This window comes from Pygocentrus nattereri, chromosome 28 (assembly GCF_015220715.1).
Source record: "Pygocentrus nattereri isolate fPygNat1 chromosome 28, fPygNat1.pri, whole genome shotgun sequence".
Classification (NCBI taxonomy): Eukaryota; Metazoa; Chordata; class Actinopteri; order Characiformes; family Serrasalmidae; genus Pygocentrus; species Pygocentrus nattereri.
Window position 1 is genome coordinate 8141052 of NC_051238.1, and position 70427 is coordinate 8211478.

Genomic DNA, 70427 nt, shown 5'->3' on the forward strand with positions numbered 1-70427 from the left:
CTATGCTGATATAGTAAGATGCTGAATGTAACATTTTAAGTTACATTTTAGTTTTTTAAGCTGCAAAAGTACTAAAAGTACTGGAGGGGGTTTTTAGACCTTATTATCAATTTTTACTCCTTCAAGTCTTGAGATATAATGCTGATATATGATGTTTCTTTGAGGCTGTTTTGCCTTACAGTGCCCTCTATGTGCTTCTACATCATAAATGTTTTTAAAAATATGTCTAAAAACTATTGTCTCAGGCTTCAGGCAGCATATTCACAACCATTACATGTAATAACTTCCTGTGAGGCAGCTTTTAGGAGCATTTTAACCTTTTCAGACGTCTGCTTCCCCTCTGGTTCCCATCACCCCCTACTGTGAATAACTCTGACTCAGCAAGTTTCTGTAGAACGCTTTAACATCAAACCGCTGTGAATGACTTTGCTTACATCTTAACCGTTGAGTTGTGCAGAAATTTGGGAAAATCAGTGCAACTCTCCTTTAATTGAGGTTGGACTAATTTTATTACTTGAGCTTGGGTTCAGGTTAGTATACACATCTCAGCGTATTAGCACAGAACAGAAGATCTACATCCTCTCAGTAAGAGAGCAAGGCCTGACTGCTGTTGGAGGTGTGTCCTTTCCTACTTTCCTACTGTCACTCCTTGTGACATCCACACTTCTGCTCCTGCCCTGCCCACCCCCACCCACCACCCCACCTGCCATCAAGCACCCAAACCACCACAGTACATTCCCTTTCACTCACAAAGCCTCCAGCGCTTCACAGCAGCTTCACATATCCACTCAGCTGGAGTTTCTGGACATCTCTGCGACCAGATAAACGCTGAGCAGATCAGTTCCAGCCAGGTAAGCAAAACTGCAGGTTACAGCTCAGCAGATAGCAGGTGTATCACAGGTGTGATATGTAGCTAGTCTGTGTACTTTATGTGTGGGCGTCCCTATATGCACTGTTCTGTTTCATAAAAGTCTCCTGAAGTGTCCTCCTTAAGTTCTGCTGTTTAAACTTAAAAGCTTTTGTTGTTGGGTTTGACGCAATCAGGGGGGACTTTATCATTTTTGCCAAGAAATAAATCATGAAGATGTAAACAGTCATTCAGAGTGGTTTAGTTCGAAATGCTCTGCTCTAGAGAAACTTACTGAGTCAGAATAGCTCACAGTGGTGGTGATAGGAACCAGATGTCTGATGCATTTAATGCATCACAAAAAGCTAATATGAAATGGTTATAAATGCTTTGCACGATACTTCAGGCATTTTTTATGATACATTTATAATTTTGGGATAGATTACACACACACACACACACACACACACACACACACACACACACACACACACACACACACACATTTTCTGAGACGCTTATCCTTATGGGTCACAGGGGCAACTGAAAACATCCTTTTTTAATAACAGATTTTTTATGTGTTTGTAATATAAAAATCTTAATTAAATACATACTATTTCTGTAGAATTATAATCTTCACAGTACTGTCTTAATTAGCATTGAATTGTTCATTATTATTACCACTGTTGACTCAAATTTTCAACAAATAGGTTCCGTTAAGCTTATAAGAATTAATGTGCGAAAAAAGGGCTCTTTGGTGTGACTCCATGGGAAAACCACTTTTGGTTCTCTAAATAATCTTTCAATGGAGGGTTCTTTAAAGAACATTTTTATAAATGAGATTTGTTCTGAAGAATATTTTTAAAGTTTTAAAGAACCTCCACGTAATATAAAGTTTCTATACAAATGAAAGTGGTTTATTTTCTACTTAGGACAGTAAAGCCAAGCCAAGAAACCATTCAAAGTATATTTTATTATTATTATTATTATTATTATTATTATTATTATTATTATTATTATTATTATTGTTAAGTTATACAGTCAGTTAAATGTAGATAGTAATACATATTGTATATCACACAAATATACTTTTGTAAATATCACTATATATTATACATTTATTTATTTCAATTGATTAGAAAACATACACACAAGTTATCCATCACAATATTAAACTATGTTCAGCTGGAGTCAATAGCAGGATCTGTATTAAATAAAATATTTGCATGACAGTGAAAAGGAACATATCGCTGCTGTGGGAACAAAACATTGTATCTCTATTTTATCTTCGATTTTCAGTTTTTGACATCATTTGAAAATGTCTGTTGGCCTTTACATTGTAAATATAACGATGAATGGACCAAAAGAAGAGGCCAAAAAAGAGTTGGAAAAATGTCTGGTTCCATTGACTTACATTAAAAGTCGAGTACGTTTTTTAATTCTCCTGTAAAGTTATCATTTTGGAGATACGAGGTTTTGTTCCGACAGCTGCAGCGATGTGTACAATATAGAGCAAAAGTCTTAGGCAGTCAAACAGTATTTATCTCAGTGGAGAGAGCCAATGTTTTTTTTAAACCTTTTATAACATAAGTATAAATACAAATAGATATAAATGCAGTGAAATGTTACAAAAATACTTTTAAGCAGTAAATGATTGACAGTGTTGGTTAATAGAACACAGGTTTGGTTCCTGACTTGTTGCTACACTGGAGCCATCGCATGGATTTATTCAGTTCCATCAACGGCACCTGATTTAATTTAATGAAGCAATGACTAGATAAGAATTGACTAGCTTTAGAAGTGGTTAAGCTTACACACTCACTCACTCACTCACTCACTCACTCACTCACTCACTCACTCACTCACTCACTCACTCACTCTACTGTAATTGTAATGTTTTTATTGTTGCTGTCAGAACAAAACCTTGCATCTCCAGTTCGTCATTTTTCATTTTTTGGCATAATTTGAAGGTGGTGCTATATATTTTATGTAAATTTCATGATGAATGGACCAACAGAAATTACCCAATATTACTTTTGAAATATCTGGTTCCATTGACTTACATTAAAAGTTAGGTATGTTTTTTCCTTCTCCTGTAAAGTTGGCATTTTGGAGATATGAGGTTTTGATTTGACAACAGTGATATATATATATATATATATGTGTGTGTGTGTGTGTCTGTGTGTGTGCGCGTGTGGGTGAGTGTGTGTGTGTGTGTGTGTGTGTGTGCGCGTGTGGGTGAGTGTGTGTGTGTGTGTGTGTGTGTGTGCATGCAAAATCTCTTTTACTTGTTAACTTTTTCAAAATTCTTATACATCGTATGTATGTATATATACCATATCAATATATACATATGTTTTTGTGTTGATGTTTAATGCACAGCACTGGTAAATATTCCTTCCACTAATTTAAACAGCCTATTGACCGTTACAGTTCAAAGGATTTTGTCCATGGAGGCCACCATAGAGCAGTCACGCTGGGTGTCCCAGCCACTGATGCCCTCTGAGCTGGCGGTCAGTTACCCATCTGATGTTGCCTATTTGTCCCACACTGAGGAGGATTCAACCTTCGCCAGCATGGAGACGGAGTACAGTCTGCCCTCCCTCTTCTCAAACCCCATCCACAGCCGCAGCACCGCAGCATACAGACATAGCCCAGGTCAGCAATCCAAAAGAAGCATTTTGTTTATGGTTTTCTCTGAAACACAGGAATATCTGACTCTGACCAGTATTAACCCATTTACCCCTTCACATTCCTGCTTATTATATACTAAGGCTTATTATTCAGTAGCTTCATGGACCTCAGTGAAAACTGGCTGAGGTATTCTTAGGGCCTGTCAGAGAAGGCCCTGGCCATTTAAGGGGTTAATCTGTATGGGTCCATATGTGGGCAGTTCTTCAGTCTCATAGCTACATCACATATAAATCAGTTTCATTATACTTACTGAATAATAAACCAGTAGTTAAAGGGCTTAAGACGTCTCCAGAGGCCTTGTTTACCGGCTTCAGGTGTCTGATAGAACGATTAAAGTTATCTTTGAGTTGGGATTTGTCTGATTGAGCTGTGTAGTGATACTCACTGTGCTTTAACACATGACTGATATTCTAAAGTCCGATTCGTCACGCTGCAGGTCCGCACCCGAAGTCCTGGAGGGTCTCAGTACTCCACAGTTTAGTTTTCTTTCTCTAACTCATCACATTCGTTGCTTTCTTCTTCTGTGTTTGGTCAATCATTTGCTGCCACTCTGATTCCAATTACATTCAACAGTACAAGTGCTACAAATTACATATTTATTTATTGTAATAACAGGTTACTCATCTATAATCCCTTACATGGCCAAGTTTATTTACACCTTTCTAGAGCCTAAGAATAGCTCAACCAATTTGCATTGACATTCCTGTAGTTACTAAATAATATGTATGTAATATGTAATAATATGTATAATAATCCTGGGATTTTAAGGGGATAACCTTTAATGATTTATGTATATTGTATATTGCACATATAGTTGTTAGTGTATATAATGTTTGTAGTGTTTTAAAACCTCAATCTAAAACAATTATATAATGTTACTGTAGACGTTTTCTTTTCATATTACTGTTCTTCTTGTCAGTATTATTATTATTATTATTAATAATTATTATTACTGTTTTTAATCAGAAATACTGTCAAATATTATTGATTTCTATTGGCTATTCATATGTAAGTCTCTCTCTCTCTCTCTCTCTCTCTCTCTCAGTCCGGCAAGTGTACTCCTCTTCTTTTCTGAGTGGTCTGCCATGGCTGGACAGTTCTGCTGGTCACTCTCTCTCTGCTGCCCCGTACCCCTCACCCCCAGGCTCCTGGCATAGCAGTGCCTTTACAAAGACACCTGTGCATCCCCACAGCTCCTCCACCTCCCCACCTTACCACACGGCCGTTAAAGTGCCCCGTCCTGAGCTGCACTCACCCAGCCTGGACTGCAAGGAGAACCTGCGACTGCAGGACGTGGTGAAGGGTGAGAGGGTCAGTCCTGTAGGAGGCGCCCTGGGGCTTGGGGGCACTTACACCCTGAACCACCCTACTACTGGGATGTACGCACACACTCACACTCCACCACAGTCACATGCACATTCCCTGGGTCACTACAGTTCCTATGGAAACCTGGGTCAGGATTTTAGTGGCACTACCCTTTACTCACCTTCATCCTTTTCACCGAAACTACGTGGCAAGATGAGGCTTTCTCCCACAGGTGATTTACATTAACGTTGTAGTGTTTCCTGTGTGGAGTCACTGGTACATTACAAATTACATTAATTATTTTTTTCATTTGAATTGAATTGTATTGAATTTATTGTCAAGGGAGAGGCAGTACTGATGCTGGCTATGAATTTTATGGACTCTTGCTTTTGTTTTTGGTTCACAGAAACGCGAGAATGTGTTAACTGCGGGGCCACTGCGACCCCACTGTGGAGAAGGGATGGTACTGGCCACTACCTGTGCAATGCCTGCGGACTGTACCACAAAATGAATGGACAGAATAGGCCCCTCATTCGGCCCAAGAAGAGACTGGTATGGCATATCAAAATCAGAGTCAGAGTCAAAGTCAGAGGCAGAGACAAAGACAGAATCAGAATCAATATCATAATCAAAATTAGAGCCAATGTCAGAATCTGAATTAGAATCAGAATCAGACTTAAAACAAGAGTCAGAGAAAGAGGCAGAATCAGAATCAGAGTCAGAAGCCCAGTCAGAATGTGAATTAAAATTACAGTCAAAGTATGTCTGAAAAAGACTTAAAAATGTACAAGGAATTAAATCATAACAGGGCATGTGTAGCTGAAGCAATGAGTCATAAAAGTATTACATAAAATCCAATTATGCATTTAGTTATTTTTTGCCCCTCTTCTGTTTCTCTTCCTCTCTTTCATTCTCTGTCTCTCTTGCTCTCTCCTTCACTCACCATCTGTCTCTCCGTCCTGCTGCAGGTGGTCAGTAAGCGGGCAGGCACTCAGTGTGCTAACTGCCAGACCAGTACCACCACACTTTGGAGACGCAATGCTAACGGGGAGCCTGTGTGTAACGCCTGTGGCCTTTACTTCAAGCTACACAACGTAAGAGCTGCTCTTTGACACAGTTGTAGAACCTCAGAGATCGGGTCTGCTTTACAACACCCATCCCCAAAGTTATTTACCAAGCTAAAAAGTCTTCAGAGGGAATACTGTCTGAAGGAATACTGAAGAGTTCCCTCGGGGGGTTTGTCCCAAGGACACTGTCAACATGTATAATGGTGTTACTCAATCCAATCTTCTTGGCCTGCCAGACACCACAATTTTAGTAGGGAACCATTTCGGTTCCCAATAACAATGTTCTATATAGTGCTCCGGTGTAGAGGATCAGGATTAGAGAAAATTTGTTCCTAGTAATAACGTTCCACATAGTGCTGCAGCTGCCTTTTCTGTTCCCTATGATAGTGCTCTATATAGCACTCTAATGTAGGGAATAGTGATTTCTGTGCTCTATCATAGTATTCTATGTACTGATCTTCTAATATAGGGAATAGAGATTAGTGGACAATTTCTGTCCTTATAATAGTGATCTAAGTAGTGATTTTCCAGTGTAGGGAATTTTGTTTAACGGATCATTTCACTTACCTATGGTAGTGGTCTGTAGAGTAATTTTTCAATGTATAGTAAATAAGGGGCAATTTTTGTTCCTATAATAGTGCTCTATATAGTGCTTCAACATAGGGAATAATGACTATGGACCTTTTCTGTTCCATATAGTAGTGCTACATACAACGCTTCAAAGTAGGGAATAGTGATCAGGGACCATTTCTGTTCCTATAATAGTGTTTTATATAATGCTTTGAAATAGTGAACAGTGATCAGGGACCATTTCTGTTCATATAATAGTGTTTTATATAGTGCTTTGAAATAGTGAATAGTGATCAGGGACCATTTCTGTTCATATAATAATGTTTTATATAGTGCTTTGAAATAGTGAATAGTGATCAGGGACCATTTCTGTTCCTATAATACTGTTTTATGTAGTGCTTTGAAATAGGGAATAGTGATCAGGGACCATTTCTGTTCCTTGTATTAGTGTCCCCCTTTGTACAGAGCTGCTAATTTCATGTAAAGAATAGTGATTAGGGACAATTTCTGCCTATGGAAACAAGCAAAGACTTTGAGCTGGATTTTGTGGACTTAAACAGGCTCTCACATATAAGTAGGGGTTACATTTGCACAAGCACTATTTGAACTGATATACAATGAAATGTTTGAACAACTACCTGTAGCTGAAATTCACTCGGTAGACACATTTGCACTTAAACTATATATAAGGTAGATAAAAATACAGATATAGGCATAGCTAGACATACCAAAACCCAGTTTTAATAAGGTTTCCATGATATCAGTGCTGAGAACTACATACTAACATATAAACTGAGTGATATTGTTTCTGCATTGTTGGTAGTCATGAAAGAAGGAGGGCGCCTATATCCCGATTTAACCCGTGCCTGTAACCCCTCTCTCCTCACCAGGTGAACCGACCTCTCACTATGAAGAAAGAAGGGATTCAGACACGGAACCGTAAGGTGTCCAGCAAGAGCAGAAAGGGCAGGAAGGGAGCCGGAGCGGAGCTTGACCTGTTCTCTGAGTCTGCTAAAGTCCCCGGGTCTGAGCAGCCCATAGACTCCTTCATGCTGGGGGCTGGGGCCCTGGGGCCTTACAGCCACACCCCTCACACCATGGGCCCCTCCCAGGCCCTCCATACCCCTGCACACCTGTCCTACCCATACCACCCGGCTGCTACCATCCTCTCCAGCATGGGCTGATGACTTCATGACTTTGGATGGAAAAATGGACTTGTTAGGGAAATAAGCCCACCAGGCAGTGATTTACAGTCAAGACACTGTGGAGGACAATTCAGTCCTTTAACTGTGAAAGAATTCAGGTTTTTCTGTCCAGTTTTTTTTTAGTATAATTTCTATAAGTATCAGTGTGGGTAAATGTGAAGGATGTTTTTTTTTACATTTATTAATATCTATTCTTGTTAGAAACACTTTTGTTTTATAGACTTCATAACACATTCACTGTTCGGGTTTATTTTAGTTGCCTTTGTATTGACAAACACTTAAAATGTGAAAAATGTATGTGTCCAGTGTTGGGATGCTATGTTTTTTCAGTCTTCCTCTCTCTCTGTAACGTCAGTAACAAAGATGCTGTGACATTTTAAAATTCAAAACAGTTTAACCAGCCATGCATTTAGCACAAGACAGTCATTTCAATAAAATGGCATTTCTGAGCATGACCACATTTCCAACGCCTTTCTGCCACTGTGGTTTAGGCCTCTGTGTGGCTCCTTTGTGATGGCGAGAGCTTTAATTACCTGCACTGTAGATCAGCAGCAGTGAGTATGCAAATCTCTCACTTTCCATAGAGCGGGGGAGTGCGCCAGCGGCCTGGAGAGAGTGATACGCCCCACGGGATTCAAATCTGTGGCTTAATGGAAACAGTAAAAGGCGCAAACGAACCACTTCAGTGCTCATCTTCTGCCAAATTTTCAGTCCACAAATACTGAGCGTTACATCCGTAACGTGATAGTATAATTCACACCTTATGATCATGGTAAAATACAGCTTGGAATAGAAAGTAAATACTGATTACTGTGAAATTTGAGTGAAATAAACTGCCTTTTTTTTCAAAATGCTGACATAATTAAATGGTTAAAATGTAAAGAAAGTTATTTGGGGGTTTGTCAAAATTGTTCAGAGTACATGGCAAAAATGATTTCTTGAGAAGTGAAATCATTTAAAATATTTTGCCATGGTTGTAAGAATATTATAGACCATACATTTTACCAGTAGTTTTTTTATACTTGTTTAAAGTAATTTTACCAAGTAAAGTTATCTCACTATATTGGCAGATAATGTTATTTGTTTCAAGCAAAACTATCTGCCAATATAATGTGATCATTTTACTGAAAATGACTCAAAACAAGTGAAAAATGTCTAGAAATAAGCTTACAACAATCTTAAAATGAGGAATTTTAGATATATGAGGAATTTTATATATAGACTACATTTAAGCCAATCTTACTTGCCAATAAACATGTTTGTAGTGTAGTGATAATAGGAAACAGACATTACTACAAAGAATGGTCATGAATACTTGCCAGTTGGCTGAGACACTGTTTTCCACTAGTTTAAACATCCATCCATCCATCCATTTTCTAAGCCGCTTCTCCGTCAGGGTCGCGGAGGGGTGCTGGAGCCTATCCCAGCAGTCTTTGGGCGGAAGGCAGGATACACCCTGGACAGGTTGCCAGTTTAAACATGTTGGTATAAAACATATGTTTATAATGATTCATGGGAAAGAGGCACATGCAGGGTGCTTTAAGGCTCGTTGGCCATTATGGAAAGCAAATAAATTGGCTATTTTTGTGTTGTTCCTATCACCACCATTGTGAAGGAATCTGTGATGGAAGTAAATTTCTCTAGAATGGAGCGTTACATACCAAATTACTCTGAATGACTTTTCTTATATTTCAACTATAGTATTAGGAATTTTGTAATATTGGTGGAATTCTCCTTTTACACAGTGAAAGAAGTATTAATATTGTAGTACTATATTGACATACTGCCCTGCGATGGACTGGCGACCTCTCCGGGGTGTATCCTGCCTTCCACCCGATGACCGTTGGGATAGGCTCCAGCACCCCCACCCCCCCGACCCTGAGGGAGAAGCGGCTTATAAAATGTGTGTGTGTGTGTGTGTGTGTGTGTGTGTGTCTATATTGACATAAAGGCAACCTAATTGCAGACAATTCTTTGCCCTCCATGTGTTTATTGACTTTCTTTGTCTCATCCTCTAACAGAGATAACTTCCAACTCCATCCTAATAACACCTCAACTATGTACGTAAGACTTTTGGGATCATACAAACCCCTTATAGGTGAATTCCACAGATTTTTCTAAATATGTTGAGATGTTAACAAAGCCATTCAGAGTGTTTTGGTGTGAAATACTTCATTGTAGAGAAATGTATGAAATCAGATTTCTTTACAGTGGTGGTGATAGGAACCAGGGGCCTCCATCCGAAACCACCAGTGAACCTACACGTGTCTTCTGTTTTCTTTTATGCGCAATATTGATAAGTGCATTTGTACTCATTTCATGCAATAACTCTCTGTGAGGGAACGTTTAGAGGGTTTTTTGTTCCCTATCCCTACCACTGTGAACAATCCTGACTCTGCATGTTTCTCTAGAACAGAGCAATTCAAATCAAACCACTCTGAACGACTTTGTTTAAATGGATGGAATTATGCTTTAATGTGCAGGCTTACTATTAAGGGTTATTATTTAGTAAGTACTATAAAACTAATATATAGTATAGATGCAGATTGAGGTGTTGAAGTGTGTTGAACAGACATGAGTGGGATTCTTTAAAAAACATGAGTGACATAATCATGGATGTAGAATCAAGCCCATTAAGTAACACTGCAAGACGATACAGGTAGAAATGTTAAGCACTCTATTAAAAGAGAGTACATGCTTTTTTCACATTCTCATAAGCCAATTAAGTGGTGTGTTGTGCTTAATAAAGGCCCAGTACTATAAAAGCACTAGGACAGGCCCACATCTAGAAAGTTTGCCCAAAATTTCAGAGAGGCCATAGAATTTCTATCTCAAAGTCTGTACTGCTGAAAATGATAAGAAAATGAGACACAAGCGACTTATTAAAATCCATTTCTCATTTCTCTCAGTATTTCAGCTTTCTCTAACTCACTCTGTTCACCCTACAGGCAGGTTTACTCTACAGTCAGCTCTGCAGGGATGCCTGATTCTTGGCTCCAAGGCCAAAAAGCTGCAACCACCTGGTCAGGGAAGTCACAGCCTCACCAACCCCAACAGTCTTTCTTTCCTCATTTCTCATCCCTTTCTGTCCCCCTCCATCTGTTATACCCTTTCAGCGTTGACCACACTGCTCAACTCTTTGGGCCTCTGCTGGAACCTCATTGTGCAACGCAGGCAGCTTTTTGGTTTTCCGGAGTATCTGAAAAAAAAATGTAGAAGGGAAGGAGAGATGCTTCAGCGATGGCATGGGCCCCTGATGGCTTGTTTTTTCAAGGTGCCACGCGAGTCACATCTCTCTCTGGTTTCTGTTGCTGGCTTCCTCCGTTCGGGGTGAACCGGGTTTATCTGGGTGGCCAAACGAGCGGGAAATGGAGCAGAATGACACGTGGAGATTAGCAACCACAGGCCAGGTCCAGCCGACAGAAGGGCACGACCGTTAGAGCTCCTTCGCTCGCTTTGTCACCTACCCCTGTCATAAACACACACACACACTTACACACAAATACATGAACTTTGTCACACTGTCACTATAAGAGGCTCATGGACACACAGCCATATAACCCCAAACAGTGAAAACAAGTGGCTAGTTGTAACCCACCATTCCTCTTGACCTCCTAACCTTTAGCACATTTTGACCTGCAATAGCCTCAGAAAGGGTACATTGGTTCACATGTACACTGGACAAGCTTACTTGATATTATTCATCAAATCACAGAAATAGTTACATCAGATTGCAGCAGGGGCATGGTGGGTAGCGCTGTCGCCTCACAGTAAGGAGGGCCTGGGTTCGATTCCCCGGCCAGGCGACCGGGGTCCTCTCTGTGTGGAGTTTGCATGTTCTCCCCGTGTCTGCGTGGGTTTCCTCCGGGTTCTCCAGTTTCCTCCCACAGTCCAAAGACATGCAGTCAGGCCAATTGGACATGCTAAATTGCCCCTGTGTGTTAGTGACTATCTGTGTCTGTCTGTCTGCCCTGCGATGGACTGGTGACCTGTCCAGGGTGTATCCTGCCTTCCTCCCGAAGACTGCTAGGATAGGCTCCAGCACCCCCCCTTGACCCTGATGGAGAAGCGGCTTAGAATATGGATGGATGGATGGATGGTTACATCAGCCTCTGAACTGAAAAGTCTGACTTTTTCATGCTATTAATAAACGCATAACTCAATGTTTTCCAGCTCTTCCAGTACTGTAGTGCAGTGTTTCTCAACCCTGGACCTGGAGACCCACTGCCCTGCACAGTTTAGAGCTTGTCCTGCTTTAACTCACCCATTTTAGCTTAACAATGGGCTGTTAATGAGCTGCTTAGTTGAATTAGGTGTATTGGGAACAGGGAAAACAGGGCAAGTGCAGGGCAGTGGGCCTCCTGGGTTGAGGAAACCTGCTGCAGTACACTGGATAGTTCTGTGCTCTCCTGCTTGGAAACACCCACATGAACTCAGAAGGGCTTCATCATTTACTAACACAAACAATGCAGTAGGTTCTACATTCTTCTACATTCTTCTTCTTATCCACAGCAACTTATTTTTTAGTCGTTATAGAAATGGGCAAATGTAGCATTAGAGGTCCTGCCCAAAGGCTCTCATTGTGCCTGCCCAAGTGGGGATTCGAATCCCAGTCTGATGTGTAGAGGTCAGTGGTACCGCTGCCCACAGTGCTACACCAACTGCTCAAAACTGGCTAAGGAAAACACTGTTAAAATGGATCTCTGCTTGCTTATTGTGTCCGACTGAAAGGTCAGGAGGTCAAGGTGCAAAGAAAAGTGTCACACTGCTTGCATAAGAGAGCTATATATACATAAATCTAATAAATTGAGGAAATATATTTGCCGTTCTTTGCATACAAAATGACATACAGTGATTATTTATTGTGTTACACCTCCTAATCATTCACACACATCTTCGAAGCTGCTTCTCCTTCTGAGTTGAGGGGGGTGTTGGTGCCTATCCTAGCGGTCATCAGGAGGAAGGCAGGATACACCCTGGACAGGTCGCCAGTCCATCGCAGGGCAGACAGTCAGACACATTCACTCACACCTAGGGGCAATTTAGCATGTCCAATTGGCCTGACTGCACGTCTTTGGACTGTGGGGGGAAACCCTCACAGACATGGGGAGAACATGCAAACCCCACACAGAAAGAACCCTCGTCACCCAGCCGGGGAATCAAACCCAGGCCCTACTTGCTGTTTATTTGTTTATTTATGTTATCCTATGTTATGTTATGTTATTATGTCCTATCCAGGGTGTAACCTGCCTTTCACTCAATGACTGCTGGGATGGGCTCCAGCTCCTCCTGTGACCCAGAAGGATAAGTGGCTTAGAAGATATGTGTATTGTTATTATTATTATTATTATTATTATTATTATTATTATTATTATTATTATTATGTGTCAAGTTGTGTCTGACTCCTGCTGACCACATGGATAGTGTATCTCCAGAATGCCCTGTCTTCTGCTTGGGCTTTCAGGCTTCTGAATGGCTGGTCCATTTGTCTAATTGGATCTATCCATGCTGTTGCTGGTCATACTCTTCTAAGCATAATGATATTTTCCAATGAATCAGTTCTTCTCAGAATATGTCGAAAATAAGAGCTTATTATATTTTTCCTGTCTCACACATTTACTGTCCAGCTTTCATATCTATAAAGAACCACAGAGCAGACCACATCCTGGACAGTTCTGATTTTTGTAGAAGAACATTTGAAGATCTTTTCAAGCTTCATCCTGGCTCTGCCAATCTGTGTCATATTTCTTGAGTCCTGGGTCCTCTGTTGTTCATAATTGACTTAAAAAGGCAAAAGTTGTCCACGGTTTCCACATCCTCTCCATCGGTAGTAGGGTTAGTAGTTTTTCCTGTTCCCATAACCTCAGTCTTTTTCGTACCAACCTGAAGTCCCATCTTGTTATTCTGTTTTAATTTTCCTTCTAAGGGCGTTCAGGTCTTCCAGATCGTTGTTTCATCTGCTAACATTAATTTCTATTTGTCTGTCAATCAGGTTGTCAAAATATGAAAAAGGGGGAAATATCTGCCTTTATATGAATACAAGATCACATAATTATTAATTGTATTGTAAATATTAAGCAAAGATTCTAGTAAAAAGATGGTTTGTTGTTGTTTGTTTTTATTGGGTAACAGCGACACCGTGTGGTTGAGTCAGGCCGTTGCAGTCAGACGTCATCCGCTCGCGCCCACTGGCGCTGCACCGGGATGGGTGAGAGTGTTTCAGCGCGGTTGTTGTTGATCATCGATGGGCGGCTGCAGGGATTTGAGCCGTTTCTGCGCTTTATTTCATTAACATTTTGCCCGGCTCCGTTTCGTATCACCTTTCTATGCACCTTTTAGCGGTCGAGGCCTTCATATGCTCCTCATTTGTATGAGTTTTTTGTTCTGAAAATGGGTGTGAAAACGTAGCTAACTCGGTTAGCATTAGCTGTGTTAACGGTCGCGGCTCGGTAGCGCCAGTCAGGTTTGAAAAACATCCGATGAAGGAGAGCAGCGCCGCAGCAAGAGGGGCTTTTTGACGAGAAAGACAGTTGAAGAGAAAAGAAATAGTAAGTCGCCACCGTGACATTTGTCGTTATTTCGCATCATGGCACTTAAACGAGGCTTAAGTTAGCTTGTTATTCGAATTTCCCGGTCCACCTTAACTGCTGCACCATTTAAGGTGCAACGGAAAATTCGAATAGGAAACCTCGTAAGCAGTAAGACTGTAAGACTGTGGTCTGTGAGATCTTTATATATATATATATATATATATATATATATATATATATATAAAACCTGTTGATACCACCTGTACTTAATTACTGACTTAAACTAGTTCTCATAGTGCAGCCCCTTGTCCCCTCAGTCATAGCCACGGATCTGTTTGGGTTTCTTTCACTGGGGGGACATGGTTTTGGTTCATCCACAGAGAGAGGAGGACACTCTTAAGGTCCTAAGCTCCTAAGGTGACATCATGATCATTTTTAATAAGGCGTGGCCACGAATTACTATATTGAGGCTACAGATTAATATACTGAGGCCATGCATTGCTACATTGAGGCCATAAATGATCATATATCGGTCACAAGTTATGACAAACCTAATTTGTGGCCACACCTTATAAAAAATAATCACCATATCACCTTAGGGGCCCTGTAGGACACACCTACATGCTGGGAGTGATGCATTATTTAATTTTTTTTAAGCTAAATGTCTCACGATAATAGTAATAACAATAATAGTAATAATAGTGGTGTACCTGCTATGACTCGGTGATTAGGACTAGACTAAATATCAGTACATCAGCGTTACTGAAGCATGGAAATACACATCAATCAATGAATGTGAATAAACAGCAACGACCTGCGTTTGTGACTAAACCTCTCTGTAGTTAGCTAGACAAACACACAGTATGATGTTATGGTGTCTTATAAAATGACCCATCATTATGCAAGACAGTGTCTGTCATAGCCAAAGTCACATAATTCATGTCCCCACAGAAATTAACTTCACTGCCCAAAACACTAAAATACTTTCCACATTCCACAATACTTTCACCTGTAGTTCCTGTAGTGATTTGTATCCTGTTTAAATTACACTTCTTTCTGTTTTTTTGAGAATCTGTAATTCCTCAAATGAGAAAGTGAGTCCTTCATGTCTGTTGATTCTTTCCTCTGTTCAGTGTAAAGCTGAACGCTTGTAAGAATGTTTTTGGGGTTGATGGTTTTTCGCTTTCTGTTTTTAAGCAGGACTTACTGAGGGATTGTGGAATTTCTGTCATCATGGATTCTGCATCAAATCCTGCTCCACCAAGAGCTCCAAAAAGCTCCTCTCGTTCTCCACAAAAACCCCAACAGAACTCTGCCAAAGTAAGACACATTCATCTTAAAGACCTCTAATGCTGAACGGCAGTGTGTGGTGCTGGTGTTTCATAATGCCAGCTTGTGGAAATCTCAGATGCAGATTGTTAGCTGTCTTAATGTAGGTGATAAAGCTTTAGCTACCACATGAATTTAACATGATACAGTAGCTCAAAGGATAATATGTTATATATACATGAACACAATTTCTGTGTTTCACTTTGGTTCTTTTGCCAAGAATTTGCGTATGTAAGACGTTTTACTCCTGTTCAACCACTTGACACATTGGAAGCATTAAATTCAAAGCACTAATGTTTTTCCTGTTTTAACCATCCCTTTGCTTCAGGGGTAGGGAATCTCCCTCCCCTGCTTAACATGGGTTGAGGCTTCTATTGAAAGCATGTATTTGGTTTCAGTAGTTTTGCCTGTATAAATAGAAATTATATGAACAAGAACAACAAAAATTACATCACCATAAACTGAGGAAGAAGTAAATGATCATCCAAGACCATGCCCCATGGAGTTTGCCCACTTAGGTTGCACAACGTATGTACCGGACATTAACGCAAATGAACTGGCACAGGAACTAAAAGCATTGGCACAGAACAGCAGAACACAGCCTACAATATGAAATTCCAAGATAATAGTGGGAGGGGAAGGGTTTGTGATTAAACTGTGCATCTGTCTCCCAGAGAGAAAACAGCAAACCCAGCCACAAGCAGGCTCTCAAGGAAGCCAGGAGGAAGGGCAGAATGGACCGAGGCAAAGCAGAAGAGGAGATGACCAACAAGCTCAAAAACCTGGTAAGTATGTCAGCCCCTGATTGGAGGCTTTTCATTGCAGATGAAATTTTGATTTATTTCGTTTATGGAAGAGAAATTAGTGTTTTAATTATTCTGTAATAATCTAGTATTTTGGTGTTTGCATTGCAAGAGATTTCCGTTTTATGACATGAATTGCATTTTAGATATGGTACAGGTAGTCAGTAGACTATACGTGACATTATATTTGAAGTTCAGGGAAGTTGCTTGGCTTTAAGTGAATTGTTTTAAATGTGTGTGCATGGATTTGCATTTTTATCTAGGATTTTCGTTGCAAGCCCAAGGCAACTGGAACAGGCCTTGTTTACTCAGATGCATTCACTCGCTATCGCTGCCTCTGGGATGTCAGGTGACTGCAGTAATGTCTTCATACAGTATGAAAACAATAAGTAATTAATGTATGTAGAAATAAGTTTCAGCAGAGCACATGAATGTCATAAGAAACTTGTTGTTCCCAAAGATAGGGTTCCATTTCTAATGGATTACTTGCTGGTGCTTAATATGAGTTATTCTATAACAGTGGAAGTAGGTTAAAGGGCTAAAGGGTTGTCATGTCACTGTTTTTCCTACCAGCCACCCAGAGTCACCAGAGAGAGTGACCACTATAGTAGAGTTGATGGAAAAGGAGGGGCTTCTGTCCCGCTGTGTGCAGGTGGAGGTAAGGAAACATGGCTATTGTGAGAGTAACGTGACTAGTAGTGAATGTTAATGTCAGTGTTCATGCAGCTGTGTCTTTTTTTTTTTTTTTAATTTCAGACCAGAACTGCATCAGAGGAGGAGCTTTCTCTTGTTCACATGTAAATCACCAAGACTTGTTATATGAATATGAATGTGATTATGGTAATAAAATTGATGGAGTAGTTGCGTTTCTTTTTTGTTATTGATGTTTGACAGGAAAGAGTATATTGATCGAATGAAGTCCACTCAGAAGATGACAGAAGAGGAGCTGAAATCTGTCTCCGAAGGCTATGACTCAGTTTACTTACATCCTGTAAGAACTGCCAGATTACTACAGGTTTACTGCCGACAGTCTGTGCCAAACTGTAGGATGTCTCCTTGTGTTTTGTTGTTTGGGTTCATTTTTTAGTGCGCTTTGTCTGTGTTTTATGTTGTGTTTCATGCTGTGAGATGCTGTTGTGATGAGCTGTATCTGTGTTTTATGGTGGGCAGTATGCACTAAATGTTTTGGTTTTCTGAGGTTTGTGAATAAGTTGAAATGGACAGTGCACCAGCAAAACGCAATTTAGGCCGTGCAAAAACTCTTTTATTAGTTAGCTTTTTATTAAGCATTTTCAGAAATAAACCTTTTCAAATTGAACAGGAAAACTGAAACGATTGTTTAAAAAGAAAAATAAGATAATGACAATTTGCTGACATACAACAGCTGCTTGTTACTCTGTAGTTTATACAGTTTCATACATTGGTGGTGTTGTTAACAGCCTTTGTAGAACTGGTCTAGAACAGAGTTCTAGAAGGTACTTACAGTACCAATGAAAAAAATGCATTGTGTGGTGTACTTTGTGGCAATAATGATAAAATATTGTCATACTGCCCAGTGCGCACCAGTCTGCCAGAATGCTAAGGCTTGTTAATGTGTGCTGTAGTGTTATTATTTAAGTGTTATTATTTATGTGTGTTTGTCTGTGTGTTCATCTGTGGTGCAGGACTCTTTCACCTGTGCCTGTCTAGCTGTTGGCTCTGTCCTCCAGCTAGTTGACAAAGTGATGACATCAGAGCTTCGAAATGGCTTCTCTGTGTCCAGGTAACTATACCTGATAGAGTTTCATTCTTTGTATAGTTTTGGATTAGCCCTACACATCACAGTATAATGGTTTCCCTGTTCTAAAACACTTCAGCTTATGAATGAATTGGTAATTAGTTAGACTATAAACCGACATCACTCTAGCGCTGGTCTAGAGAACCATGGCCATGTGTAACATGATACGGTTTGTTGTGTTTAGTTTATTGTGGTGGTGTCTTTGCTGCAGGCCTCCGGGACACCACGCTCAGACTGACCAGATGAACGGTTACTGCATGTTTAATAATCTGGCTGTGGCAGCCCGCTATGCCCAGAAACAGCATGGTGTCCAGCGGTAAGAGTAGTTAGCCTTCTGTTTTTTAAATTTGTCATATATTACATACAGGCAAGAGGTTTTGTTGTGTCAAGAATTTTAATTATGTGTTGTGTTGCAGGGTTCTGATTGTGGACTGGGATGTGCACCATGGTCAGGGAATCCAGTACATATTCCAGGACGATCCCAGGTGTGGATGTTTTTTTCTGTTAACAAGAGGTTACTTTATTTTTTATTCAAATGCTTCCACTTTGGGGTGCCCCAGTGTAGGCCTCTGTTAACTGTGTCAAAAAAATACGGTGCTCGTTATTGTTTGTAGTACAACCCCAATTCCAATGAAGTTGGGATGTTGTGTAAAACATAAATAAAAACAGAATACGATGATTTGCAAATCCTTTTCCCGGATTGTTATTAGCGCAAAGTTCAAAAGCCAGCATCTCTGATGGTGTGGGGGTGTGTTAGTGCCCATGGCATGGGTAACTTGCATATCTGTGAAGGCCCCATTAACGCTGAAAGGTACATACAGGTGTTGGAGCAACATATGCTGCCATCCAAGCAGCGTCTTTTTCAGGGACGTCCTGCTTATTTCAGCAACACAATGCCAAGCCACATTCTGCACGTGTTACAACAGCGTGGCTTCGTAGTAAAAGAGTGCGGGTACTAGACTGGCCTGCCTGCAGTCCAGACCTGTCTCCCATTTAAAATGTGTGGCGAATTATGAAGCACAAAATACGACAACGGAGACCCCGGACTGTTGAGCAACTGAAGTTGTACATCAAGCAAGAATGGGAAAGAATTCCATCTACAAAGCTTCAACAATCAGTGTCCTCAGTTCCCAAATGCTTATTGAGTGTTGATAAAAGGAAAGGTGATGTAACACAGTGGTAAACATGCCCCTATCCCAACTTCTTTAGGACCGTGTTGCAGGCATGAAATTCACAATGAGTGAATATTTGCAAAAAACAATAAAGTTTATCCGTTTGAACATTAAATGTCTTGTCTTTGTAGTGTATTCAATTGAATATAGGTTGAAAAGGATTTGCAAATCATCGTATTCTGTTTTTATTTATGTTTTACACAACGTCCCAACTTCATTGGAATTGGGGTTGTATTTGTAACTAGTATCCCGTTGCATTTCCACTTGCTCTAAATTGATACTTTACAGGATGACTGTCTTGTCTTTGTCTGTTTCTACTTTTGTAGTGTTTTGTATTTCTCTGTGCATCGTTATGAAGACGGTTCTTACTGGCCCCACCTGCCGGAAACGGACAGCAGTGCTGTGGGTACAGGACGAGGGGAAGGCTATAATGTTAATGTTCCCTGGAACAAGGTTTGTTTGCTGAACAAGATTTCAGTTGTACAGAAATCATTGTCTCAGTCACTTCATTGAGTGTTTATCATGGATAGTAAGTGAGTCCATTTGCAGGTCATGTGAATAGGCTGTGCTGTATGTCATGCTGTTCAGACAGGGATGCAGGATGGAGACTATGTTGCAGTGTTCCAGAAACTTCTCCTGCCCATAGCCTATGAGGTACCAACTGCACTCCTCAAACCGGTTGTCTGCGACCATTGAGTTCTGTTATGATGTCTGATTGCTGTACCACGGTGAATAACTTGTGACCTTCACTGTGTCTCTATTCACGTCTCTTCAGTTTCGTCCTCAACTTGTTTTGGTGGCCGCAGGCTTTGATTCTGTGGTTGGTGATCTCAAGGTGTGTATTTTTTAATATACATGAAGGAAAACAATTGCTTATTTTTCTTTCTTTAAGCATAAATAGACTCTCAGATATGAAAATATACGTTGCTATTAATTTACCACTGTGTTTGTGTGTCCATATGTGTTTAGGGTGAGATGTGTGCGAGCCCCCAGTGTTTCTCTGTACTGACTCACATGCTGATGGGGTTGGCTCAGGGTAGAGTAGTGCTTGCACTGGAGGTAAGACACAAGAAGCTCCACTATGTAGATATTGTGAGTAGAAATGGGTCAGTACCAAATTCTGATGTTATATTTTATCTGCCTCACATGTTGAGCAGAAATATAGCCAGTAGTAGATAAAATGAGTATCACTGTGTAAAGCACAATGTGTGCAAGTGTTCAACTGTATTTATTTTTTCTAAATGTATAACTTTTTTGAGTAACCAAAATCACAGTAAAAGATTTATAAATGTTTTGCGCTTTTGTTGTGATGAGACTCAGACTCTTGTCTTTTCTTTCTTTTTGGTTGTTTGCTTTCAGGGTGGCTATAACTTGCAGTCCACTGCAGAGGGTGCTTGTGCCAGTTTGAGGTCACTGCTAGGTGAACCCTGCTCTCACTTGAGCTCTCCAGGAGCCCCAAGTGAGAGGTGAGATAATTGCACTGCCTGTTTGTCTTGTCACTGCAACACCTCTTTTCACCCCCTTGTTTTATTTTTACAGTTTTTCCTTTTGAACATTTCAGTGCTCTGAAGTCCATCTCTAAGACAGTAGCTGCCCTGTATCCGTTTTGGACCAGCCTGCAGATACTGGGTAAGAATCTGTATTCTGAAGTAATGTTAATTACCTCAGATGCAATAGCTGGATAGATAACGTGTATCATAGGTGTTCATGTTCTACAGAGGGAGGCCCTCTTTCTGAGGCAGAGCCTCTGCCCTCATCTGTTTGTTTCGAGATGAAACTGGAGACTTCCTCGTGCAGCACTGGTCTTGTGTATGACCAGCGCATGATGGAGCACCATAACATGTGGGACAGGTGAATAAACACCCACATACACATTTTTGTCATCTACTCTTTAAGGGGAATTCCCTTAATTTTTTTTTCTTTTTGAAATCTCTGTGTACTTAATTACATTTTAAGAAGTAAAGAAATCCAAGTCAATATTTTTTCCTACGATGAACCATTTGAGATTAAATCAGTCTAAACGATTGTGTAAATGTCAGCGATTGAATTATGTAAAAGTTTTTAAACATCGGTCGAATTTCTCTTTATGATTGTCGTGTTTTATCATTGTCATTTTGTCATTGGCAAGTTAATGAACATACCTTTTGTCTTACTGGACATAATTTATCAGTCTGTGTTATCACTGCATATATCCGCTCCTCCAGCCATCATCCAGAGCTCCCTCAGAGAATCTCACGAATCTTTTCTCGTCATGAGGAGTTGGGGCTTGTGGACCACTGCCAGCGGATTCCAGCCCGTTTAGCCACGGAGGAGGAGCTTGCTCTCTGTCATGGGTATGCTCAAATTTTTATATTAAAAAGGAATGCAAAATCTACAGAAGGTGTTTTCCTAATCCATTCACACTGGATGCAACTTTTTTTTTTTGCTCTCACTCTTTCTTCAGCTTGGCACACATAAACACAATAAAGAGCACAGAGCAGATGAAGCCCAGAGACCTGTACAGACTGGGAGATGATTATAATTCCATCTACATTAGCAATGAGAGCTACAGGAGTGCATTGCTGGCAGCTGGAGCCTGCTTCAACTCAGCCCAGGCAATCCTTACTGGCCAGGTCAGCTGCTGCTTAGCTGATAACTGTATATAACATCTGTCTTACCTTTACTACGCCTCTTTTACATTATTGTTAAAACATTTAGAATCACCATTCAAAGGTTAGTAATCAGTTTTCAAAATATAAAAATCAATTTGTTAGTAGATGTAACATGAAATTAAAACATTTTCTGAATTGCTGAGAAAGTTATATAGCATCAAGAATGAAGTTTTAATCAGAATATCAAATCAAATAATATCCAGCTTGTCATTTTTTTTACAGTGGTGATTAAATCTCAAGATAATTTGACAATTATTTAAGTAGACAAATGTGCTATATTATTCATCTAAGAACCTTGTGTTCTTAGAATGCTTATTAATAGAATAAGACATCTTTTGGTATGCAGTTTATAATATTAATAATTTGGTTATTTTATATGCAATCCTATCACAATGTCTATATAAATATGACCGGTAATGCCAGGCTTTTCAGTGATGTTATACACTGGCTGCCAAAAGTACACTTACCTTGTATCTACACTATTTAGGTCCATTTACCTTATACATGCATTTTGCAGTTCTGCAATAACAGGCTGTAACCCGCCTGTTTCTCTGCATACTTTATCCTTTTCCATCCTGTTTTTCAGTGGTCATGACCTTCACAGGACCACCACAGAGCAGGTGTTATTTGGGTGGTGGATCAGTCTCAGGACCGCAGTGACACTGACGTGGTGGTACAAGTGGATCAGCCACAGCAGTACTGCTGGAGTTTTTAAACACTGCTTCTAATCAATGCCCCCTCTATTAGACACACCTACCTTTTTGGTCCACGTTGTCAATGTAATTTCAGAGACATCAGCTCATGTGTTGTTGCACAGCTTGTCCCGTGACATCATCGCTGCCCACAAGATGCTGCTGGCTGAATATTTGGTGGACTATTCACAGTCCAGCGGTGACACTGAGATGTTTAAAAACACCAGCAGCATCGGTGTCACTGCAGTGCTGAAGACGACCCAACACCAAAATAACACCTGCTAGATGGTGGTTCTGACTGTTGAAGGGTAAAAGGGGTTAACAGAGTGTGCAAGGAAACAGATGAATTACAGTCTGTATTTGTACAACTGTATTGTAAAGGGAGCTGATAAAATGGACAAAGTAGTTACAAAGAGTAAAGTGTACTTAATCAATTGGACAGTGATGTATGAAGTTATTATGGAACACAGTGTGCAGCCTCTCAGGTTATAATTATGGCCTTTGACAGACACTTCTCCAGCTCCTGTCCATGTTCCTCAGTAATCTTTTGAACAGGGTAGTGGGAAAGTGCTGGAGAGTCTCACAGAAGGATAGCAGGAGTTTGAAATGGCAGAAGAAGATTGTTTCTTTCTCAGAACTCTCAACTTTGTTTGGGCTGTTTTTTTTCTGCGTAGGTGCGAAATTGTGTGGCTATTGTGCGTCCCCCTGGACACCATGCAGAGAGAGATACAGCATGTGGTTTCTGCTTCTTCAACACGGCTGCCCTGACTGCTCGTTATGCCCAGAGCATTACCCACAGTTCCCTGCGAGTCCTCATTCTAGACTGGGATGTGCACCATGGCAATGGAACTCAGCATATCTTTGAGGAAGATGACAGGTGTGCCAGGAGTTGAGTTGGAAATGACTAGGAACTTTGCTGAAACAGCCAGCCAGATTTCACTTTAATGTGGAAGCATACCTTAATAATGCTGTGTCCTTATGCAAGGATTTAAGCTCTGATTGCTTCAAGAGTGCTCCCAGTTTGACAAGCATAGAGTATGGGTGTAGAGTATTTTCTAAGTTGGAGTTTGCAGAGTTACATCTTGCGTAGCTGCAGCACTACAAAATGTAGTTTTTTCTGTTTCAGCATAACTTTTTAATTCTCTCCTGATCATTAACTTGATTATGAACTGGTAAGTAAGATCAGGAACATTGGAGCAGGGATTACACTGTACTGAAATGCATTGGGGTTTGAGAACTGACTTGTTAATCTGTTGTCTCCTGCAGTGTTCTGTACATCTCTCTTCATCGCTATGAGGATGGTACGTTCTTCCCTTCCTCAGAGGATGCTGATTATGATAAGGTGGGACGAGGAAGGGGTGCAGGGTATAATGTCAATATCCCCTGGAATGGAGCAAAGATGGGGGACCCAGAATACCTGGCGGCTTTCCACAATGTGGTGATGCCTATTGCACGTGAGGTAGATATAGTCACTGTAACCCAAATTACATTTTTTCTTCTATTTTGTCTTATATAAAAGAACATCTGATTTCTAAGTGTGTTCTTATTTTTTTGGTCTAGTTTGCCCCAGAGCTTGTGCTGGTGTCAGCTGGGTTTGATGCTGCACGGGGTGATCCATTGGGCGGGTACCAGGTGACTCCAGAAGGCTACGCCCATCTTACTCACCAGCTGCTGAGTGTAGCTGCAGGACGAGTTCTGGTCATCTTGGAGGTGTGTACCGCTGTCCACCATCCTCATTGGAAAGCTACTCAAATGCAGCCCAATGGAAGCCAATACAGTCTGTTTTTCCTAATGTCTGTTAATTAATTGGACAATGTTCAGAAGCACTTAGCTCTGTTCACTTAGAATGAAGTCCGGTTCTGTTGTTATTTTATTTCTGGTAGTTAGCTGAACAGTTTGATACAATCTGTAGGCAAGGTCACCTGGTGGACTGCCATTTTTGACCAACTGTTGCACACACTGTGACTAGGTAGAATCCTTAAATTCAGTTTCAGCAGTAGCTCTTATTTACTCCTCCTGTCTTATACAGGGGGGTTATAACCTCACCTCCATCTCTGAGTCCATGGCCATGTGCACCAGTATGCTCCTTGGAGACGCGCCTCCAATGCTCCCCCCACTGCCTCCTCCACACCCCAGTGCTGCTGTCACCATCAACAATGTCCTGCGAGTGCATGCGCCCTACTGGAAATCGCTCCGAATACAGAGTAAGGCTGTGTCCAGCTTGTCTCATGTTCATAGTATTTGTATTATTTTATTATATATTTATTATATATTTTTGGAATAGCTGAAGTTTTTTACCATTGAAGGCTTCTTACTTTATTGTCAGGATGATTCTCACATTCTGTGTTTGTGTGTTATTTCTACTTTACGTGTAGTAGTCTAAAAATTATTAATAGAATGTTTACTATGTTTGACTAGTACAACCTGTTGGATAAAGTTACAGTGCTTACTGGTATGTTAGTTCACACTCAAAATAAAACAGTTGAGAATGATGAGCAATGCAACACCCTTGCCTATATAGGTCAAGAGTTTAGCTATCCAGGTATTTTAGATGCCATGCAATTTCTAAAAATCATTAGGGATTTCTGATTTTTTAAATGTAATTATTTATTTTTTGCATGCTTGCTTACAGCAAAAAATAATACAAAATATTTTTTCTGTTCTTTATTTCTGCTTAAAATAAGTTCCAGAGTCTCTGCGCTTGTCCTTGCCCTCTCCTCAACCTAAGAGCAAGCGAATGTCAGCAGGGAAGAGCAAAAAATCTCCATGTCCGGTCACTCCTGCACAGAGTCCCAGCCAGCAGCAGCAAGTTTCCTCAGTGACAACTTCACCAGCATCTCCCCCTTCTGCCCAGGAAGACTCGGGCCTGGATGAGCTCACTCAGGGCTTGCACTCGCTGGATCTCAGTTCATCTACCTCAGCCAATTCCAGCCCAACTTCCATCCCTGTTGGAGGGGCACGACCCAAAGTGAAGCCCAGCCCACACAGGGATGTCATAGCGACACAGGAAGTGTCACCTGTGAAAGTGATAGAGAGAGGCAGACAAGAACCTGGTGTAAAAGTAGAGTCCACTCCCATCAAAGAGGAGAAACAGGTAAAGAGGCTGTTTTGTTTTATTTATTTATTTTTGAGCGTCATTTAGCTTAACCTCTACTCATTAGCCCTTCATGAGTTAAATCTGGTGTGGGACGGAAGAATATTGAAAATATGAAGCTAAAAAATTTTGAGAAAACAGGAACATACTCAGGCCAACATTTATTGTAATGCACATTTTTTTAATGCACTTCCAGTCACTTCCAGAGGCAGCGGACGCAGATGTTGTTGCCAGGGTTGACCAGAAGAGCTGTGATCTGGAGGGAGCTTGTGGCTATACAAAGAAATCTGTCTTTGAGCTTGTCTGTGGCGCTGTGGATATGGGAGGGGTACAGTATCTCAGTATCTATTTTCTGCCATTATGTGGTGAGATGTACATATTTTTATTTTTATTTCCTCTGGAGGTTCACATAACGTAAGGGTGAAAATATATGTGTGTACTGAAAGCTTAATTTATTTTACACAATAATTTTCTAAAACATTCGAACAAGAAGCGACTTCAGCCTCATAAAACAGCCGAGCGTTGAGAGACATTTTACAGTAAGCTGCTTTGGCATCTAAGGCATGGATGAGTGGGGTTAAACCGCTGTAAGCTGAATAGGCAGTTATATGTAAATTTGTTGGTTTTAGTGACCTCACAAAAACAAAAAGTGAATTAAAATGGGTTGCTCTTCCAAACCATCGCTGCCTAAAGAAAAGCATCAGTCTTCATCTTTTGCAGTTTTTACTTTTCTATCATTTGAGCACAGCATATGTTCTTTACATTGTGTGAAGATTTCATGATGAATGGGCAAAAAGAAATGCTCCAGAATTGCTTAGAATAACATCTCTTTCTATTGACTTATATTAGAAGTAAAGAACATTTTGCCCTCTCCTGTAATGTTTTAGAGGCAATGTTTTGAAGATGCATGTTTTTCTTTGGACAGTGATGGTATATATAGACTATAAGGCCTAGTTAGCAGACGGTACGTTTTGAAACAGTGTTTACATACTACATCAAACTCTTTTTATTCCTAAAAAGTGAGAGAGATTGAGTTTAGTATGATATGGGCATTTTAAAACTAGTGAAAGGAAGGAAATTAACAAAGGACATGTAAGCCTGAATGCATATTAGGGGGGAAAAAAAGCTAATGAAAAAAATGTTTGTTAATTAGTTTGTTTTTAGTTTTTGAACACTAATCTAGCTGACCAAGCAAGTGCTGAGCATGTATTTGTGTGGTGTGGTGTGCTGTTGGCTATTTTTAGCAAAGTCCTGAGCCTAAGAGTGGTAGTGTGGTTTTTAAAGGCCGAATGATTCCTGTTATGGTACAATAACGTAACATAAGGGGGAAAAAATGCACAATATTATTAGTGTAAAACTAAATATCTTTGTGAACAAATAATAAGACAAGAATACACGTTTATAAAAATTAAGTGTGTCTAAAATAATCATAAATAACTCTGTAAAATAAGATTACCTTGATAAACAACCAGTTTTCTGCTGACCATGCCTGCTGGTTGAATCACAGAGCTCAAAAACAGTTGTTAGTGGGTGCAGATGGGGGGAGGTTTAGTGGGTTTTTTTTTTTTGTTCCCCCCGCCCCCCCCAAACCCTCTCTATATGTTTTGTTCTATGAAGGCCAGAACAATAGCTGAGGGATGCTGTTTCCCTTTTTTGGACTTCAGGCTATATGTGCATCAGTTGTTAAGGGTGCTGTTCATACACAAATCAGGTTTGCTCGCTGGTTTTCTGCTGACATGAATGACCAGTGGGAACGCGTGCTCACTGGCCTTCACATTTGCTTTTGGAAATGGTATATATGGATAAGGACATCTCGCGGATAGCAGAGGACTTTAAGGAATAAGAGTTTACTGAGCATTTGGGAGAATCAGGATGGATGTAAGCTCATCAATTCATCTGTTGTGTACTCTGGCCTAACAGACAATGGATCATTTTCTTTGTAGGACATGCAATCATTGAACAGGGCTGGGGTCATCAATTCTCAAATTCAGTTGGTAAATCAAGGATGTTTGATAATATAAGTATCAGTTTAGAATTGTCTAAGGATGCACAGTGATATCATATTCATTTTGGTATGGGTAGGTAATTGCTTAAAAAATTGATCAGCGTGGGGCAAATGTTTAGTTTTTAATCTTATATATTTATTGAAGTTAATTAAGCCATTTTTACAGTAAAGACTGTAAAACCAATGTAAAACCTTGTAACCAAGGTTGTGATTTTTTTCTTTTTAGGACACAATGTACGTGGTGGACCCGCTGGCATGGTGCCCCCATCTGGACTCAGTGCAGCCAGTGCCAGCAGATGGCATCAGTGTGTTCCGGCCATGTGAGGACTGTGGAGCTGACACAGAGAACTGGATCTGCCTCTGTTGCTACAAGGTACCCACTGTGTTGGTATTATAGCTTGGGGAAGCTTCCAATCCAACTGCTCAAAGATCCTCAGCCTACCTAGTTTCAGTCCTCGAATCAAATTTTGATTCTGATCCAGCTCCCCACATATCTGACTCAGATATTTCCATTATAGTGGAAATATATATATTTTTTATATATATATATATATATATATATATATATATATATATATATATATATATATATATATATTACTGATTTCCTGCTTCACATACTATATTTTGAGTCTTAAAATAAAATGTGTGGACTGGTTGGAGGTGCTTAAGATAAACAGTTGCCAACAGAACATTTTCAAAGGTGAAGCTTTTCTGAAAAGTACCAAAAGATGTCAGTGTTGTCTTTTATTACATGCGCTCATCATTCTAGTAACACCTACTTTGAACAGAGCCTGAAGTTACTGTTAGTGGTTGGATAGCTCGTTATTTAAATTGGGGTCCAAAAGTCTGAGACCACATTGATAATCTGGGATTTTTTTATTAAGCCTGGAAATGAACAGCAGGAAATTTTAGAATTAAAAAAAAATGAAAGAAAATTTATGACAAGTAAAATTGGGAAGAAATGTGCAAGATTTTGCACCATTTCTTGTTCACTGTTCAAATTTAAGCAAATATGTGGTATTGACAGTACTTTTTTAAGGCCTTTGTACTAAAAGCTGCTTTTTGAATCTTATCTCTTCTATGGAAGGTCACATTGAGACGACTTGCGCTATTAATATAATTTGAAATTAAAAACTTTGTATACGATAAGAAAAGTATGCAGAATTAAATATTTGTCACCAGTGGTCTCAGACTTTTGGAGCCCACTCTGATAAAAATGATGTGTGATAAAAGACAGCACTTATATTTATGTAGACGCACTCACTAACACAAAGTTTTCAAAGTGGGGCTGACACAGAGAACTGGAGCTGTCTCTACCCTTTATGTTACTTATTTCACACATCTAAAAGGCAAAACGCTGTGGAAACAGCATTGTTAGGCTTATTTGTCATTTTTAGCATTTACAAATAAAAACAAGTTAGTGTTATATGTGTTTGTGGGCAACTGTAGTGGGATTATATCTGGTTATACATCTGCACCTGTTTTAGTGACACAAAGAAGAGAATTATCAGCAGTGCAGAAATTCATTTTTGTGTGCTGTTTGTCTGCCTTCTGTGCAGGTGTTGTGTGGGCGCTTTGTAAATGAGCACATGGTGACCCACGGCCAGGTGTCCGGTCACCCTCTGGTTCTTAGCTTTGCTGACCTGTCTGTCTGGTGCTACCCTTGTGAGTCCTACGTCCACAACAAGGTGGGTACAGTTGGTACTGCAAAGCAGGTTGTGATGGCTGCTCCGTGTCAATTAAGGACATATGAAATTCAGATAAATGCTGCATTTTTAGCTTTATGTATTTATCAGGTACTTGGCTTTTACTATCCTCCAAAAATCAGACTCTCATGGCTTTTATGTTTTAGATTCTGAGCTAGGCATTTTTTCAATTTTAGTGCACAGTTTCTATTAATTTGCTGAGTTTATCATATTGGAAAAATTTTTTCCCCAAATACAAATTCAACAAATTAACATGAATTTTAATGTGCAGATGTGTTTTCTCTGTAGAGGATGTGGTCACTGATTTTGCACTTAGAAAATCAACAAAACATGCAATTTGGGGTGTCCTGATATTTGCATATGTGCTATGTGTATAACATCCATCCATCCATCCATTTTCTAAGCCACTTCTCCCTCAGGGTCACAGGGGGGTGCTGGAGCCTATCCCAGCGGTCATCGGGCGGAAGGCTGGATACACCCTTAGAATTATTTTATTTCTCACCATCACCTTTTTAGTTTTGTTTTACTTTATTTTAGTTTCACTGTTTATTGGTTTCATCAAGTTCTTTTATTTGGGTAGTTTGCCTTTTTTGTCATTAAAAGCAGCTGAGACAGAGTTGAGCTCAGTTTTAGCCGAACTACAAAGAGTAGAGCAGTACTACAGGCTCATTTGAATGTAGTTCTACAGGTATCGCACTTGACTGCTGCAGGCTGTCCTCCTGGACCCAGTACCAAGCTCGGAGGATGCAGGCCTAAAGGGTCGCTGACTATAGTGGCTAAAATGAACTTTTTACCATGTGGAGTCATAAACAAAGGTTTGGGTCAAACTGCATATTTTGTTGATTCTCTAAGTGAGAATACGTTATCACATCAGGAAACACACTTTTACACTTTTTAATGTTTATTACTGTGTACTTGCTGGATTCAAGGTATTGGAAACAATAACACAGAATGTGGCCTGTGCAAAAGTTACGGCACCTTTTGTATTTTATATTACATTTTTTTCCAGTACGTTAAACACAGCAAATAAATAAAAATAGTGCATTTAAATTTAAAGAAAATGCCATTTTTAAGTTGGTTCTCTGTAGAGGATGTGTTCATTTAAAGTTCTAAAAATTTCAGCGTCAGAAATCTACAAAACAAGCATGTTATTTGACCAAGTCAAGTCAAAATTTATTTATCACAGGCTTTTTATGACAGGCGTTGTCACAAAGCAGCTTCACAGAAAATATCCAGTTCCGAGCCCCTAAGAGCGTTGCCAGTGGCAACAGTGGCAGTGGAAAAACTCCCTAAGAGCAAAAGGAAGAAATCTTGGGAGGAACCAAGACTCAAAAGGGGAACCCATCCTCCTTTGGTCAACACTGGATTGCAAACAATAAGAGTGTTCAAATATTTGCATACAACTCTTTTTCTTTTTTGTCTTCTCTAAATTAATTCTGACCTCTTTGATATGTAACAGGAAAACTTGCAAACTATTTTGCCTCTGATAAAAACATCTAAACAGATATTCATTCTCTCTCTCTCTCTCTCTCTCTCTCTCTCTCTCTCTCTCTCTCTCTCTCTCTCTCTCTCTCTCTCTCTCTCTCTCTCTCTCTCTCTCTCTCTCATTTATATGTAGGTGCTGTACGAAGCCAAGAATGCTGCCCATCTCGCCAAGTTTGGGGAGGAAATTCCCCCCATCAACTAAACCAGCAGAAAAGACAGGACGAGATTCACAATGAAGGCTCTGAAATGATAGCATTCGCAACGTCTGTGCATGCATGTACATGCGTTTTCACACGCATATGAGGAAATGACAAGCGGCATAATGTAACGCAGAACCGTGTGAGAGAGAAACCGTTTTCACACTCGTCTTCCTTCCCGAACTCATATTACCATCTTCTTCCTCCTCAGCAGGAGATCCAAACTCATTTGTACTGTTAATTCTGCCCTGCGCCTGTGCGTGAGATCACACTTCTCTTATTGACTCATGCACTGCTTGACATTCTTGGCCAAAATTGAGGTCATTTGCCAAAATGCTTCAAGTTGTGTTTCAAATGTTTGAGTTTCAGATCACAAATCCTTCTATATTTTATTTATTCCATCTGAACTGCACAAAAATACTTTTCTAACTTTTCTAGTAATCATTGAGAATGAAACTTGAGGTGAGCAGTAATTTGAATAAGATAAATAAGCTAGCATGGTGCTAAGAACAGAACAAACACCAGCCAAACATTCTCAGTGCATGCAGTTTTTCACACAAGATAAAAACACGGCTTTCATTGCTTTTTGAAGACTGAAGGTGTAGTTCAGGGTGGGCAATATGGTGAAAATATATTCATGACATTTGCAAAATATCACAAAATTGAGTTTTTCTGAGGTTTGATAAGTTGGAACAGACAAAAAAGAACCAGCAAAAAGTACTGTAATCTATAGTACAGTTATATTCATTTATAATTAGTATAAAATGCTATAAATATTATCAAAATGTATGAATACAATAACTTTTATTCAATGCTTCATATACTTTGTTGCACTAAATCCAGTTAAACAGGACTATTGTTTCCTTTGTAATGAAACATGCAGTTGGCCGATGTCCTTTAACTGATAGAATCCACAATATACTCTGAAAAGTGTATTGTGATTTAAATTTTCATGAATGATTTTGTCAGGTTGCCTGCCCCTTAGTGTCTTTATATGTTCATCAAAACCATATAAGAAATAGGGTTAACAATGGTCAACACTGACCACACAACTTGTCCAAATCAAAGCAATAAATTGTGCAATATTTCCTTAAACAATCGGTAGTTCAGATGGTTTAACTTTGTGTTCTTTTATCTTTTTTATAGTTTGCTTTTTTTCCCTCTTTGAACAACCTCTGTGACTGTGTTATGGGCTCTTATTTTTAAGCAAACAACAAAAAATAATAAATGTAACTTGTGGTTTTGTAAACTTTGGTACACAATGCACCAGGGCATTTTAAATATGAAGGCTGTTCCTTTCTTTTTTTCTAACCTGTATATTCAGTTCATAATTCTAAAGCTTTGAGTGAGTTTACATGCGTTCAATAACCATAATCAGATTTCTGCAGTTATCTGAATATTCAAATGGTCATGTAAACAGGACACTCCAGTTTCTTTGATCGGAGTAAGGTCTTGAAATCTGATAACGAGAGCTGGGTTTTAGGTCAGTAATCAGATTTTTCAGTGCATGTGAACTCTTACTCTGATTTCTTTCGGATTTCTCGGTCTACGCATGTGCGAAAACAGACCACGGTATCGGAAAGAAGTAAGCAGCGCTACTGCAAGATGGCAGTAAAACTCTTCTGAGGCGATGCTGAAACCAGTGCTTGACAAATTGAAGAATTTAAATATTCTTAATTTTCTAGATGGCGTATGTTCATATTTTCAGGTAAAGTGGGCAGTGTTTAAAAAAAAAAAAAGGGCAGAAGTTTGAGTTACATTACGTTTACAACACATCATCTGCGAGTTTATTGGCTGGTTGCAAAGCTGAAATCTGATTACTGTCTGACTTATGTAGACCTGGAGTTTCCCTGTTATCTGATTACTCAAGGGCATTTAAAAGCATCAGTTGGATTACTGACAAAATCAGATTTTGTGCTGTTTTCAGATTATAAAGTGCATGTAAACGCACTCATTGTGTTTTTGCTAACCTGTGTGTGTGTGTGATGACTTTTTGTTCAGATGAAAAATAATACAGATATTATTTGGTTACTGTGAGGCACTGCTGTGTTTGGTGTGGACCTTTCAGACTTTCTCCTTTATACTATTATTCTCTCTTTTATACTATTCTGACAGGTGTGAACACTCAACCGGCCCATGTGTCCATACTAAACAAATGAACTGTGATCTGCTCATATGTTTTACCAAAGATATATTTGAGGGATACGTCTGAATTTTATATATGCTTGATATGCTTGCACTAAAAGCAGCAACTAAAATGTTGGGGAAATTCTTTTATGTCTGGTCCTGTAGTCACTACCACCCTGACAGTGAGACAAGCTCCAGTTGTTTAAAAGAGAAGCATAGACATGTAGAAATGTTTAAATGTGGGCTTTTTTTATATTAAGGACTGGAGCAAATGTTCAGCTTACTAATGCAGTAAAACAGCATTGTTTAAAGTCCTCAGATCAGATTATTAAGATTATTAAGTTCAGGTTTTAGGTTAAGTAGGAGTTGTCATGTCCTGTCAATTATACGATAAAATCTTTTCTTCTTTTTTGTAATCTATCAAAATCACCTTGTGATTATTGATGACACCACCGTGCACCAGTTGGTGGGGAACAATAATATTAACCAATAATGTCATGTTTCACATCCCCACCTGTCATCAAAAGTAAACTCAGCTAGACAGAGCAAGAGAATGAAACAAGGGAGAAAACCGTTACAGTTCATACTGATTTTCAATAGAGTTGCTAACACTGATATACTGTTATGGACAATACACACAAAATTCAGACTTCAGTGCAGTCACTATGAAAGCTCTATATTTGCTACAGGAATAGAGAAGATGTTGGCTTTCTGTCCTGAACGGCATTGATTACATATTTGTTGTCCTTTGGGCCTCCAGCGTTTCTCCTCTGTATGTTGATATTTTTAGGTGTTTTCTCTGCTAAGTGATCAATAGCATTCTAAGTTAATAATTCAGGAGGAATTTTCATTGGTCAATATTGATCAGTTGTTTCATTGATCATTATTGATCTGTTGTTTTTGGTGTATGTTGTCGATTATTGTGAGCTGTGTTGTTGAGAGGGTGAACTGGGCTGTGGTTTGAGGGTGATGTTTAGCTTTGAGGAGCCTGAGGGGGAGTGTTTTTGGGTGGTGTGGTGGTATGACCCTCTTGGCCTCCCGCTTTTCCTGCCTCTCTGTTTCTCTCTCCTTACTCTAGCTCTTTCTCCTTCTTCTCTCTCTTTCTTTCCACCCTGTCCTTTCTAGTGTGTCTCTCATTGTTTTTCTCCATCCCTTTCTTACCCTGACATTCTCCTTTTTCTTTCATGTCTTTCTCTTTTCTTTCTTGCTCTGCCTTTCTGTGTTCTTTCTCACTCCTTCCATCTTTCTCATGTATTCTCTCTCTCTCGCTTTCCCTTTCCCTACCCCACTCTCACTTCCTTCTCCCTTTCAGACTCTTTTCGTTCACCATTTCACTCCTCCTTCCGTTTGTGTAGCATTAAGTGACGGGGTAATTATTCTGTATGATTCTGGATCAGATGAGACTCTCTGCACCACCACCACTGTGTGAGGATGAAACCCCTCCCTACTGCCATGCTCCCTCCCTCCTTCTCTGTCTCTCTCTCTCCCCCTCCCTGCTTCCTCCTCTCCCGCTCTCCTTCGTCATCCCTCCGTATGCGCAGGTCCGTTGCCATTGCTGTGGGCCTGCTGTTAATGTCGTTCATCACTGCCACCACTAACCCACAGAGAGGAGGAGGACAGCATCTCTCCCTTCTTTTCATTTTCCCTTTTTTTCCCTCTCACTTCCTCGATCACCCATAATGCAGCTCTGCGCAATTGAATTTTGACGTGGATTTTCTGATGTGATTTTTATTTACCCTTCGCTTCCTGAGAGACAGAAAGAGAGAGAGAGAGAGAGAGAGACTCACAGACGAGCGGCCAGCGGAAGAGAGAGAGGTGATTTTCATCATCCCATCTTCTCGCTCATGTGCTCATTCTCATGACTGGCTTGTTTGTGTCTTTTCTCCCCAGTGAGCATCGTCGTCCCTCTCATTCGGCTTTGAGTCTGGAACATCCTCACTCATCTCCCCTGAGTTCTCACTCACTGTTAGCATCTTCGTGTTTGGCTTCAGCCTCTTTGTGTCCTGCTTTTTCCACTGGTTTAATACTTTAACCCATGGTCACCAGCCAGACCTCGTGCTAATTAACAATGTGTTATCACGATTTTAAAGGGCCCATATTCTGAATTCTTGTATTTTATTCTTTTTCCATGTATCTTAGGACATTTAGGACATTTCTGTGTGTTCAAGTACAAAAAGAATCTTAATTCATTTTGTATGACTATTTTTCAACCTTCTCCCCTTAGAATTAAGGCTGTTGTCCGTTTGTTGCTGGGCTTTTAAGTCTGACCTCTGCTCTGATTGAGTTCTGTATGGTGCCCAGGGATGGACTACTGATCAGGGTCATGGGGTCAGTGCTTAGGGGACTTTAAGAACAAGGCCTGAGGGTTCTCAATGTTTGGGACAGTGTGCTGCAAATTTGTGATGTAAAAGTTAGATGAATGAACAGTCGCTGAATATGTACAAATGATTAAATGGATGAAATAAATGAAGAAATGTCCTCAGGTTACAAAATATTGCATCTCATTCTCCAACATCTTCCTTTTTTAAAAAAATTCAATATGTTCTTGAGAAAGCGCCTAAGAAAAAGTCTACATCAGATTCATGACGTTCTTAAATTGCAGAACTGTTCTCACCTTTGTGCTCATTAAATAACCATCAGAATTAAATAATTGACTGTTTAGAAATGTAACACGGGTGGGCCAGTTATCAAAGTACAAGGACTTCATGTTCCACAGTATATCACTGTTGTTCCATAAATAATATGTAGAGGGGATTATGTTTAAAAAGCGGTCTATGAGAGAAGCATGAGCCTTTCTTTTTGAAGTTTGACAATTTCAAAGGGATTTTGTCAATGTTATATTTGCCCATTGAAACCAAATTAAGACTTCCTTAGCAAAAAAATTTGATTCCTTAGCACTGGTCTAGCAACAGCTTAGCAACCACCTGGGATAACACAGCAGAGGCTTAGCAAATCTTTAGCAACCAAGTGGAAAATGTAGCATCTCCAAGCAACACCTTGGCAAACAACTGGAATAAGATTGCAACATCCTAGCAATATCTTAGCAACCACCTGGGATAACGTAACAATGGCTTAGCAACACTTTAGGAAATAACTGGAATAACACAGCAACTTCTTAGCAACTTAGCAAATTCCAGATAAGATTGCAACAGCCTAGCAACATCTTAGCAACCTCCTGGGGTAACACTGCAATAGCCAAGCAACACCTTAGCAATCACCTTGGATACCATACCAACACCCCAGCAACCACATAAAAAAGCATAGAAACAGCAACTACATGAAACACTGAAACACTACAGCAACCACTTAGTAACACCCTAGCAGTCACCTTGGAAACATATTCCCAATAAACATTTTTTACCTCCTTTTAACAAGCAATATAACCTCTTTATAACCCATAAACTAAAAACATGAAACCTATCAAGCAACATTAGCTGGCTTTGTCCAGCCATCTTAAAGTTTGTTCACAAACTTTCCCTTTCTATTTTTTTCTGATGTCTCTGAAGATTTTAGTCCAGACTTAGCAGTTTTTTTATGTACATTTAAGTATGGACAGAGTACAGGCCTGCCAATCAAAGCAGAGGCTATTTACATAAATCAGTCTTAAAGGCGCAGGAGCTAAAACAGTCTGTTAAAACAGTGTGTTTTAAATACATAAAGCCACACAAACAACCAGAAAACAGAATTAAAGTGTAAGAACCGTGGAACATTAGGAGTCAACACAGCTGTCCTTTTCTCTGTGCAGTGGTCATGCAGCCCCACGTGACAGAGGTGGCCCGCCTGTACCAGACAGAGTTCATTCGTAGTGCGCGGGCAGTGGGCGTCCTGTGGGCCGTGTGTACTCTCTGCTTCGCTGTCATCGAGGTGGTCATCCTCATCCAGCCTTCCTGGGTGGGCACACGGGAGCTGCGCTTTCGGGGGGGTGGGGGGACGCCCCCACAGGCTGGTACTCTGGGCCTGTTTGAGGTATGCGTGGAGTCAGACTGGCCCATGCCGGAGTGTAAGGGATCTTTGCACACCCTGACCCCCCTTCCAGCTTTCCAGTCACCAGCCGTGCTGGTCTGCATGTCTCTGACCATGGTGTGGGCCAGCGTGGGCTGCCTGTGCCTGTTCCGCTTCTGCAACGCTGCCACTGTATATAAAATCTGCGCCTGGCTGCAGCTGACCGCAGGTGAGAGGGACTTATCTGCTCCAGAACGTGAACATATCAGCTCTTAATCTGGAGTTATGAAATGAGTAACATGCCTGAACATCCTATAAACATCCATCTCTACCTTTTGTTTCCTGTGAACCTCCCCATCTCCTCCCTGTTCCTTGTCCCCTAAAACACAATTGGTTCTTCAAGGGTTCTTTAGTAAAGGCTATGGTTACATACAGTACTGTGCCAATGTCAGAGATCACCCTTCAGTTACTTCCTACACTGCAAAAAATGGTATCTTGTCAAGTGAAATGGTCTTAAATTTAGTCTATATGTCTAATATTTCCTAATTTGAGATGGCTCTGCAGTTATAGTAAGATTATCTTATTTCCAGAATTTTTGACTTGTTTTAGGTCATTTTGTTAAATAAAATGATCTCACTATACTGGCAGATGGTATCAAGCTCATTTCTTAAAACAAGCACAGTTATCTGCTATTATAAAACAAGTATGTAGAAATAAGTTAAATAATTCTAAATTAAGCTTACAACAATCTCAACAGGAGAAATATTAGATTTCCGATCTCTGATGACTTTTGTATATCACTGTGTTTAAGTAACACTTTCAGAAACATTTTTCTTCATTCTGTAACGTTTCTTTCTGTATTTCTGCTGCAGGTTTCTGTCTGGCACTCGCGTGTGTGTTGTTCCCGGACTCGTGGGAGTGTGCGGAAATGAGAGCACTCTGTGGGGAGAGTGTGGCCAGTTTCTCTCCGGGGAACTGCAACGTCCACTGGGCCTATGTGCTGGCCATGCTGGGGGTGCTGGACGCTGCCATTCTCTCCACACTTGCCTTTGTCCTTGGCAACCGGCAGGATGCTCTGCTTCCAGACGATGCCAAGGATGGTGAGGGTAAACAGATAGTTTATTCATTTTTAATTCAGTATGTCAGCAAATAGAAACTGTAGTGAGCAAAAACAGGAATGCAGCCCTTTTGTTTTTATAGTTATACCCCAAGCTTGGATTTACACTCTTTGTCTGTTTTATCAGCTCCACTTACTCTATAGGTGCACCTTGTAGTTCTACAGTTACAGACTGTAGTCCATCTGTTCCTCTGACACTTTGTTAGCCCCCTTTTACCCTGTTCTTCAGTGGTCAGGACCTCCAAAGAGCAGGTACTATTTGGTGGTTCATTCTGAGCACTGCAGTAACACTGACGTGGTGGTGGTGTGTTAGTGTGTGTTGTGCTGGTCTGAGCAGTGCTGCTGGAGTTTTTAAACACTGTGTCCACTCACTGTCCACTCTATTAGACACTCCTACCTTGTCAGTCCACCTTGTAGATGTGAAGTCAGAGAGGTAGCTCATCTGCTGCTACACAGTTTGTGTTGGTCATCCTCTAGACCTTCATCAGCGGTCACAGGACGCTGCCCACAGGATGATGTTGGCTGGATATTTTTGGTTGGTGGACTATTCTCAGTCCAGCAGTGACACTGAGGTGTTTAAAAACTCCAGCAGCACTGCTGTGTCTGATCCACTCAGACCAGCACAACACACACTAACACACCACCACCACATCAGTGTTACTGCAGTGCTGAGAATGATCTGCCAAAAACATAGTACCTGCTCTATGAGGGTCCATGGAGGTCCTGACCACTGAAGAACAGGGTAAAAGGGGGCTAACAAAGTATCAGAGAAACAGATGGACTACAGTCTGTAACTGTAGAACTACAAACTGCTCCTATAGAGTAAGTGGAGCTTAGACACATATATATTTTTCTCTGTATATATATTTTACCTACATTAACGACAGCTTCTTCTTCTCTTCCTACTCAGTGACTGGGCTGTTATTGGAGGCATAAGCCACTGATGGAGCAAATGCATCAGGTATGATGCCTTTCAGTCAGTCTGCATTTGATTTCAGTGTGGAGCAACAAAGTACATGTATTATATGTATTATAACCAAAGAGCTGTTGCTTTAACATCAGGAGGCAGCATCGTGTGATTTTCTTTTCTACTGTGAGATGATTAACTTTGATGTCTCTCTCCCACTCCTCCCACTCTTTCCTCTCATTATTTTCAATTTCCTAACCTTATTCCCTGTCCCATTATGCCTGTCACCCCCCCTCTGCTTTAATCTTCCTTCATTATGATCTTTTCATCCGTGTCTGATCTCATCTCTCTCTCTCTCTCTCTCTCTCTCTCTCTCTCTCTCTCTCTCTCTCGGATGGTTCCCTTCTCATCATGCCCTCTCTTCCCTAAGAGAAAGAAAGATGATGTGAGAAGAGCTTGATGTCTCCTCTCCCTCAGCATGACATCACCCTGACTGCTCGGCTTACATAATCACTCTGCATAGAAACAGTCACCTGGCAACGGTCACCTGGCAACCGTATCCTCCAGCCTCAGAATCCTCCAGCTCTAGAGGGAGAGACATTATTCCCTCTCTGCAGTGGCCTCTGTCAGTGGAGGCTGAGGGACTGAAGGTCATTAGAATGCCTGCCTCACTGGTTCCTCCTTATGTACCCATCCAATGTTAATGTGTTTTTCTTAGCAGTAAAATTAACAGATGTCACGGTATATTGATCCTCTGCACTATTGTATGTTAAGACTAGGGCTGTCACAATTATGTGATTGAACTGGATTACTTGATTTAAAAAAATTGCATTCACAATAAAACATCTATGATTAGTTGATTATTTATATGAAGATATGCAGGTTACAAATTCACTTGCTGGTCCCGTAATAAGAAACAGAGTCTGACTGGCACACTCATTTATATGCACTTTTAATTTTTCCAATAAGGTTTTCTGTAATCTTTGAAACAATGTGCATGGTGCATTTGAAGAGACTTGATAAATTATCAAAATAAATGGTAAATTACTTGAAAATGAATATAATCGATAGTGACAGCCCTGATCAAGACCATCAGAAGTATTTTATTTGTTAATCCGTTGGCTGTTTATTATGTGTATTTCTGCGTTGTCTTACAGTCAGTTCAGTCAGTGTGGTGCATGCTACGGTCTCCTAAATATAGTACTTACAGTGTTTTACTGATGAATGTAGAACATGAGCAATACTAACAATAGATCAACTTAGTAATATATTTCATAAAGGCTGTTTTTTGTAAATAGAGAGGGTCTGATTATTTTGTTCAATGTGGAACTGCCAGATAAAGGTACTTTTGAGATATTCTGAATCTCGATCAGATTTTTAGAAGCTGTATGTAGCACACAGTGTGATGACTGAACAAAAAATGAAAGAAATGCCAAATAACCCTGTTGTAACCTTTTTTCTTAGGAGTGTTTATATGCGTTTATAAAGTAACGGTTGGTTTATTGTGCAGGAATTAGACAAAATGATGCATTTTTTGCAGTGTAACATCAGCTAATGAGCAAATGCTAGCTTTAAAGTTGGTGCCATTGTATTACAAAACGAAACTAAAAGAACTGAGGCCAGAAAAAATGGTTGTCCACATACAATTTATTTAACTTAAACTGATTTTACAATAAAATCTGTGCATTTTTTTGATACAAGATTTCATGGCCGCACAGCAATGGAAACATAAAGCTATAATATAGTGTGAAAGGCAGTTTTTCTTGCACAAACTCTGCTGTAGAGTAAATCAGAGAGGGATTTGAAAGATGCCTTGTAAAACGCAGTCAGCGTTAATTGTTTGGTTGGCACATCGGGCACTAAAGCCAGTGGCAAAAGCAGGGGAGGGGAGAACAACAGCGACTTTTCCATACAGAGTTTAGTTTTTTAGAAAAAGTAACGGGAGCTCAGAGAAAGAGAGAGCAGAGACCTCACTTGGATTATTGTTTTCTTGTTCTGTGCTAAGATTAAGTTGGCGAGGTGTTAGCTATAGATGCTGCGACCGTCCGCACTGAGTCGAGCTCAAGTGTTATGAAGAATATTCTCCACTACATTAAACGAGGCAATTTAGTCTATATGTCAAATGAACTGATCTGTTTGAGTAGCTGATTTTAGTTCACCTGTTAGCACAACTGAGCCAGAAAATTGGGTTAGGCTTTCCTAACAATCAAGACCTGTGATCAGTGAAATGGATTATGCTATTTTATTCCAGCCTGTTTTCAGTCCAGTAGTTTTCAGCTGAAGACCCTTACATCAAAAGCCTTACATCAAAATATTAGCCAACTACCAATCTAGCTGAAGTGTTAGTAGGAGGTATATTAGGTAAAACAGTTAAATATAGAATTAGTTACTTCTTCAAACACATTAGCTGTTGTAAATTGTTCCTTCAGAATGTGTTAAAGTTGGATGTGGCTACACTCACAGCCAAGTTAGCTAACTAGCTAAAAAACACTGAAAACGTGATATTGAACTTTATGTAATTGTGTAACTACTGCATACGGCCTCTAGGACAGTTCATTTGTGCATACTTCTGGACCTTTTGCACCTAGCTGTGATGTAACTTACCTCCAGCACTTTAGCTACCTAGCTAACTGGCTAACTTCTGCCCAAGCTGAGGCCTTGCCCAGCCTGGGGATTGATCCGTAGGGTTGAAGTTCGCCCTCTGCGCTTGGTTTGGTTTGGGATTTTCTCGCCTGCTAGCGTAGATGATACGACTACTAGCTAATCCCAATGCAGGAGGTGGAGTTTGTCTGAACAGATGTGGGAAAAACCTCAAGAAGATTATTTTGTGAGAAACAGCAAATCTGTGACTCACTGGTGCTGCTTATGAATGACTTCAGATACATGACATTTTCCCATTGTTTAATGTAGTGGAAAATATTCTTCCTTAATTTTTTGCTCATCTCAGTGTGTGACTCTGCACCGTGTCATTATCTATAGCCTATAAAAGTGCACAAACGCCAAAAAAACGTATGGCTTAAAGCAGACAGAAATTTGCATGTGAACTCTGTGGTGTTTTGTGTTTGTCACTCAAATGTGATCATATGTATGTGCCAAAAATTTCACCCTGTGGCCAATAAAGAGGTTTTAGTGGAATATCGCATCTGCCTTACGTGTGGTTTTTGAGAATAGTTGATCTAAAAATGCTAACTGTGTCAATGAAAGCTAGCAGGCACTATGCTACATGTTAACTGGTGTCTGTCAGCTTTCCTTAAGCAGCCAAATTAGGATTTGTAATAAAGATGTAATTAATTGGAGTATTTTAAGCACAAATCTGTTTCGATATGTAATGGTTAGTCTGCTACTGCTGCTGGGGACCAGATAATTTATGCCAGAAGTGTAAATGGCCCACCAGGAAAGTTCATTATCTGTTTTCCTATTGAGCCACCCCACTAGAAAAATCAGCATAGGTCAGCATGGCTGGTGACCAGCTAAACCAGCCTCACGCCAGCATAAGTCAGCATAGACTGGCTTAGACCAGTATGGAATTCATGCTGGTTTGTGCTGTTTTTTCAGCAGGAAATCTTGGCTATTGGGTTAAGTCATCCAGCTAAACCTTTGTGAAATACCACTGTGAACCATTTTCTGCAGTGTAATGACAGAAGAACTCCACAGACTTGGAGAGAACAGAGTGTCGGCGCCAGCAACAGTAACATTTGGTGGATTAATGTGCTTGGTGGCTGGACCATTGTGTGCCAGAGAGAGCAATCGATAGGAGACTGTAAGCTCTGCACATCTGAGAATAAATAACATTTTAGTGCCTTATATGGGGAAATGTGGTGGGCAGAGGACACAAAAGCAATGCAACACAAACAAGCACACTCATGCACTTCCGCAGTATTTTTATGGACAAAACTTTCCTTATTCCTAAACCTACTTTGGTTTTTCACTTTGGCTCAAGCATTGGGTTATAGGGATTCAGGATGGGGCCTATTTTAATGGTTTTCTTCCTTATAATTCACGTCTAGCTACAAAGTACTGCATCATTTAGAACTGATAAAAGGCTTAATGTCCCATGGGAACTCTTCAAGGACAAGACAGTGGTGAATTTCTTAGTTGTAGCTAAAGTTTCAAGAGATAAATGATTACATCATGCACTTCTAGTGCATGTCTGAAAACTCTGCTTAAGAAATTTGGTTTTAAGGGTCAAGATATGGCATAAGGGAACAATGTTGTTAACCAAATCTTAGACTCACCTGAAACATCTACTGCAAACTCATAAAAATCCCATTCTGCTTACATGTAGCATGAAGCACTGATAAGTAAGTGTGTTTATGATTTATTATAGCATTGAAGCAGATACTTTGCTGGACATAGGCAGTTGACAGTGAGTTGTCGCATATATGTCATGTGAAATCCTGCAATCGTAATCATAATCGGCTGATTTTCTCTGCTTCTCTCTCTCTCTCTCTCTCTCTCTCTCTCTCTCTCTCTCTCTCTCTCTCTCTCTCTCTCTCTCTCTCTCCCTCTCTCTCTTTCTGGCTCTCTCTCTTTATGCTGGTAGGTACTGTAGGATGTGCTGAGCGATGACACTGGGGTCATAGGACACCGCCCGGCGTTTGCGGCTGTGTTTCAGAGGGAGCGGCATGTCTGTGTCGATGCGTTTCATCCTCTGCAGCCCAGCGTGGGGTGATCTGTTGCTCTGGGCAGCAAAACCTTCATCATCCTCTTCATCACCCAGCCTCTTCACCCGCAGCAGTGAGGCCTCAGCGCTGGGCGAGGGGACGGGGACGGAGTCCACAGAGCGTCTGGATCGTCTCAAGGAAGCTCCACCCCGTCCGACGCTGGCCACCGCACTCACGTCCCGTTTGGCTCGGCGGTTGGAGGGGCTCGGCTGGTTCCCTGGAGCCAGACTGGAGAGAATTTTCTCAACCAGGTACCTGAGTGAAGCATAAGAAACACAGATGAGGTCATCTGTTCTCCAACTAATGAGTCTACAACTCAGTTTCAAGGTCAGTGTCAATGTAAAATACAGTACTGTGAAAATCAGATACTTCTGAGTAGATGGATAATCCACCTGCCTAGTCAAAAGAAAAACAAAACAGGAGTTTCCAAACCTGGACTGCAAAAAATGTATTCTTTACCTGAGCTTAACTGAATTATGGAAAGTATCAACACACAAATTAATGTCTTTCTTATAGAATGAGGTCATTTTGTTGGTCCAAGATAATTTACTAAACCCCTTAAATGGCCACCAGCAGGTTCACAGTTTTACTATACACATCTATAACCTAAGGATAACTCCTGTTTTCATGGCAGTCCATGTAGTTACTGAATAATAAAGCTCAGTATGTAATAAGCCTGGAATTCTAAGGGGTTGAATTGTTTAAACTTCATCTGCTCCATTTATTAAAGGTCATTGAACTTGATTTACTGGTATTGCTTTAACACCTTAATGATTCAGGTTTATTATTCAGGAACTACAGAGACTTCAGTGCATACTAATAAAGCTATTCTTAGGGTATAGAAGTGTGTAATAAAATCCATGGCTTATTAAGGGGTTAACTTGTGCTGGATTAATTTATGTCACTAGAATTTGCTTAAAAGCGGTCAATGCAACACCCACTCAACAACAGAGAATGTGGGAACACCATCAAAAACAAAGCTTGGCAATTAACTTCAATGTAGAATGTAAATATGGATTTGAGGGAATTAAATATAGAATGAGGTAAGAAAGCAAAGTAAGGCAGACGACATGGGTTTGAAAGGATGTGTAGGAGTCTTACTGAGAACAGGACATAGACCAAAAAAGAACATAATTTGCAGATCACTCCAGAGTTCAGACCTCAACATCACTGAATGTTTGGGATCACTTGGATTGTGAGAAAACAACTTCTAAGACTGAACTAGTATCACCATTTTGAAAGCAAGTCTCCTGAAAAGAATGGATTTTATTTTGTATGATGTTGTTCTTGAAACTGACTTTTGCACAGCACTGTGCAGTACAGTACAGTCCATCATATTTTATTACATCATATTCATGGTCCAAAAGAACTACTAAACCTAAAAGAAATTTAAAGTGATGCTTTGGCCACAAACACAAACCCTAAAACCCCAAATACACTCAATCAGCCAAGGCATGTTTGGCGTGCTTATTTAGTGTTGCTCTGTGCTGCACATAATCACACACTTGCCGCAATCCTCCAGTAACTTCACATAGACTTGCTTATGTGGTGTCTGACACTAAATTTAAACATTTGATGGTGTTTCTCCTCACCGGAGCACCTCCTGGTCCCTCTCCTGCTCTCTGTCTGGGAGGCGGTTGGAGGTTGGGTTAAGCCCAGCCTGAAGCAGCCTCTCCTGTCTGTAGCGGTTGAGCAGAGCCTCGGCCAGCTGGGGGTCCAGCAGGGCCTGTGGCTTAGCCATGCTGACCGTCTGCTCCGTCTCATCATAGTCTGGCGGGTATGGCCCCTGGAAGTCTCCTTCCTCTTCCTCCTCCTCTTCCTCCTGTTTCCCTTGGCCATTATTCTCCGCCTCATTCAGGAGGCGCAGTAGACCTGCCAGATACGCTGCTTCCTGCTCCCGCCGCTGGTCGTTCTCCATCAGCCTTTGGAGGGCCTGACCCAGCCCCTGCGCCCTCACCGCCTCTGGCTGGTAGTACAGCTCATTACCCCGCCCCTTGAAGTCAGCAGTGGGATAGGACATCATCTGGGCTTCATAAGGCAGTGAGTCACGCAGGTCACGACGAAGGCGCACAGCTCCGCCCCCATGCATGGCAGAAAGAGGCTGAGAGAGAGAGAGAGAGAGAGAGAGAGAGAGAGAGAGAGAGAGAGAGAGAGAGAGAGATTTTAATTTGCAACTTTTTTGTGGTTTTGTGTCATAATTTATGTTTACATGACATGATCTCTTTATCCTTTAGAATTAAGATTTAAGATAAGTGCCTTTAACACTGATATGTGTAAATGACCTCTATTCTGATTGGCTGCCTTTGTATTGTCCCCTAGAAGTAGTCTAAGCTGGAATTTACAGAAAAAAATTGTTATGCTCAAGTAAACCTCTGATTTTCGTCATATTTGCAAGGCTGCAGTGATTCAAGTGCATCCTGACAGCCACGAGCAGCACAAGGTTTATCTGTTTTCACCACATCCTCATTTCCAGTAACTCTGCTACAGACTCTTGCAGTAGTAACACCCCATGTCACTTTAATGGGAATGGGCAGGGCTAAACTGCTGTAGGCTGAATGGAGGGATGGTCATTTGATCATGGTTGGGACAACACAAATGGGCTGTTTTACCATCTTAGCTTCTAAATATGGACTGTATGTCCTGAGAATGGTGAATGGTATGTAATGAAATATGTAATTTTTTGCATATATCAAACTTTAAAAAAAATCATAATATGAGTAATATTGGAGAGTGACCTGATCTGTGTAAAATCCTCCTCTTATTTCACTCCACTGCAAGACTAAGCATGTACCTGCACTCTTTCAGATTTTAATCCCTTAAATCCTGGGATTATTACATACTAAGGCTTATTTTTTAGTAACTGCAGGGACTTCAGTGCAAACTGGCTGAGCTATTCTTGTAGAAGTGTGTAATAAAACTTAGGGCCCACTTGTGGTCCTTGGTTATTTAAGAGGTTAAAGAGTGATGTAGTATTTTTTCATGTTGTTTTTACCCGTGGGAGCAAACTAGGTTGAAACACTGACCTAATGTATTTGCAGAGATGAATTATGAACAAAATGAGAAGTTTTTCTGTAAACAATCAAACACTTAAATACTCAAAAAGTCAAATATTCTACTGAATGTTGCCTCTCTGATACATTCTGGGCCCTTTTTTTACATTGTTAAGAGATAAAAGAGATGTTGTCGGCCTGCGGACGGGCTGAGCCACGTTTGTTGAGAAGCTAAAGGCGAACTCCAAGGAACACACATGAAGGCCAAACATGGGTGCAAAGCAGAGCTTTTGTTAAAAATGAGGAACAAAAAAAAAAACAAACTGAAAATACAGCTGGTTAAGGCTATAAGATCAAGGGGAGTGCTCTCCAGCCAAGAGTCTCTCCAAAGAGTCTCTTGCTAAAGTATCCATCCATCCATCCATCCATCCATCCATCCATCCATCCATCCATCCATCCATCCATCCATCCATCCATCCATCCATCCATCCATCCATCCATCCTCTCTTGCTCAAATCAGCTGTCTGTGATCAGACCTTGTTAATTTGATGTCCAGGACATTAAGGCCCAATCCCATTTCACCCCTTGCCCCTACCACATGGCCCTTAACCCATTGCATGTTCACATCTAGATTTAGGGTGTGCCAATTTTTGTTGAGATAGATATTATCAGAAAAAAAGAAAAAAACGGCAAGATGGCTGCGTGAGCGACCAAAGAAACACAACATGTGAGCATTTTCTTCATTTAAAAATTACAATAACTATTATATTATCTTAATTTAATGTTGTTTCAATGCAATGTGGTCGTTTTCTTCATAACAAGCATAAAAAATGACTGACAGTATAGCAAACTAGCCAACTTTCCTGTTCCACCTTAAATAGTCCAGCATTTCTGACCCCTGAAGCACCAGAATGGAACTGCTGCACCATTTAAGGGGGAATATGAAAATTCAAACGAGAAGCTGGTAAATATCTGACTTTAGCTTTGTATCACCAATTAATTAGTAGTGGCCAATATAAGTAATTGTCTTATAGCCCCTCTTTGAAGGCACATGATGCCCTTAATGTAACTAAAGCCTAGGCTTCTGAACTTTTCCCTTCTCTGCTGTCACTGAAGACGGGCTGGGTCGCCTACAGAGCATCGCTAGTATGAATGAAGCAATGTTTTTGTTTTTTTTTAATTCGAGGGTTGTCCCATTTTGTAGGGCAAGATTTCAGTAACCTTTTCTTTTACAGTCCACTGAGTTCTAGGTATTAACCCAGTCAGTGCGAGGTACAAACACCAAAGTATTAGGTAATTATTTTAGGTGAGAAGATGGTCAGTACCAGGACAGTCTGAATTAATTATACTGAAATATCTCACAGGTTCTAGGTATTACCCAGATAAGGGTAAGGTATAGATTCCAAAGTACTGGATAATTATTTAAAGTAATAAGAGGGTACGTAACACGATAGTCTGAATAAATTACTTTGAAATTATGTGAAAAGAACTAAACAGCAAGGTGTAGGAATTCAGACATTCTTGTACAATATTGTGTATTGTAATGTACAGGAATTATTGTGTCAAAGACAGAGCTGTCAAAAGGTTTTAATAAACAGGTGCCACTGGGACGAATCCTGCTTTCTCTTACACTTGCTTTACACTTGCATAACAAGCGTCAATTTTTCTGAACTTTGTGGTAAGAACCATAGAAAGAGTCCCTGCTTTCTTTTACAGTTCAGATTCAGTTTAGTATCTAGGTAATAGACAGATACATACTATTTAAGACTGACCTGAGCTCCTACTCACATCCTGTTTATTCTTTTGAAGTTCCAGGTAAATGCATTATAACACATGGATACATTCCCTCTAATATTGACAAACACAAGGCCCACAGGCCTGATCTAGAACCTGTGAGACGTTTATAATGATTCATTTAGACTATCCTGGTACTTAATATTTTCTCCCCTAAAATAATTACCTAGTACTTTGGAGTTCCTCACCCATATCTAGGTAATACCTAGAACCTGTGAGACATTTCAGTATAAATAATTTAGAGTATCCTGGTACTGACCATTTTGTCACCTAAAATAAATACCTAGCACTTTGGAGTTTGTCCCTCACACTTACCTGGTTAACACCTAGAACTTAGGGGACTGTAAAAGAAAGCATTTCCAAGATTTCAACCACTACCCCTTGTAACTCAGTTCAAAGTGGTTAGGGTGACACTTGAAAACAAGGGGTAGGGGTACAAAGAAGAAATGGGATTGGGCCTAAATGTCACAAAGGAAATGCAGCAGCCCTTCTGCTGATTTGCAGTGTGACGTTTTCATAAATCATGGCGCATTCAGAAGAAGATAATTATCTCTATCTGAACATAAATATCATGTTTCAAAGTGAAGATTCATTGAGTCGTACTGGCAGCCTGGCTCTAAATAGGTGAAGTGTTTTAACAGTCATGATTTTCACAGCTGTAGTCATGTAGCATGGATGCTGTTCCTGCCTTGTATGTCAGTGTAGCTCAAACTAGTATAGGATCAGTAGGATCTTTATATATACAGTGCTGTGTAAAAGTCAGAGACCTACATTGACTTAATTTTCAGTCAAGACAGCTGTAAATACAAGTTATTCATTTTTGGGAGATTAGATATTAAATAATCCACTTACTTAAGGAAGAGGAAAGGAAAATCAGTGAAAAAATTAAGATGTAGAGAAAATGAGACTCATAACAACCACCTGAAAGATCTGGTAGACCATCAACATGGTCACCGTCAGATAAACAGTTGATAGAATACAATCAAAGATGGGAAACACAGGTGGGAACAATGGGGGCGGAGTAACCAAACAAGAGGCCAGACTTGGATCAAAACAAAAAGCACGTGGACTAGACCAAAACACAACACGAACACATGGACAGGACGGGGAGCGGCGCTATGAGTCTGAAATGATGTGTAGCTGTCAAGAAGAACCTCACTGAGAAAAGGAGATCAACAAAAAAGAAAAATAAAACAAAAAGGCTGCTGGTGTTCTCAGAACAATGCAGTGACCACCCAGAGACCAGACCTCACTGAATGTGTTTGGCATTAACTGGATTGTGAGAAGCAGAAAATTCTACCAACTTTGTTTTGGAGTTTTGGAGGTGTGAAAAATATCCCTGTAGATCTGAAAACCTGAAAACAGTCTTCTGAAAAGAATGGAAGCTGTAATGAATGCAAAGAGTGGACAATATAAATGCAGAAGAATTTTATATTATATTTACATTCAAGGCTTCTGAAAAATGAATAACTCATACTTATTGGCTGTTTTGACTGGTATGAAATACATGAAGGGTGGTCTGACTTTGAGAAAGATGGGAAGTTACTAGCAATAACAGTACTACTAATAATAACGTCTCTTTAAAAAAGGCAAAAGTAGAGGAGGATGAAGAGGAAATGTCTGGAGTAAGGAAACAGCAGCAGTGAAAAACAGTGAAAAGTGAAATCTTTCCAGCACTTAACGTCAAGGTCAAAGTCTGCTGTAACACAACGCTGGACTGGAGGCAGCACGCTGGGTAATGGAACACTGACTGGGCACCAAGCCATGCACTACACCCGCTGCATAGTGTACAAGATCAAAAATGTCCTTTTAAAGTGAAAGGTTATCACTGCAGAGCAGAAAGCAAGTCATACTGTAATATGTTAAATAATATAAAGCAAGATTTCTAGGGTGTAGGCGAGTAAAATGAGAGTGTCTTTCCAGATGAGTGCTACACTGTGTGCTGAACTGCTGTGTATTGCACATACAGAGCACTAACTGCAGTAACTATGTATGAGAGGGAGAATTGAATTGATAGAGAGTGAGAGATATGGGATGAGGGAGAGATGAGAAGAGAAAGAGTGAAATAAAAAAATACAACAGATTTATAGACAAAGAGAATGATAGAAAGTGAGACAGAGAGAGAGAGAGAGAAAAAGAGAGTCAAAGAGAGTCAAAGAGAGAAAGATAGTGAGAGAAGAAAGCAACAGAGAGAAACAAACAAAGAAATATTGAAAGACAGAAAGAGTGAAAGACAAAACAAAAGAAACAAGAGAAACAGCAAAAGAGAGTGGAAGACTGAAGAGAGAGAGAGAGAAAGAGAATTAAAGGAGACATAGAAAGACAGTGGTACAGAGGCAGTGAAAGAAAGAGAGATGGGGAGAAGGAGAGAGAGAAAATGAATGAGATTCATAGACAAAGATAATGGAGTGAGAGAGTGAGAGTAAAAAGAATGACCAGGTCACAGAGAGAGAGGGAGAGAGAGAGAGAGAGAGAGAGAGAGAGAGAGAGAGAGAAACAGAATGAGAGACACTGAGAGACAGAAAGAGAAAGAGTGAAAGATAGAGTGTGAGAGAGACTGAGAGACAGCGAAAGAGAGGTGAAGACAGTGAAGAGAGAGAAAGAGGTAGACAGAGACAATGGGAGAGAGAGAGAGAGAGAGAGAAAGAGAGAGAGAGAAAGAGAGGGAGTCTCTTAAAGCTGAAATAATTGGAGTCTGCAGAGTAAGCAGATTGTGACAGCCCCCCGTTTACCCACCCTGCACCTCTGTGTATAAATCAAGCCTGCAGCCTTCGGCTCAATCCAATATTGCAGCTTAAGCCAAAAAATGATTACAGTTGCAGGTCCTGTGTCACACATCACATTCCAGAGTCAGCTCGCTTGATCCGCTGATTCATTCTGAGAACCGTCCCATTTGTTTTGTTTTTCACAGAGCGGCTGCAGGAGGAAGGGAATTGTTTGAGCCTCAGGAGATCATGTGACCCATACAATGCTGAGACAGCCATAATGGTCCTTTAGCCTTTAGCAAGCAGGCATCATGCCCTCTTTACTGCTGCGCACAAAACAATCACCATCTGTCAGCTAATGAGGCAGTTCATGCTCATTTCTTCACCTTGAAAGATCATTAAGGTCCCACTGCAGAGTGCAGCCAATACTACAGACAACAGTATTTCACTGTTTCTTACTACAATACAGCAGAGTATAGTGCAGCATCCCTTGCTAATAACTGCAATAATTTGTGTCGATAACAGCCGAAGGTTCACTGTTCATATAACCAATATTGCAATGATTCAGATTTAACTCACAGCACTGGTTCAGAAAAGTGTAGCTCTACTGTAAAGATGTTTTTCAAAGCAAAATCTCCATTAAACATAAATGAATCCAATTCTAAGGCTGACCTGTGTATTTTTCACTGACCCATGCATGGCTTGTGTAATGTTTTGATTTAACCTTTTCATGCTGAGGCACAAAAACATTGTTTTCTGGCTTTTATTGCACTTTAATATTGTGATTTTTAAATGGCTGTTGTTGCCTTTAGTTTGAATATAAAGGGTTTTCTGTATTTGTGTCAGAGATTTTTATATATATTTGGGCATATATTTTGTATTTGTATATTGTATATTCTAGCCATTTTTGGGGGCCCTAAATGACGTGCTCCTCACCCACCTCAGTCATATTATTTTGCATGCAAGAATAAAAATGATTAATGCTTACATAATATTTGAATAATTTTATCAGAATCAAAAAGATTAATAAATGTTAAAGGTTAACACAATGAAACAGTAAATAGCTATAGAAGAATTACAGTACTCATGCAATTTTATGTATTTTATAAATAAAGAAAGAAAAGGACTAAATTGCATGTGGTAGATGGATGGATGGATGGATGGATGGATGGATGGATGGATGGATGGATGGATGCTCACACTCGTCTACTGCTTATATCAAGTAACAGCCCTAGGAATATAGTTCGCACCTCAGCTGCCTTAAAATGTTACTCTGATAATGCCCTTTTAGCCATAAAATGTAACTTAAGACTCTTTTGAGTGTCCCTCAGTTCAGCTTTGAATTTTAATATTAAAAAATTAATTTTAATTACATTTTGAATTAATCTATTTTATTTGATAATTAGCAATAAAACAGCTCAAATCTATGTCCATTTGCCATTAGCAAAATGCCTAATAGAAGGCTTGCAGAAAGGACCAAAACAAATCAATAAGTGTTTCCGTAGTCGAGTCAAGTCAAAGTTTATTTATACAGCACTTTTTACAACAAGTGTTGTCGCACAGCAGCTTTACTGAACAATCCGGGTCTGAGCCCCCATGAGCATCGCCAATGGCAACAGTGGCAAGAAAAACTCCCTAAGACTCAACAGGGGAACCCCTCCTTCCCCATCCTCCTACAATCCAATAAAGACAGCACAGAGCTTCTTTCATATAGTGATAGCTCCAGTTACACACGCTGATCCATTTAACTGACCAACATTGACATTCACCATCTATTCTTCAAGGGCACATTTTACTGAGTGACAATACCCCTTTAAATCACTGTTTCTCAACCCCGGTCCTGATGGCCCACTGCCCTGCACTTTTTAGTGTTTTCCCTGCTCCCAACACACCTAACTAATTAGCTCATTATTGAGTTAAACTGACTGTTAAAAACTAAAATGTGCAGGACAGTGGGGCTCCGGGTCCAGGATTGAGAAACGTTGCTTTAAATGACCTGGGCCTGCCGGGCGGTCCAGACTCTCATTACACACTTTTATACCTTAAGAATAATTCAGCAAGTTTGCAGTTTGTAGTGCATGTAGTTCTGTATAAGGAGTTATAATCACTGTCTGTACTTGCATTGAATACTGCACTAACAGAGGCCTTTAAATAAGAACAGTCATTACTTTAAAAATGCACAGCCTTGACTCCGCTGTTGGTTACTAACATCAGCCTGGCCTGAAGGAGCTGCAGTGCTGCTCTGCAACTTCTGATAGGAACTATAATGAGTTTCTATGGGAACAGCACAGCCTCTCTTTACTGGTGTAAGTGTGATGAAAACATTGTGGTGGGTTTGAGGGCTTGTTAGAGCTGATGGAGTGATGAGGTGATGAATAATAGATAAATAATACTGCCAGTGATGTATGGAGGTGAAGAGAGGGAGACGGTGCGTGAGTCAGGAAGTGGTGACTCATACTGGCACATTATGACGTCTGTGCCTCATGAGACGTACGTATGTGTGCCTGTGAGAGGCTGCGTCTGTGTAGGTTGAGCTCAGTTGCTTCATCTGTTCATGCCATGGATCCAAGTGCTGACGTCCTGTCGTTCCTTCCTCTCCAACTGCTTCACACTTCCAGAGTGTTCCAGGCAAAGACGGAGAAAAATGATGCACTGAATTTACTGAATTTGAAATGCGTGCATCGTTTGCAGGCGAATAAATTAAATTATGTCAATATAGCTGTCGCCAAAAGTAAACACAGAAAAAGATAGAACTGTGTTGATGTTGGAGAAGGCCTAATGTTTCTTATCAAATGTCTGTAATTTTTATTTATTTTACATTTATGGCGTTTGGCTGACACTCTTATCCAGAGCGACTTACAATTTGATCATTTTACACAGGCAGGCGAAGGTGGTGTTAGGAATCTTGCCCAAGGACTCTTATTGGTATAGTGTAGGGTGTTTACCCAGGTGGGGGATTGAACCCCAGTCTACAGCGTTGAAGGCAGAAGTGTTACCCACTACACTACACCAACCATTCAACAGAAGCATCTGGCTTGTTGTATTAACGCTGATTGTGTTGTAGTAATACTAATTTAGCATTTTGGTTAGAAACAAAAAGGTTAAATTCTCGAAACACCCAAAGGATTTGTTCAATTTGTCCAATCAGGGTCCCCCCCACCCTCCATGGTATCTAGGTAGATACAGCCAAGCAAGTTCTCCCATTGGTTGGCCTAACATGTCAGATTAACTACTAATATAATTAGGAACTAACAGAGGAAAAAAAGGGCCGTATTTTGTTTTCCAATGAGACAAATTTTGTGAGAAAAAAAACATCACTCTAGGCCTTCTGGACGTTCTAGATACATCACTGACTGTGAATATAAGCCGCTGTCTAACATGGTTTCAGTCAGTTGTTATAAATGAAAAACAGCAGCAACAGATCTATACCAGGACTCTTTACTGAAGGATTCACTGTATTCGCCTGGATTCTGGATTCGCCACACCGAGCAAGGCCTAGAAATCTGATTAAGAAATCTAATAAAGAGAGCTGGATTTTAGTTCAGTAATCAGATTTCTCAGTGAATGTACTCTGATTTCTTTCGGATTTCTCAGTCTATGCATGTGCGAAAAAACAGACCGGAAATGAGTGAGCAGCACTGTTGCGAGATGCAGCAAAACACTTTTGGAGCGATGCTGAAGCAAACTACGGGCTTGACGAAATGCTGTATGTTTATATTTCCAGGTAAAGTGGTGTGACGTTTTGAAAAAAGCCATTTTATGAAGTTTGAGTTTTACGATATGTTTATGTCACGTCTTCTGTGAGACGACCTTTCGAGGAATTAAACACTTTCAACATTTGGTTCCTATCACCATCACTGTGAACAATTGTGACTTGATAAGTTTCTCTAAAGTAGAGCATTTCAGACCAAACTGTACATAACTTCATTCACATCTTATTCCATTATGCAAGAATTTTGAAATATTGGTGGAATTTCCTTTAATATTCCTGTTTTGAGGCATTGTTTTCTGTTAAAGAGCCCTTATTTCAAATTTTTCTTGCATTTTATTTTTTCCTTGTGGGCCATAACATATATATTCATAACAATTTAAATCCCTTTATGTTTTTACATGACCATTTCCCAACCTAGTTTATCCTTTACAATTAAACAGGCTGCTATTGTTACTGTGCCTTTAAGACTGTTATACATAAATGAGCTCTGTTCTGACTGGCTGACCTGTTCATCCTATAGCAGTTAAGCCCCGCCCATTCCCACTGAAGTTACAGGAGTATTTCAGCCTGGACTGCTTTTTGAATGAAACACTCAACACATAATGTCAGTGTGAATGGGCGGAGCTTAACTGCTATAGGACGAACAGGTGGATGTGTGTAATTATTCAACGGTCAGTTTGGGCCACGCCAGCTGATTGGTTGAGAGGCGGCCTAACTGCACTGTTATTCCGCCATAACATCAAAGGTTTTTCACAAACACTGAGACGCTCAAGCCATTTGAACGGTTTTACTTTTTATTGTGCCCCAAATAGAAAACGGACACTTTTAAGATCACTTCTGACCGACAGCCGATTTGGTCCGACTCTGAAGATGACACGACACTAAATTTCCAAACTGTCAGCCGGTCTGTGTGGAGCTGGAGAGCAGAGAGTGGGCGGAGCTCCTTACTCTGCCATAGCAACACACAACGTGTGCTATAATGACGTTATATCGCAATAACACACTCCCTCTCGTCTTCTATTGCTTAAACATGCATGTTTGTGACGTCACAGCAGCAGTGAATTCGAATCTGCGGACTGATTTCCATATATGGACTGCAGTGAGGAGTCATTAGCTTGTTTTGAAACCTTAGCAGTATTTACATACTGCATAAACTCCTTCATTAAAAAACGACATGGTACAGACCCTTTAAAGAGATGACGTGTTCAGTGATGATGATGAACGCAAATTAATGAGCGAGTAACAGTTCAATGTTGAAGACCTGTGTGAAATTGTATCTCACACTGTGTGTGTGCGCGCGTGTGTATGCGTGCGTGTGTGTGCGTGTGCGTACGTGCGTGTGTGTGTGCGTGTGCGTGCGTGCGTGTGTGTGTGCGTGTGTGTGTGTGTGTGCGTGTGCGGGTGTGTGTGTGTTTGTGCGCGTGTGTGTGTGTGCGCGTGTGTGTGTGCGTGTGTGTGTGTGTGTGTGCGCGTGCGCGTGCGTGTGCGTGTGCGTGCGTGTGCGTGTGTGTGTGTGTGTGTGTGTGCGTGTGTGTGTGTGTGTGTGTGTGTGCGTGTGTGTGCGTGTGTGCGTGCACACTGTTCTAAGAGGAAAATGAATGCGCTCGTGCCCGCTGAAAGCAGTTGCCATGGCAGCAGCCTCCTCCGCTCTTACTGTGTTCTCAGCTAATTAGATCGCGCGGCCGCTCCTATCGATCCCGCTCACTAGTGTTCTCGGCACATTCGCTGCAATCAGCTGCTCCACGTTCATTTCTCCTCATGAGCAGCAGGCCATGCTCAAAAACCCCCACAAAACAGCCGTTTCATGCCCAAACTCGCTCAGCTGGCCTTTCTGCTAAAAATACCCCGTGTTCTTTTCTCCACATAAAAAGCTCCTCCAAGTTTTTTTTTCCTCAGAGCTGATTGGTCCACCACTGTTTCATCTCTAAAAACATCTACCTCATGTTGCTTCATCTCCATGAACATCTGCCTGATGTTCGTTCATCTCCATAAACATCTGCCCAATGTTCGCTTATGTCCATAAACATCTGGGCATGTGTTTATGAAGAGAAAAGAAAATAGAGCGGATGTTTGTGGAGAGAAGCGAACATCGAGCACATTTCTATGGCGATAAACGAACATGGGGCAGCTTGAGGAGAGAAAAGAACATGAGGCAGATGTTTATGGAGAGAAAAGAACATGAAGCAGATGTTTATGGAGAGAAAAGAACATGAGGCAGATGTTCATGGAGAGAACAGCTACCTCATGTTTGTAATATTGATTTCTCTTCAGAAACAACCGACTCATGATTGCGTCTCGTCTTCACTGCCGCTCTGCTCTGAGCTTTTCTCCAGTGCGCTGTCCGTGGTGCTGAACCCATAATGCCTTCAGAGATGGAGCGATCTAATAGTGCTGTTCCAGTGATGCGTGACAGCAACAGGTTATACATCTCTCTCTCTCTCTCTCCCTGCCTTCATTTCCATTCAAGGTCAATAGACCATCACTAGACCATCAGTACTAGGAAGACCAGTGAATGCATGTGCAAATTTGAGCCATTAATGTAAATAAACGGTGTGATAAGCCACATCACTGATAGCACAGCTGATTATTTTGGGTTATCTGACATCAACAAATGACCACTCAGGACCATCACACTGATGTCCTTAACCTCACTGAACCCCAGACAGCAGAGGACAGACTGACCTCTGCATCAATAAATTCAACAGATATGGCAAACTGTCTGTGGTGAAATCCTAAATGAATTATTTCATCAGATATTTGCTGGATAAAAGGTTGACCACTTCTCTTAGTCTCAGTTGCAAGCCTCGCTAGCCTGTTTTTTTTAATACTAAATGGTATGTTGTGGTCAGTCAGTAGACGTACAACACAATAATCCTAAATCCTAAAATCAAAGGCAATCATTTTTAAATCCATGTTTTTGCTCAAAGCTTCTAAGAAGAACAGCATAATCATCACACAAATCCCCACAAAGTCACAGGTGCTGAGCTCGATGACACTGCATTTATCTTACCCTGCGCTAAGACAGCTCTGAGCAATCTAACAGCTAAAAATATCACAAAGCCTCCTGATAGGAGAACCGGTACACAATCTCAGGAATAGACCCTGTAAATCATTAATCAATTCAATCAAACAGAGTAGAGTCAGCATACATGGACTTTGACACCTTAAATAGAACGCTACTGTAATTAATGATCTTCCATCTGTCAAGACAACCCTGTTCAGTTTGGAGGGCAGTTTTGTTCTTTGACCTTAATTTATAATAATCATAGAAACCTTTTATCTCCAAAATGGTAACTTTACAGGAGGAGGAAAAAACCTACTTTACTTTTAATATAAGTCAATGGAACCAGACATTTATCCAAGTCATTTTGGGCCATTTATTCTGGTCCATTCATCATGAAATTTCCACGCAATGTAAAGGATAACAGGAATTTTCAGAATATGTGAAAAACTGAAAAATGACAAAAATGGAGATACAAGATTTTTTTCCATATTTTTAAAAAATATGTTAACTGAATATTTTAATGTGCAATTACCGTTTGCTTAATTTAACATAATTTAAATAAAATATCAGATGCAAAACTTAGGACATGTTTTATATTTTATGTTTCATATTTTCCTACATGCTAAACTCAGGAAATAAGTAAACATTTTGCACTACAATTTGCACAAAAAAATAAATAAAAGCCATATTTAACCAACTGAGATCCCTGTAGAGAACCTGTTGACCAATTCTTTTACATTTTAGCTTATATGCTCAGTAGCTCGCTTCTCAGAACTTTCCAGAATGTAATTTTATGAGGGAACAGAGCAGCGCTATCAAACACCTCTCTGCCGTTGCCTGGTAATGAATGCAGGTCAATTCATCCGCTCTGCCTGCAGTACTACTAAATCAAATATGAGCCCAGCACAAATGAACGCAGCCAAGCAGATGGTGTGTAATGCTACTATTACTGCAAACCCTAGACATGTCCTGTCCACTGTGCCCAATCTCAAGATGATCACCATACCAAAACATTTCACTTCGACTGAAGAAGACAGCTGCATTGTACACTGTGTGAACATTTAATGATGAATGAAGGGACACAAATGGCCCTGAAACTATGTTGTATTTACATACTATTTTTACATTTTTACATTATATTTACTACTTATGTGTACTATTACGTTACCTTAACGGTTAAGAATGTTTAACCTCCAGAGATTCTGTTACGATGAGGTTTTTGCCCTGGCGTTATTTAACAGGAGCCACTGATGTTTTACATTCATTTGTCTATTTTAAACTCCCTACAATATATTTAATACACTGAAATAAAACACAGGATTCAGTCAACACCCTGATCAGCTTATTAACCCTTCAATCCCCAGACTTATTACATCCACTGCCTTATTAATCAGTCATTCCACAGTACTCAAAGCAAACTGCCTCAGTTGTTATTAAGTTAGGAGTGAGGAATGAGAGGTCTGGACCCTGAAGCAATGCATTTCACTCACTTCCTTATCGCAAAGTAATGACTGTCTGACTCAGTTAATGCAATTAGAAATGTTAGATAATCTCATTCACAGCACAGCCTTTCTGACTGTGTATAGTTTCATCTTTCTGTTTAATTTTACTCTACATTTACTGATACATTTACAGACAGACAGACAGACAGACAGATATATAGATAGATAGATAGATAGATAGATAGATAGATAGATAGATAGATAGATAGATAGATAGATAGATAGATAGATAGATAGATAGATAGATAGATAGATAGATAGAAAAAAGGTGCCACAAAGGGTTCTTTGATTGATGCCATAGAAGAACCATTTAAGTAAATGTTTGTAAAAGGTCTTTTTAAGGTTCTTTGCCAGTTTCAGGGTTCCAAGAACATTTACATTGTACTGAGGTTCTTTAAACTTTAAAAAGGTTCTTCACACTTGACATGTCATCTACAAAAATGGTTCTCCAAAAGCCCATCCATTCAAAGGTTCTTCAGGGAACCAAAAACTGTTCTTCTATGCCATCACATAAGGAACTGGCACCTTTATTTTCAACAGATAGATAGATAGACAGATAGACAGATAGATTAGATGAAGACAGATTACAGAGCAACAATAAAGAAACACATGAAAGGCCTCACTGTTTCTAAGTAACTGACCTAATAACAACCCACTGCAATGCCGATGTGTGAGTGTGTTTATTGTGGTAAAGAAGAGACCATGTGTGTGTGTGTGTGTGTGTGTGTGCGTGTGTGTGTTACCTTGGCCTCCAGCAGAGCGTTCTGCAGGGAGGCGATGGTGAACAGCAGCAGTATGGAGCTGGTCCGAGGGCCCGACATCCTGCAGGAGAGAATGAAGCTGCCCCTGCCACGGAGAGATACACTGCTACTGAACAACTGAACACACATGCACAGATACAGACAGAGAGAGAGAGAGAATAGAGGGAGGGAGGAAGGGAGGGAGGAGGAGAAGGGAGGAGCCTGTCTCTGAAAACAGAGGAATGTGAAAATGGGGCTGGAAGAGAGAGAGAGAGCGAGAGAGACCAGGAGAGAGAGAGAGAGGAAGAAAAAAAAAGAAAGAAAGAAAAAAAATACATGAGGAAAAAAGAAAGAAAAGAGAGGAATTGGAGAGAGAACAAGTGAAACAGAAGGAACATGAGAGATAGAATTGGGCGGGGGGACAAAAGGAAGATGAGAGAAAGATACAGAGATAGCAAGAGAGAGTGTGAGAAAGGGAAATAAAGAGGAAGAAAGAAAAGACAGGCAAGAAGAAAACAGAGAGAAAAAGCAATAAAGAGGAAGCAAGGAAACGTGGTTGGTTAGTGTAGTGGATAACACCTCTGCCTTCTACACTGTAGACTGGGGTTCAATCCCCACCTGGGCAAGCCCCCTACACTATACCAATAAGAGTCCTTGGGCAAGACTCCTAACACTGCCTTACCCTACCTGTGTAAAATGATCAAACTGTTAGTCACTCTGGATAAGACCGTCAGCCAAATGCCGTAAATGTAAATGTAAGGAAAGAAAAGGTGGAGGAGGAGAGAAGAGGAAGAATGGACAGAGGTGTGTATGAGTGCTCTATTAGCAAACAACTAAATCACCGTTGTTCATGTAGTATCACAGTGTGATAGAACCATCATCCCAACATTACAGAATCAGTCCTGGTGAAATGCCTGAATATCATCATCCACAAACAGCGCAGCTGACGTGTGAAGTATTTAACGTCGTTTAACTCGGACAGTTAAAAGTGCTCCCAACACAATCAGTGGCCAAAGGTTAAAGAACACAACACAGTCAATGGATGATTATTAAATAAGTGAAAAATAGCTGGTTGGTAAAGAAACATGCAGAAATAAATTGCTTTAATTTCATGGCTTTTGTCCGCTACGCAGCAGAAAAGCAAATAAGAGGCTGAATTAATTTCCTTTCGTCTTTTAATCCTGTTCATGCCTTTTCAGAGGGAGTTAGTGTTTTCATAGGCACCCTCCTGGGCCTCTGTGCGGGAACCTGTGTGGAAAAAACAGGACTTTTGTTTTTAAGCAGCAGTGCTATTCATGAACACCAGGAGGCTCCGAAAGCATTACAAGCCTTTGTGATAGCAGCCCTGCAGAAAACAATCAGACATGAATGTCTACAGCATTTTACATTGCTACAACCAACTATAGAGACCTTTCGTTCATGATTAGGACACTCTTCAAAAGGATTTTTTTAAAGTGATGCCATAAAAGAACCCTTCTGGTTCCATAAAGAACTGTTCAGGGGTTACTCTTTATATCCTGCATTTTTCCTGAGGTTTTTCCTTGAGGTACTCTTATAATGTTTTTGAGATTTTATGTGTCAAAACAGTCATAATTAATTTTTACATTACCATTTATAACTGCCATTTATAATTCTTTCCTTATCCTCTAAAATTGAAATTTTGTGACTGTACCTATATGAATTGTATATGTAAATGACCTCTGCCCTGATTGGCTATCCTGTGTGTCTCATTCAAAAAAACAGTCCAGGCTGAAACACTTCTTATAATTTCAGCATGAGTGGGCCTAAGCTGCTGTAGGCTGAAGAGATATATGGATCTATGTGAAGGCATTGGTTTCATGACATCACAAAAACTAGTAATTCAAAAAGGACTGTTGTGGCAGCTTGGCTTCCATATATGGCCTGGTTTGCATTTTATTTTTTAAAAAGCAAGGAAAATTGAAAGAACCATTTTGTTTAAAGAACCTTCAAGTAATTTTAAGGTTCCACACTAATTAAAGCTTCCTAAAGCCCTTTATGGACCATATTTCCAAGCCAATAACCATTCAGGAACCTTTAAGAGTGCATGTCAACATGAAGAATCATCTGTCATTTCATTCGAGCGTTCAGGCAGAATTACAGGCCTTAAACAGCCCAGGAGAGCTGCAGCAGCACCCACAGCAGTGAGGACCATTTTGAGGAAATCCTTCCTACCTTTATGTCTGGTCCTCAGTGTGGTCCCTGCCACCACAATCACCATGACAATGAGACAAACTCAGATGAGAGAAGCAAAGCCAATGTAGAACGGAGACACTGGCGCCACTGCTTGATTAGAGACTTCTGGAACAGGAGGAAATATGAGAGGTGTGAGTGTGCGAGAAGTATAAAAATATGTCCATCCATCCATCCATTTTCCAAGCCGCTTCTCCGTCAGGGTCGCGGGGGGGTGCTGGAGCCTATCCCAGCAGTCTTCGGGCGAAAGGCACGATACACCCTGGACAGGTCGCCAGTCCATCACAGGGCAGACACACAGACACAGACAGTCACTCACACACTCACACCAAGGGGCAATTTAGCATGTCCAATTGGCCTGACTGCATGTCTTTGGACTGTGGGAGGAAACCGGAGAACCCGGAGGAAACCCACGCAGACACGGGGAGAACATGCAAACTCCACACAGAGAGGAACCTGGTCACCCGGCCGGGGAATCGAACCCAGGCCCTCCTCGCTGTGAGGCGACAGCGCTACCCACCACGCCACCGTGCCGCCAAAAAATATGTGTTTGTATAAATATATTAGCACATGTTTTTTTCTGCTTACAAATGCATTAAAACAATATTGCTCAAAGGATTGACATGTTTATGTTGTTAGCTCATATTAAGTATGATATACAATTTAAAGGGCAAAATTCCTGTTTCCAAAGAAAATGGAACAACTTTTGCACCTGTAGTTAGGGAAAATAAGTAGTGCAACATGTGTAACGCCACTGTTGTCTGATTGTATATTCCTCTTGGTTCATATTTTTTTGTCTGCCAAGATTTCGTTATCGACAGTGATTGGAAATATGAGTGCTTGTATACAGCCTTTGATTGGACACATGGTTTTCGTACAGTAATCATTAAATTCCAATTTTTTCCTACAGGACTAAATGGGGTGGAAAAGTTTGGTCATTTACATATATGCCTTAAAGTGGTAACAGAAACAACCTGTTTACATCTCATGGAGTTGGAGGTTGGAAAATGGTGATGGTAAATTAATTATGTTTTTGGTACACAAAACAGATATTATGAATGGACCTCACAGGGATTAAAAAAGATAATAAATGTAGGATATGTGTAGCCCAGACTAATAATTTAGTCATTTAGTTGTTAAACTTTTAGAAAGAACAGCAATAGTGGAATTAATAAAAATAATTAAATAATTTATTTGCACAAGAAACTAGGTTAAACACATATTTACTTTAAATAAATGACAAGAAAAAAAATGGTTTATTTTATTTTATTTTATGGGATTTATTTCTGGTTTCTGATTGGCTTGCAGGCCTAGGGAGGTTTGTTGACCAATGAGGTTGCACAACATAGGTGTGTGCGGCGGGTGAACACGCGGTTCCCGGCGTTTTTCTCACACTAGGGCAGACAGCGGTAGAGCGAGCACCTGGAGCTCAGATCTTTCCAGCTAATCGGAAATAAAACAAAGTAAAAGTTAATAAAAGTTCACTAAAACATCACAGAACATTCCTAGTTAGCAGGATTACTTACCTGGAGCTGTAATTGGAGCGTCTGCGTTGTCTACCCCGTGTGAGCATGCTGCGGTTTCCCCGCATTGGTAAGGCAAGCACAACCTAGTGCTATGCTGGCTAGCTAACATGCTAACCGCTCTATGGGGAAACCCATTGAGTTATATTGACTGTTAGCGATATATTAGCAATCTAATATGCTTATATTTTGGGAAAATATGAACCATCCTCCTGTTAGGAGGGTAGTTAAAGATGTTATTGATGAGTTATTGTGTTAATGTTTGCTATATTTCTACTGTTTATTGAGCATTTCTGTCGTCAAATGTGAAATATTTTAGGCGAAGCACAGCGAGTGTAGCCGCTAGCTGCAGCCTCGTGTTGGCTAATTTTGTAACGCTAAAATGTTTATTTGAGCCATTTTGTGTGAATGTTATGCTCTCTATACACTGTAAATTATTATTACAGTTTACAGATACTCAGGAATTGAGTAAATCAGTTTAGTGATTTAATTGTTAAACCAAGTCATAGACTTAATTTTCTATTCTGACTCTATGTGTACTATAGGTCAGGTTTTTTGAGAGAGGTGAAGTTGAACTGAATTCCAGTGATTTGGATGGCGAGCCGAGCCCGACTATCTGAACCAAGGAACCTTACTGCATGCAGCGAACTGAACTGAACTCTGATTCCACGTTCACACTGACACTGAGCCTATTCACTTCTGAGCTTGGTAGGCTAAACTTGCACTCCCACAAATCGCAGGATCCTACATTCGCTCGACTTAACTTTGTGGACATGGACTGTGGTATGCGAACACATTTCCAATTGGAATCAGAACACTAAAGGACGTCTAAGTCCCAGGATTCTCTAATTTCCATTTTCTGAACGTGACTGGTGTTTATTATTTTCTTTGTTTTTTTCTCTTCTCACAATTACCCGGGTAACATGTTTTGTATGCACTGAATTGTGTTTTTTTTGTATTAAATTGAACAATTCCTTTTGCCAAATATACTTTTAGTAGTCCAGTGTGGTCTCAGTGGTTTGGTTGCTCTGGCTCTGTAGTCAAATCTAGTGAGGAAACTTCTGATTGGCCCAATTGAATTTCTTATATACATACTTTGCTATATCTAAGAACTGCACTTACCGTACTGTACACCTAATACTGGTTACAGAAGTTGGCGAGCCAGCCAGGAGCTAGTTTTATACTAAATCTTATGTTTGAGACACACACTGAACTTGGGTTGTATTCCTAAATTAGGACAGGATAATCTCCCAAAATGGAATTTATCGAGCAATCTGGTGTCAAAGTTCCAAACTCAGTTATAGTCAGTGGGATAGCTGGGTCTAGCATAGAGGAAGAGGTTCTTACTTTTCTGAAGAAATATGGTTCAATAAATAGAACTTTTATGGTAGATGATCCCACATCAGAACTCCACTCAAACTTAATAGTAGAGTACACTTATGGTACAGCCATGCAGATTCTAGAGCCCATGCTGCCTCATACTCAGACACTGTCAGATGAATCTAACAGTAGATACTGTGTGAGTGCTTTAGCTAATGTCTATTGCCAAAAAGTAGGGGGTAGTGTTACACAGACATACCTGGGTGAATTAAAAAGAGTAGCCAAGCTAAGTGGCAAGGACTTCGAAGAGATGTTGAAGGAAGCCCTAGCACAAATAGGTGAGTCTGTGGAAGCTTCTGAGCTTGCTGACCAAAAACTCAGTCCTGAACAGTCCAAAGAGTACCGCCAACTAGGGAGTTCACCTTTATTGTTGCTTGACATCCCTCGTGAGCCTGAGTCTTACAAAACCGGCACAACTCCATTGATAATTCCACCACTGTCACCTGTGCAAAAAGTGATTCCCTCACTGGATCCTGGTGCAATTAATCCTCCCGAAGTCCAGAAGCTAGTAGTAGAACATATAGTGAGGAGTGAGGAGAAATCTTCATATGCACATTTATCCTTGAGGCTGAGAACTTTTTCTGGGAAGAATCCTAGACCATACAGCGAAGCCGATTATGACACATGGCGTTCTCATGTTGATCTGATGATGAATGACCCTTCAGTCTCTGAGATTGAGAAAACACGAAAAATAATTGAAAGTCTTCTAGCTCCCGCTACTGATGTCATCAGGCACCTTGGCCCTGAAGCTTCTCCTACATGCTATCTACAGCTTCTAGATTCAGCCTTTGGTTTAGTTGAGGATGGAGAGGAACTGTTTGCTCGATTTATGAACACGTTACAGAACATGGGAGAGAAACCTTCTGCTTATTTGCAGCGTCTCCAATTGGCGTTGAGTCTTGCAGTGAGAGCAGGTGGAGTTTCAGCTGACAATGCTGACAAGCACCTTCTAAAACAGTTTTGTAGAGGTTGTTGGGAGAATAGCCTACTAGTTGATCTGCAGCTAGAGTGCAAGAGGGACAGTCCTCCCCCATTTGCTGAACTGCTGTTGTTGTTGCGCACAGCTGAGGACAAGCAAGAGGCCAAGACACTGAGAATGAAGCAACATCTTGGAGCTGTAAAGCACAAAGCTTCTCTGCACCAGCACAGTGCTTGTGAGTGTGACGAAACACCCACCAATTCCACTCAAGGTGAGATGATTGAATTAAAAAAACAAGTTGCAGAATTAAAGAGCCAATTGACCTTGATGATGACAAAGAAACAAGAAAGAAAAGCGCTATCCAGAACCGAACCATCAAAAAGAGAACAACTGAAAAAAGCTGAAACACAAAAACCTGACCATGTGAAGAAAGAATGTAAGTCACCTACCTTTCATTGTCCAGTCTCCAAGCCAAAACCTTGGTATTGCTTTCGCTGTGGACAAGATGGCCACATTGTTGCTACTTGTGAGTTTGATGCAAATCCTGCCTTTGTAGCTTCTAAAAGGAAAGAATTGAGAGAGCGTCAGCAACTGTGGGAGACTCAGCACGAGTCCAAGTCTTCTTTAAACTGAAGTCAGTTCCTGTCACGGGACAGACAGGAGCTGTAGCTGATCACAGTCCCAGTGAAAATAACTTGAAGAAAGGTAATAAAATGCATGCCACATTGAAACAAGCACACATGAAACAGAACTGTCGTGGGTTGCCAAAAGGCTTAGTAGGAACAAAATGCACAGCACAGATAAAAATAGGGCATGCCCATACAAGCTGTTTATTAGATACGGGATCTCAGGTGACCACAGTGTCCCATTCATTCTTTCAGAAGAACTTATCTGACCATCAGATTAATTCACTGTCTGACTTGCTAGAGGTTGAGGGAGCAAATGGCCAGTCCGTACCTTACTTAGGCTATGTGGAACTGAGTGTTGTTTTTCCAAAGGAGTTCACTGGCATAGAAGTGGAAGTCCCAACACTTGCTCTAGTAGTTCCAGACACTACTTCTGAGTCACAACCTCATGTGCTGATTGGCACTAACACACTTGATGTTCTGTATGAGACTGCCAGTGAAACTGCTGCTGCAACCCCAGAGTCACCCTTGTATGGTTATAGAGCAGTACTTAAAGTTCTAGAGTTAAGACAATGCCATCACCAAGGCAGTGCTTTTGGGTTTGTTAAGCTACATGACAAAACCCCACAGTTAATTTCTGCTGGACAGTTTGTAGTTGTGAACGGTTGTGCTGTAGTGAAGGAATACACCAATGAGACTAAGGCAATTCTAGAACATCCTACTTGGTCCTCTCTTCCAGGAGGGTTACTTGTACAACCCTGCCTCATCGATGTTCCAAGTCAGCCACCTTATAAGGTGTCTGTAATGCTAAAGAATGAATCCGAACGTGACATTGTTATTCCTCCCAAATGCATTCTTGCTGAGCTCAGTGTCATTCAGACAGTTCTGTCCCAGCAGCAAAGTGTAAATACAGAAGAAGTGAATTCTGACGAAAAGCCCAAATTAAGTTTTAATTTTGGCGATTCCCCCGTTTCTGCTGAATGGAAGGACCGAATTACAAAGAAATTAAACAGCATGCCTGAAGTTTTTGCTCAGAGCGATATTGACTTTGGTAGAACAGACAGGGTGAAGCATCACATCAAGCTTTCTGATGAGACTCCCTTCAAGCACAGAGCACGTCCTATACATCCACACGACCTGGATGCAGTTCGTAGGCATCTTCAGGAGCTACTACAAGCTGGAATAATTCGTGAATCTGAGTCACCATTCTCGTCCCCCATAGTAGTGGTAAGGAAAAAGAACGGAGAAGTACGTCTTTGTGTAGACTATCGAAAGTTAAATCTTCAGACTGTGAAGGACGCATATGCACTTCCAAACCTGGAAGAGACATTTTCCGCCCTTACCGGATCCAAGTGGTTTACTGTGCTCGATTTAAAATCAGGCTATTATCAAATTGAAGTGGAGGAGGCTGATAAACCAAAGACCGCTTTCGTGTGTCCCTTAGGTTTCTGGGAGTTTAACCGGATGGCACAAGGGATCACAAATGCTCCTAGTACTTTTCAGCGGCTAATGGAAAAATGTGTGGGCGATATGAACTTGAGAGAAGTAGTCGTGTTTTTGGACGATGTAATTGTTTTCTCAAAAACATTGGAAGAACATGAAATCAGGCTGATGCGAGTCCTTAGTCGTCTGAAAGAGTATGGATTAAAGCTTTCTCCGGCAAAATGTAGGTTTTTCCAAACCTCCGTCAGATACCTGGGCCATATAGTGTCTCAGAGTGGAGTAGAGACAGACCCTGATAAGGTGGAAGCCTTGAAGACGTGGCCCAGACCGCAAAACTTGAAGCAGTTAAGGTCTTTCCTTGGGTTCTCGGGATACTACCGACGATTCATCAAGGATTACTCCAGTATTGTGAAGCCCCTCACTGATCTAACATCTGGGTACCCACCACTGCGAAAGAGTTTCAAACACAAAGCAAAAGACAGCCAGTACCATGATCCGAAGGAATCATTTGGTGGTCGATGGACATCTGCATGCGAGACTGCGTTTAACACCATCATAACAAAGCTTACTACGGCTCCTGTTCTCGGCTTTGCAGACTCCAAAATCCCTTACGTCCTGCACACCGACGCTAGCACCACAGGGTTAGGGGCAGCCCTGTACCAAGAACAAGAGGGTATTATGCGAGTCATAGCTTATGCTAGTAGGGGGCTGTCACGCAGTGAATCAAAGTATCCAGCTCACAAACTAGAATTTCTAGCATTAAAGTGGGCTGTAACCGAAAAGTTCAATGACTACTTGTATGGGAGTAATTTTACTGTTATAACTGACAGTAACCCCCTCACATATATTTTAACCACTGCTAAGATGGATGCCACTAGTTACAGATGGCTAGCTGCCCTGTCAACTTTCACATTTAAACTCAAGTACAGGGCAGGTAAACAGAACTCTGATGCAGATGGTCTTTCCAGAAGGTCCCATGGAGGGTTAACTGAAGATGTAATGTCTCAGAAAGAAAGAGAGCGAATTTGTCAGTTCACTCACACACATCTAGATGATTCTAGTGTCAGTATAAGTAAAGATGCTGTGTATGCTCTCTGTGAGAAACACCTAGTTAACAATGTTACTAGTGAGGAAAATAGTGCCGTTGCTTTAGTACAGTCACTAGCAGTTTCTTCTGATGCTATTCCAGACAGCTTCGCTAGTGAGGATCAACATGGTGGTTTACCCATCATTCCTCATTTTTCCGAGGAGGAAATTAGAGACAAGCAGAGAGCTGACCCCTGTATCAGAGAGGTTATCAGTATGATAGAGACTGGTGAGAAGTTAGTTCCAGCAATCCGAACAGAGCTTCCTCAGATTACCTATCTGTTACGTCAGTTGAGCCGCCTTAGTCTACACAATCAGATATTGTATCGTAGGCGTTTAGAAGGTAGCACTCCAACGTATCAACTTGTTTTGCCTGAAGAACTTTGCCCTGTGGTCCTGAAAAGTCTCCATGATGATATGGGACACATGGGTATAGACCGCACCATGGACTTGATAAGAACCAGATTCTATTGGCCAAAGTTAGCAGATGATGTGGAAAGGAAGGTCAAGACGTGTGAAAGATGTGTTCGAAGAAAAAGCTTACCAGAGAAAGCTGCACCATTGACAAACATTGTCTCAACCAGACCTTTGGAGCTTGTGTGCATGGATTTTCTATCCATAGAACCTGACAGTAAAAATACTAAGGATGTCCTGGTCCTTACAGACCATTTCACTAAATACGCCATCGCTATTCCAACACCCAATCAGAAGGCCCAGACTGTCGCAAAATGTCTATGGGATAACTTAATTGTTCAATATGGTATTCCCGAATGTTTGCATAGCGACCAAGGTCCAGACTTCGAGTCCCATGTTATCAAAGAGCTATGTCAGCTTATGGGGATTCGTAAGACTCATACCACACCGTACCACCCCAGAAGTAATCCTGTGGAACGTTTCAACAGG

General features: G+C 40.6%; 5 protein-coding genes across 10 annotated transcripts in view; 4 read left to right on the forward strand and 1 right to left on the reverse strand.

Moving 5' to 3' along the window:
• Nucleotides 1-739: 739 nt before the first annotated feature.
• On the forward strand, nucleotides 740-8143 carry gata1b (GATA binding protein 1b). Its single transcript, XM_017719462.2, has 6 exons — nucleotides 740-851; nucleotides 3281-3505; nucleotides 4587-5078; nucleotides 5253-5398; nucleotides 5815-5940; nucleotides 7374-8143. Exons 2-6 carry the CDS (start codon nucleotides 3298-3300, stop codon nucleotides 7665-7667), a joined length of 1266 nt encoding a protein of 421 aa, XP_017574951.1. The 5' UTR covers nucleotides 740-851; nucleotides 3281-3297; the 3' UTR covers nucleotides 7668-8143.
• A 5747-nt stretch (nucleotides 8144-13890) lies between these two features.
• Nucleotides 13891-33169, forward strand: hdac6 (histone deacetylase 6). 2 transcript variants are annotated; one of them, XM_017719427.2, is made up of 28 exons: nucleotides 13891-14236; nucleotides 15416-15538; nucleotides 16222-16332; nucleotides 16614-16699; nucleotides 16924-17008; nucleotides 17107-17147; nucleotides 17245-17341; nucleotides 18015-18112; nucleotides 18339-18443; nucleotides 18544-18612; nucleotides 19626-19752; nucleotides 19888-19953; nucleotides 20075-20134; nucleotides 20269-20358; nucleotides 20659-20765; nucleotides 20861-20928; nucleotides 21018-21150; nucleotides 21504-21632; nucleotides 21743-21911; nucleotides 23317-23519; nucleotides 23909-24101; nucleotides 24203-24352; nucleotides 24672-24846; nucleotides 25327-25736; nucleotides 25933-26064; nucleotides 27968-28114; nucleotides 29304-29432; nucleotides 31069-33169. In XM_017719427.2, exons 2-28 carry the CDS (start codon nucleotides 15452-15454, stop codon nucleotides 31135-31137), a joined length of 3336 nt encoding a protein of 1111 aa, XP_017574916.1. In that variant the 5' UTR covers nucleotides 13891-14236; nucleotides 15416-15451; the 3' UTR covers nucleotides 31138-33169. The 2 variants fall into 2 exon arrangements, with proteins under 2 accessions (XP_017574916.1, XP_017574917.1); XM_017719428.2 differs by having other exon boundaries at nucleotides 15419-15538.
• A 128-nt stretch (nucleotides 33170-33297) lies between these two features.
• Nucleotides 33298-41576, forward strand: lhfpl4b (LHFPL tetraspan subfamily member 4b). 4 transcript variants are annotated; one of them, XM_017719422.2, is made up of 5 exons: nucleotides 33298-35074; nucleotides 37005-37430; nucleotides 38074-38307; nucleotides 39229-39279; nucleotides 39656-41576. In XM_017719422.2, the coding sequence occupies exons 2-4, from the start codon at nucleotides 37010-37012 to the stop codon at nucleotides 39252-39254; spliced, it is 681 nt and encodes a 226-aa protein (XP_017574911.1). In that variant the 5' UTR covers nucleotides 33298-35074; nucleotides 37005-37009; the 3' UTR covers nucleotides 39255-39279; nucleotides 39656-41576. The 4 variants fall into 4 exon arrangements, with proteins under 4 accessions (XP_017574911.1, XP_017574913.1, XP_017574914.1 ...); XM_017719424.2 differs by having other exon boundaries at nucleotides 38074-38301; XM_017719425.2 differs by having other exon boundaries at nucleotides 38074-38301; nucleotides 39662-41576.
• Nucleotides 40928-60498, reverse strand: pcsk1nl (proprotein convertase subtilisin/kexin type 1 inhibitor, like). Its single transcript, XM_017686041.2, has 3 exons — nucleotides 60340-60498; nucleotides 45482-45990; nucleotides 40928-44144 (listed from the first exon to the last, which is right to left on the reverse strand). Exons 1-3 carry the CDS (start codon nucleotides 60484-60486, stop codon nucleotides 43757-43759), a joined length of 1044 nt encoding a protein of 347 aa, XP_017541530.1. The 5' UTR covers nucleotides 60487-60498; the 3' UTR covers nucleotides 40928-43756.
• Nucleotides 60499-63670: 3172 nt separating this feature from the next.
• LOC119262733 (retrovirus-related Pol polyprotein from transposon 412) overlaps nucleotides 63671-70427 on the forward strand; it is a 9495-nt gene continuing 2738 nt past the window's right edge. For both annotated transcript variants that reach the window (XM_037535917.1, XM_037535918.1), the window contains exons 1-2: nucleotides 63671-64140; nucleotides 64616-70427. The exon at nucleotides 64616-70427 is cut by the window's right edge and continues 1819 nt beyond it. In XM_037535917.1, the coding sequence (XP_037391814.1) occupies nucleotides 67083-70427 (3345 nt within the window). In that variant the 5' untranslated portion in view covers nucleotides 63671-64140; nucleotides 64616-67082. The remainder of the gene's footprint in view (nucleotides 64141-64615) is intronic.

Excerpts from the sequence above, each read along its gene's own strand:
- gata1b (XM_017719462.2), top strand. The coding sequence starts at position 3,298 with ATGGAGGCCACCATAGAGCAGTCACGCTGGGTGTCCCAGCCACTGATG. Across the intron at positions 5,079-5,252 it reads GATGAGGCTTTCTCCCACAG|AAACGCGAGAATGTGTTAAC; the intron begins GTGATTTACATT and ends TTTGGTTCACAG. Across the intron at positions 5,941-7,373 it reads TTTACTTCAAGCTACACAAC|GTGAACCGACCTCTCACTAT; the intron begins GTAAGAGCTGCT and ends TCTCCTCACCAG.
- hdac6 (XM_017719427.2), top strand. The coding sequence starts at position 15,452 with ATGGATTCTGCATCAAATCCTGCTCCACCAAGAGCTCCAAAAAGCTCC. Across the intron at positions 19,954-20,074 it reads TCCTGCCCATAGCCTATGAG|TTTCGTCCTCAACTTGTTTT; the intron begins GTACCAACTGCA and ends ACGTCTCTTCAG. Across the intron at positions 23,520-23,908 it reads ATCTTTGAGGAAGATGACAG|TGTTCTGTACATCTCTCTTC; the intron begins GTGTGCCAGGAG and ends TGTCTCCTGCAG.
- lhfpl4b (XM_017719422.2), top strand. The coding sequence starts at position 37,010 with ATGCAGCCCCACGTGACAGAGGTGGCCCGCCTGTACCAGACAGAGTTC. Across the intron at positions 37,431-38,073 it reads CTGGCTGCAGCTGACCGCAG|GTTTCTGTCTGGCACTCGCG; the intron begins GTGAGAGGGACT and ends TTTCTGCTGCAG. Across the intron at positions 38,308-39,228 it reads CGATGCCAAGGATGGTGAGG|TGACTGGGCTGTTATTGGAG; the intron begins GTAAACAGATAG and ends CTTCCTACTCAG.
- pcsk1nl (XM_017686041.2), bottom strand. The coding sequence starts at position 60,486 with ATGTGTGTTCAGTTGTTCAGTAGCAGTGTATCTCTCCGTGGCAGGGGC. Across the intron at positions 45,991-60,339 it reads ACGCTCTGCTGGAGGCCAAG|CCTCTTTCTGCCATGCATGG; the intron begins GTAACACACACA and ends TCTCTCTCTCAG. Across the intron at positions 44,145-45,481 it reads AGGGACCAGGAGGTGCTCCG|GTACCTGGTTGAGAAAATTC; the intron begins GTGAGGAGAAAC and ends TGCTTCACTCAG.